Source organism: Falco cherrug, chromosome 10, assembly GCF_023634085.1.
Source record: "Falco cherrug isolate bFalChe1 chromosome 10, bFalChe1.pri, whole genome shotgun sequence".
Classification (NCBI taxonomy): Eukaryota; Metazoa; Chordata; class Aves; order Falconiformes; family Falconidae; genus Falco; species Falco cherrug.
The window spans coordinates 30,256,991-30,329,079 of NC_073706.1; the positions used below are offsets into that span (position 1 = coordinate 30,256,991).

The following is a 72,089-nucleotide window of genomic DNA, read 5'->3' on the forward strand; positions in this document are numbered from 1 at the left end:
AATTGTCACAATGGCAAAAATGATGGAAATCTTATTTTTGAGGTTAAATTACTACTATTCTGTCTTTAACTTACTGTATTACTTGTTGGAAAGGTGTTATTACTGAGCTGAACAGAAAAGATCTCAGGACTCTTCAATGACATCACTATACTATAAATATTGCAGTAACATGTAAAATAATATTTGCTGTTAGCTTTAAGCACAGGTTTTTGTCTTGGAATATTGAATTGGTCAGAAGTCTCATTTGAGTAATGTATTATAGCTTTCATTCCTAGTTGCAGAAAAGTTGCGGTTTATATTTTTTCAGATGTTGGTACTTTCTGTAAAAACCATTGATTAATGCATTGAATGGAAGAGGCTTTAAGTTAAATCTACACTCAGTCCTTGTTTTGAAATCACAACATTGTTATACATTTTTTTTAAATGTATATGTTTTGAGAACTTGAGAGTTTTGCTGTAGTAACCATGGGTAATATTTATGGCAGGTCAATTGTCTTTTGCCTTCTGTTCATGACATACTAAGTGCATTAGGGTTCTAGGTCATGGCAGCTGGAGCACTGCTATTAATTATATATATTGTTTTTACATTAAAAGAAACTAAACCCAGAAATAACAAAATCATTACATTCTCTCTTCATTAATATTAGCTGATGCATCTTGTAATGGAGCTGTGTGAGGATGGAGAGCTTAAAAAAATTATATGTAGTCAAAGCATTTTACAGAAAATTAGTGAAGGCATATCACTTAGTCTTGCTTCAGCAACAGCGTATCTTCACAGAAATGGTAATTAAGTTCCTTTTTCTCTCCCATATGTTCATTGATTTTGAGCATTCATACATTTAACAACAGTTACTGATTGGTATTGTTAACTATCATTTATTTCATAGGATAAAAATAGTCCAGTAAAGAAAAAGTAAAATATACTACATTAATGCTTTTTTATAACTTTATCTTACTTACAGATGCAATAACTGCTACCATTTTTCTTTTTATTTCTCTTTCTATACCAGCTACAATTACATGTATTATTATTTCCTAACTTGCAACTGCTTTGCATTAAACATTATCTTAGCTTTGTTGTTAAGTACACATTACTAGTCTGTTACAAGAGGTAAAAAAACAGAAGCAGATTGTTTCTGATACTTAACAATATGTGTTGCATTTAGGATTCAGTAAATATCAGCGTTTTCATCCGCCACACAGAAGCATTACAATTCTGCACAGTCCACAACAGGGTTAACCTAGCCAGTCAAAAATTTAGACTTGGTAGATAGTGTAGGATTGTGAATAATTCTGGAGTTTTTTTACACAGAAAGATTAAACTCTGTTACAGCATACTGCTAGGAATCCTCCGTTTACATTTTTTCCCGTAGAGATAGCTGAATTGTGGAATGGTGCCTTATTTAGAGCCTTGCTTCTTCTGTGTACTCATTGAAAGGGCAAAACCTGTGAGTTTTGGATGTGAAAGTGAACTGCAAGTACGAAAATATGTACAAATTTGGTAATCATACAATATAAACCCTACTTTTTTTGTGAGATGATGCCAGGTGATCTACTGATATAAAAACCTGAACCAATATGAACTTTTTCCTTTACTACAGGATTGTGGGGAGGAATGAGATTTGGAAATCTGAAATATTTCTATGACTCCCTAGATGAAATGGGAAAGATGCTTTTGGTTAGGCTTCCACTAGTTCAGAGTGAAACGCACTGGAACTGCTCAAAGAAATTACTCAATCGAAAGAGTTTAAAACATTTCTGTCAGAATATCTTGACTGCAGCTGATAGGATTTTATTTCTCTTGGCAGAATCTGTTCACAGAGCTCTAAAACTGGAAAACATTTTAGTTAAAAGCAGTGACATCAATGAAGCAAATGAAATGAAATTAAACATAAAGGTAAGACGACAACTGAAGCTGTTCTACTTCATGAAGTAGTTCTAACATCCAGGTATTACTGGGAGACTTGCCTTTGATACCTATTAGCAGCTTTTGAAATGAGCTACTAAATGGTGTTATTAGGGAAAAAAATAATTTTGGAAGCTAAGTGCCGCTGCTGAAAAAGGCACTTTTCTTTTAATAAGTATATTTCTAGGTCAATTAAAAAAAAAAAATCCTTAAAGTAACCATACCTTGTTATACCATCTAGATCTACATTAGCATATTCCCAAGCCATTAGTTACAGGAAGCCAGCAGTTGCTATGAGATGTGATTAATTTTTATATTGAGAATATTGTCAATTTAATGCAAATCTGTTAATAATTTAGAAAAAACCCACCTATTTAGCCTGTGTCTTGATTGAAATACAAATATATTATAGGATTCTTTTGATTTATTAATAAATATTTACTATCTAAACACAATGTGCCATATGTTTACATCTTCTTTTTTACCCTTGAAAAGAGTCTTTGATGCTTAATAAATCATATGCTAAATATCCATTGCTGATTTGCTGATTTAGTAGTAGGCATCATTAGAAAATGTACGCATCTTCTAAGATAACATTGTAGAACTGAATTATTGGATAATGAAAGTACTATCTTGGGTAGAAAACTATGTTGAGAAGTGTTTCAGATACTGAAGTGGGTGGACAACTCAGTAATTTATGGTGGGACAAATCCAGGTTGCAGAACTCTGCTGTGTTTCTTGGACCCCCTGTGTATTTTTACATCATATTATACCCATTTTAAGAAGCATAGTTTTGGTTTTCTTTATATCCTTCATTTTGAGGCAGTTTTACCTTTCTTCCCGCAAATGCTAAAGCTCGGTAGGACACTGATATGAATCTCTAGTTTCTCAACAGGTTTTCTATCCTTGTAGTCCACTTCCATCTGCAGAAACCATCGTGGCCAGCTACCCTTGCTTCATGGCCTTGCTTTACATATGCATTTGCAACAGCAACTATCACACTCTACCATCTCTCCTTCAAGGTGCGAGCATTTCTCTTGGCCTCCATCCTGTGAACGAGAACACGTATTTCCCCATTTTCCCTGTTCTTTTCGGTTTAGAAGAGAGTAACTCCTGAATAACTTTAATAGAAGCAGCAGAAAACAAGGACGCAAACCCTGGAGCTGGTACAGCTAGCAGCAATAAAAGCGGCTGCAGGAAAGGGGATGTCTGTCACATGGTGGGAAACTTAAACGGCTAAGACAACATTTATCTGCTTCAGAGTTTTCGGGCTTGAGGCTGCTGACGTTAAACATGAGGCTAAGGTTCACGCCCTCCTGTTTTTGGCTGTGAGAAATAGCTTTCCTGAATCTCCATGATTTTCTGGTTTGGGGCAGGATGTGCCAAGAGAGTTACGGCAGAAATCCAGACTCAGATTCCTACTCAGGTTTATACTGCGTGCTATAATATACTTCATTATCCAATACAGTGTTCGTTTTTAAAATCTATGAAGTTCTTCTCCTCAGTGGTATATACCAGCAATGCATTTCACAGCTTGCTTGTAACAAACCGAAGCAAAAAGAAATCCTTTTTGGAGGAAGATAATTAGTGCCTCAGACATTTTGATTGATGAAATACTAATAGTATTAAATACTTCTTCGAGTGAGGGAGTTGCATGGGATGAAATTACTTTCCAATTTACTAATCATGACAGAAACATAGAGTCTCATCACTGGAAGGGACCTTGAGTCATTTGATTTATTTCTCTGTCCAAAGAAAGAAGCAGCTATACTAAAATAATTTCTGTTGAATATTTGTGTAAAGTGTATTTAAAGACCTCCAGTAATGGACACTCCATAATCTTCCCAGGCACTCTATTCTGATGCTTCGTTATCCTCCTAGAAATACTTCCTCCTGTCTGCCCAGCATCTTCAGTTTGACAATCAGCTTAAAGTTATACTTACAGGCCGTGATCTAATCACTTTTTTCACTACAAATTTTCAGTTAATTCACCTGCAGCTACACAATTACTAGAGCTGACCTAAGGGAGGTGGTGGGAGCCTGGATGCGGGGCTAAGGAAAAGGGTGGAACTACACTTCATGTTTTCAGACTGTTATTTCTCACCCTGTCCATCATGGGTATAAAGAACAGGTAGCCACCTTCCTATTTTCAGCAATCTGAGATCACATTTCTCCCTTGGTCTCTTGCTCTTTAGACTAAATAGAATTAATTTCCTCAGTCCCGTCCTGCATTTCCAGTCCTTGTGATTGACCCGCCATGCTCCATTTGGTACCCGTTATCTCAAAATGGGAGCGTCCAAAACTGGGCAGTGTCTAGCTGGAGCCTCACCAGTACTGGGCAGCATGGAAGGACTGTTTTGTACGTACTGCAGACCTTAGGCTTGCCTCTCAAACACAGGTGATGACCGTCTTTTTGTAGTTTTTGAAGGACTCTGCAATCCTCATGGAAGAACAAGAGGTGAGGGCTGGGAATCAGGCCGTTGGCCTGTTCTTCACATGGCATATTTAAACGGCTTCTACCCCAGACTGCATTTCAATTTCTTGGCCACCCCAGCAAGGGCAGGTGTGCGCAGGAGGTTTTGTAGTGGGGTGGCAGTTTTACCCCAGTTCTGCCTCACAGCAGCATTGTCTGCTAACAGTGGAACTGTTAACTCATGTCCATCTCGTCGCAACAGTCCTTGAGCTGGTGCCTGACCAGCTCTTGTCCTCGTGTTTGCATTCTGAGCTTGGCTTTCCACGTACTTACAGTCATCCCTGGCTTGATGTCGTCTTCAGATTTACTGTGCTCTCTCTTGGATCATCCAGGTCATCAAGCACAACGGCATCGTGCCTAGGACAGGCACCTCCGAAATGTTCCCTGGTGCGGCCTTCCACCTGGGCAGTGAACACGTCATAACTGCTTTCCGAGAAGCGTTTTTTATAAGCATGTGTGCATTGTTCCTGTGATATTTTAGTGTAGACAGTATTATGAAAAAAGTTATGTGAAACAGTGTCAAAAGCCTTACTAAAATAGATATATGTGATATTTAGTGTTCCTCCTCCTCAAAGCCTGTCAGCCTGTGCTGCATGGAGATTTGTTCCTGACAGGTGCATAATGGCTGTTACTTACCTCTTTGTTTTCTTCTAGGTGCTTATTATTTCCAGTATGTTCCTGGGAATTAAAATTAATGGGCCACATCTGTATTTCTTTGATACCAGCTTTTTCACCCTCTTACAGATAGATACCATGATTGCCTTTTTCAGTTTTTTAGCATTTTACCTGCCTTCCACTAATAGTTCTTGAACCTCTAATAGCTCTGAAAAGTCTTGTCAGCTTCTGAAGCACTCTAGAATGAATTTTATAGGTTATGGCTGATTTTAAAATTTCCATCCCAAGTACTTGCTAACCTTTTGCTTCTCTGTAAAAAACTGAGGTCTTGCCCCTTTGTCATTGATATTGATTGTGCTATCCCCTGCTTGCAGTTGACATTTTGGTTAAGATTGATGTAAGACGACATTAAATACATTCGCCTTCTGAGCATCATCTATCAATTGCATCCTTGGTTGAGTAAAATAGCAGCCTCTTCATTCCTTGTCTTCCTACTACTCATACACTTATAGATTATTTCATTTTTAGTTACGTCCCTTGCTAGTTGCTCCTCAGTTTTCCTTTCTGATATCGCCCTTCTATGCTTATGTTTTCCTTTTGTCTTATGTCCGTCTTTTATATGCTCCCTTCTTGCATGTGAGACTTGTGGAAATTCATGATTTAACCAGACTGGTTTATTAATTAAAAAACCCTCAACTATGAAAGTAATAGCAATTTCCCAATTCAGTAATTTTATTTTGTGTAGGATATGTATCTAAGTATATATAATTTGATGTAAGTTTGTAAGTTTCCCCAGGATGTTAATAGCATGAATTACTGCTGCTTTAAAATGTTCTCACAACGATCAATTAAAAATGAGACAGTACTGTAGGTTTTGGCCAGTTTGGCAATATTAATGATAAGAATCTCCTTTAAAGTCTTGTGTTACCAGTCGTGTTGTTATCAAACCATGAAGTTAACCATTTTAAGTTCAGTGACATAATTAGGTATCTGAAGCTCAGTACCTACCTAAAACAAAAATCTGAGGTGAGAGTTAAACAAGCTTTTTGATTTGGTAGGATGACACCGAATAAAACAGTCTCTGTCAGTGTCCTCTGCTACTGTGTGAAAGGTTTTATCTTCTGTTCGTTACTGGGGCTAAGTAAGTACGGCACTTCCACTGATTATGGAAGTGAAAAGCATAGATCTTGCTGTGAACTCACAACCACATCTCCCATCATCTAGCAGATAAAATATCACCAATATGGCTCCAAAGCAGCATCTTTCTGATGTGTGGCTGAAATAATAGAAAGCCATTAGTGAATAGATTAAATTTGTGAGGTTTTAATCTAGGATATAAATAAATACTTTTGAAAATTTTTATTTTACTGTATTTTGATATTGATTTTGCCCATCATGATGTATCCAAGCTAATACGTGCAAACAGGGCTTCTTGTGTTTTGCAAAACCCCTGTGTTCTTATGTGCTACACTTACATCTGGGAGGAAAAGAAAAGTTCATACGGTGTCTTGTGGTACTTTGTCAGTGTGTTGCGAATACTGCTTTAATAACTTATTGTGGGGAAAAAGAATACTAAGTTTAATCATACAGCTAATGTCACCATGTCACCACCCCCTTAACAGCTAAATGATAAAAGTGAGGACACATCAGCATGAATTTTTAAGGTCTGTACATTATTCATTCAAACATCTGCTGTTGGTTCCTCTTTACATATGGGAATAAATTATACCACATCAGCACATTCTTCATGCTTTGTGTTTAAGCATTTAAAAGTTTTTTTATTTCTATTATTAATCCTATTTTTTCTGCTTGGTTGGCAGCCCCTGAAGTTATCAGTGCCTATGACTACAGCCAACAGTGTGACATTTGGAGCATAGGTGTCATTATAAACATGCTGTAAGTAGCTTGTAAAAGTAATATAAAATGTACAGACCCATTTATAATACAAGTACTTACAATTTTGCACCAAAATAAAAAAAAATGCGTGCTAAACCTTCACAAAAGATCAAACTCTTATACTTTCTTATATATAAGCATCACAAATTTCCAAGTAAAATAAAGTAAAAGATATAGTTCAGTATTAAAAATCGAGGTTTTGATTTATAAACCACTTTATAATCCTGAAATAACAGAATATTACAGAATATTGCAGTGAAACACTGTAAAACTAAACTGAGAGTTTAGACCTCTCTTTTTCATCTGTTGGCTGGATCTATGTGTGAGAACCAAGTTATTGATTTACAGTTTATTGGTCAAATCCTCAAATGGATTGCGCACACCGTGCAATCAAGGCAAGGGCCTTTCTTCTCCGCTTGTGCCCGTGGTAACTCTGTAACTCAGACATTCCGGGGCTGCCAGGTCTCTCACTACAGGTTATCTGTGTCCTCTGAAAGTTTATTAGCCTGCTGTTATTAGAGGTTGAAATGAAATTTTACAATTGTAAGAGTACATGCGTATTTTTATTGAAGTCTTTTATCATTTATCACATTCGTCTTAGTAACAAAATAATAATTTCTCTCTGAAAACTGTTATCCTGCCTATACTAGCTAAATAATAAAAAAAGGTACTCCAGTAATTAAATTGTGGCAAACAACATAATTACTGTTCATATGATGCAACTAAAATGTCACATTGTATGCAGGGACTTCTTTTGTAATGTATTTGCAAGGGCTTTTTTCCCCACTTTCAGGCTTTTTCTTCTCTCAGTGGCCCCCAGATGATGCTGTAATGCCAATGTTTTAGAAAACTACCACTTGTCATTTCATGTGTTATTATTTCTGTCCTGTGATTGTTTTACTTTTGTTGCATACCCCAGAGTTCTTTTATAACTTAAGACTTTGTACGTGGGCATGCAAACCGGCACGCATTTTTCATAACCTCCTCTTTTCTGGATTTTCTTTGGTTTTTCTTTTCACTTTGTTTTGATTCCCCACTTTCTTTTCTATACAATTAGCTCGCTTTTCTTTTTGTGTCAGCAAGATGAAGTGTTCATAGCTTTATTGCCTGTATATTTTTTTATTTCTAAAATCCATGTGCGCTTTCTATGCTGATACAGAATGAGTTTTATTGTTGTACTTCGTGATATTAATGTTTGCATCATGGTAGTAGGATTTGCACAACGTAATACAATAGAATATATTATAAAATGGTTGGTAGAAATTGGATGGTTTGACTGGCTAATAAGAATCCAGAGCAGCGCCTGCAATCAGCACGATTCACAGCTCAGAACTTGTAAAATTCAGAGCAGTGAACTATTTTGATTGCAGCCGGAGCTTAGAACTTCTGACCTTCTTCCTTAATTAGCAATATAAATATTTTTTAAAATTAGCATTTTGTAATCACAACAGTGTCAGAAGAAAGTAACATTAATTCACCCCTTGTTGTGATGACTGCACAAGAATGAAAATACTGCGTATGAATTAATATAATACAATTCACACTCCTTTTTATTGCTTAATTTGAAAACAGTAATACAAAAGCCGTAAGATCATCTTCTGATTTTAATTCTGGTTTTGCAAATTACTTTTCTTCCCGCCCTGAATAATAGCTTGTGCTCCTGGTGCTCCTCTAATGGGCCTGAAGATTCTGTTACAGCCATTACCGCTACCATCACAACTTTGACCCTTCTAGGCTGCAGCTAATGCCTTGCTGGTAATTTGCTGGCCGCCAGAGCTCTCTGCAGTGCAGATGGCCTGCTCCATCTTGGTACCAAGGGTATTATTGCCACGGCAGGCTCAGCCTCTACCTATTTGGGGAGCATAAGCCCTGAGGTGACTCATGAACTCTGTTTTCATGAATGTTAATGCACAGGGTTGCCTCTGCATAATGGGGCAATGCCAGCATGATGGATTTTTATATGTAATTTAAACTGAGGTGTACTTTACACTTTCCATTTCATTTCTATTTTAACATATACTAATAGAAGCATACACAATGGTAACCAAGAAAAAGAAAATCCATTAAAATACAAAAGTATGTCAGCACGTTGAAAGAGTAGACTAGCCGGAGTCCTGCTGCCTGCCACACTCGAAGCATGGCCCATAAGCTGCTCTCTGATAGGAAAGGGCTGGGGGCTGCTGTTTCCCGTGCAGTCCATGCTGCTGCACTTCTTGCTCGTTCTTCCAAGTGTGCTCAGAGGCTCTGGCCCCTGCAATAGTACTTGAAAACCTTTACGCAGCTAAAGAAATCTAGGATGCCTAATAAATTACTTCCTGCATTGCAGCAGTAAGAAACCTATTAAGAAAATGTGGTACTTCTTGCTCCTTTCTAAAGGCACAGAACATTTCTTTGCAGATTTTCAAGGTTCCATTTGATACATTTCACCTACTTAACTCGATTGTCACCAGCCAATGCTTACGCAGTGTTGTGTCCCAAAATGAATACATTCTTCCCATTTTCTGTTCTTCAAATCGAGTTCCGTGTAGATTTAATTCCTCAGGGACATTGCAAAGGAGAATCAGAGGACAGAAGAAAACAATTTTTGTTGAAGACATTTTGAGATTAAAAGTTTTGGGGAAAATGCACTAAAATATTAATTTTATGTTTTACCTTAAAATTAAAAATTAAAGCCACGTGAATGAAACTCCAGAGTATTTTACTTTGATATAAAGTGGCAGGCATCCTTCACTAGAACGTGACAGTTACATTTTCAGTAGCTGCTTCTGTGTTTTGGGAGTAGAATTAGAACCATAATTTGACGCAAATAATTTATTTGATGAAGTTAGTATCTTTTTTGTTTTAAATGGCCACCGATAGGTATATTAATTTCCTGGAAGTATTTGCTATGTATTTTTTGCACGTCAGTTGTGCACGAATAATATGATGTAAAATCTATCAGAAATTTAATCTGCCTTTATTAGTTTTGATTGAAAACACAGATCAGATGATACAGTTTTTCATTCGTTATGTGATTAGTAGAACACAGATCAATATTTAGTTTTGAAGTATATTCTCTAATAAACATTTACAGTTGATGTTTCTGGTTAATACTTCTGTTGGTAAACAGTAATAGTCACAGAAACCAAATACAAAGCAAGTTTACACGCTGGGTTTGATAGTAACACAATTTTTTTTAGGATACGTTTGTTTTAGTTTCATATATCTAACCTTTTTTATTGGTACCACATCATTAAGAATACAAGCAGGTGACATAGAAAGGTTGAATTTACAGACATCCAGATCCCACATTCTCTCAAATATTTCACTCCAAAGAACAAGAAATACATACAGGGCAAGAATGCGGCCAAGGTATATTTTTACAAACCTCTGTACTCTTAATATCTGCCCTTACGGGTATGTCTTACAATTTTTCTGACATTTCTTATCTTTACTTTTTTATTATCCTGTTTCTGCTGATAGAAATTTTGGTAAGGCCAAATAAGGCAACATCCACACTATGTAGCTGAAGGAGATACAGCTTGATAACAGAATAAAAAGTTAAATTAAATTGTGAAAAAAAAAGTGTAAAAAGTGAAATTAAATATGATGTTTTCTTTTGTCATAGTGCTTTCTGCTTTATGGTTTTGTCCTGAAAAATACATCTTTTGTAGCCATAAAAGGATATGATACACTTCTGTATTTTTCTGTGAATCACTTGCTTTAATTTACTGAAGAGTAGCAACTTAAGACTGAGAATTGAACATATTTCATAGATGGTAAGAATTTGGAACTGACTTCAGGGACACAAGCAACCACCATGTATGACCAAACTGACTTCTTACATGAACAGGGCTACAGAACAAAACGTATGTTGTAGTTCTTATACTGAATCAATGACCTGCATTTGATCCAAGACCCGTCTTTTAGAAAGACAGCTGATTGGGACTGACATGCCTAAACCGAGAGCAGTCTGGTTCGTCTTGTTGCTGCTGTTTCAGTTCTCATGATTGTCAACTCAGCGGAGTTTTAGCTCACTGGTCTAAAAACAGTGGGGTGTGAATTAATGATGGATCTTATTACTGAAATGTAGTAGTTGCTAGGACAGAATTGTTGAATTTTTTAATGGCAAAGGTACTTTGACATGAAATCAAAAGAAATTGTAAGTGTAAAGTGTTTGCAGTAAACAAAATTTCTGTGGTGGAAATACTGCACACGGCAGCAGCAGGTTAGCTTTCCGTCAGCCAAGTGATTTGGATGAGTGAGTTACAGAATACAAATATATTACATATCCAGTTTATTTTTTTCTAGCTGTTACTTCAGTTGTTGTATCTCGTTAAACCTTTGGCTGCTCCTTCGAAAATCTGTATAATAGCAACTATCTTTTCCTTATGTGGATACCCAGTGACCAAGATTATATCACCTTTTAACCTCAGAATCTTTCCCTTTAAACCCTAGACACGCATTTTTCAGAACTTGACTCACTTTTGTAGAGTTCTTCTGAAGCTTTCCCAGTCTTGCAAACTTTTTGATTTCACAGTGATACCACAATAGTTTTTGTCTCACCAGTGAAAAATAGTAGGTACTTTTTCACTGATGCTAATTTTCTTACACCTTTTATAGCAAGCTTAGAAGAAATGATTTTTGAACTAATAAGAAAGGGTGACCTGTGCTTTAAAAATCTGGTCTGGGAAATGGTTAGTGAGGCTGGTAAGTATGCGGTGTGCTCAAAAGATAGATGCTGAACATATTGCAATGAATTCCACAAATGCAGTAATCGTTTTCTTTTTTTTTTGCTTTTTAGTAGTATGCATTTTCTGAAAAGAAAAACCGATGTTAAAAAATCAATTGACATAAATGATATCATGAGCTGATTTCATAGCATTGTGAGTGAGATATTCTCTGCTGAATTAAAGCACTCAGTTGAAAATGGGTTGAGAAGTTAGTGGAAATGAGATGTATCAAGTTGTGGGGTTTTTTTCCTACCAAAACAAGTGTTGAAACTACTTCTGAAAGTTGATCCTGCTCGCCAAATCACAGCTAAAGAATTACGTGATAACCAGTGGATAACGGTGAGTTTTGAGGAGGTATCATTTCTTCACCTGCTGTTCTAACTCTTACTGACTTGGTACCTAAAGATGCTGTATCACATCAGTGGGACCCAGCAGAGTGGAAAATTAAAAAACCCCACAACATAAGCAACGGGACACTTGTAGGGGCCTTATCCAAAGCTCCCAAATCCATCAACATGTTTTGCTTGTACCCCATGGGCTTCTGATAAGCCCATTAATTAGGAGAAGCTTTACACTAGGTTCCTTACCCAAACCAACTTTACCTATTTCCCACGTTTTGACATAATATGGAAGTATGGGTTCCGGTCAGGTTTAACTAATTCTCACAACATTCCTATTACTGTAATAAAAGTATTTTTTTTAAATTTAAAAACAGAATATTGAGTCATAGATTTGTGGCCATTCCTGAAGGCAAGTGAATTGTGGTGCTGGAAAGGGAACCTGTGAGACCACGCCACTGCGCAGGCACTGAGCCTTCAGCGCTCTGATGAAACAGTCACGCTATTTTGTAGTTGAAATCAAAGCAGAGAGACTGGGTACACCTGCTGCTTAAAGGTAACAAACCTTGATTTCTTCCAAGCTGGCTTCAACGCCATGCAGAAAGAGAAATGCCGGTGAATCACTGGAAAATATTCTGGCATGTGGGAGGATAAATAGCACGCACTATTAAAAATGGACCACTGGTTTTGCCTCACACCTTCATCTACAAAGGACACATTCTGGACTAGCATGTATTTTTCTTCTTTCCTACTACATTGAGTAGAGATGAAGAAGCAGCTTTTTTCCTAAGTTTCAGTGCATTCTTGCATGTGTGAGAACAATGGCAAGCAAAGGTGTAACTCTACCATGGCCTGAAAATGAGACAATTTTTATTCACTTCTGCCCTGCCATACTTTGAGTACCACACTGTCCTTGCTTCATGAAAATGAAGATACGGAAAACTACCATCCATGTGATTTGATGGCTTTTCACCATTTATATTAATGAAGTTTGAGACTAAATTCCATATGATAACATAATTGCATGGAACAAAGCATTGCTATAGTTCATAGTAAACCATTTCTTCTCTCTGTACTATACAACAACTCAGGCACAGTAGATTTTAATTTGCAATGCTTTTCTTCATTTAAGAAGTAGGTAGCAGACTGGTTATCCTGACTATAAAATATCTACAAATGCAACCCATGTTAGTTGCCTTCCATTTACACTTTCACAGTAAGTGCAACACTTTTAATCGTTAGTTTCAATGCAGAACTGTATTTTAGAATTTTTGACCAAGTTTGAATGTTTCTAAATGTTGAGAGGTGGGCACTGCAGACAGAATTCCCTCATGGTGGGGAGCTCGCTCTGAAGCCTGCTGTTACGGACAGCTTTGGCAGACGTTATTGGGTCAGAAATAAATACCAACAGAAATGGGCTCTGGAAATACACTAAAATGCGCTTGTTCCTCCAGCAGATTCACTTCCAGCAATTTTAAGCTTCCTCCTGAAGGTAAAACTTCCTAGATGAGGCAGTGCTTCAGGCAGTGGTCGTGCCTTCGTGCTCCAACCCCTCCCGTACGTGGCCAGCCAGCCTTCTGTTATGGTAGAATTGCTAAGAGGCATTTTGGTCCCTTAAATTTCTCTACGTTAGCGTGAGCTGACTTTCAGTGCTATTTTAAGGCGTGGGTTGCCGTGTCTCCAGTTGTAACGGAGACTGGCAGCCATCTGCCTTTCAGCAGTAGCTCCAGCACGAGATGTTTTGAATCCGCTGTGTGTTACCTCGTGCAGCTGCTGCACTTGCAGAAGGTATTTGGTTGAACTTGCCCCAGGGGCTCACACAGCACCTGTGTGGTGCCCAGTGTCCTCATGTGCTTCTGCTGAATTTCTTGAAAAAACATTAACTAATCTGCCCGTTTTCTTGAATACTGATGGACCTGTTTAGTAATTTTACTACTAAATACACCCTCATCTTTGTTCAGTAGTGACACTTCCAAATTATTTATTTATTTAATAGCGGTTTTTATTTCATTGACAAATGATTATTTTTTATAAGGAGCTAAGAATACCAGAATGGTCATACAAGGTAATGTCAAAGGTCTTTCTCACATCGCCATCAGCGGCCAGTAGTGAAAACAGTACTGAAATATTAGAGCAGCCTTCAGTCGCTTGTTGCTCTGAACCTGAAGAAAGCGGTGGTGACAAAGCTCCATTGACTTTTTCCCTCTGATTTGTCCAAATATTTTGAAACTCCTAAAAATCGACTTGTGGCAAAGAATTCCTCAGCTTCAGTGGGGAGACCAGGAAGGAGAGTCTCCCTTGTTCTGTACCTTCTGCCTTCCACCGGAATGTTTTGTTGGATTCTTATTTGCATTCTCCAGTGCTGCTTGTGGGTTTCACACGTATTACGTATCGCAGTGTTCAAAGCAGTGCTTAAATGTTTTTCCATTTCCAGTTAGAGCTTTAGGTTTTTACAGGAGTATAAAGAGAAGGAACGGGGACCTAAAGTGCTAAGTGACACTCTGCAGAGTTCTTGAACAACTGTTCTTTAAGCTGTCCTGGTAGGGCCTGGTTTTCAGAACCGCTGAGCACCTGTGGCTCCCGCCTTACTTCAGTGGGACTTGCAGGTACTCGGCACCGCTGAAAATCAGGACACCAGTTTCTACTTCATGTTTGTGCCTTCACAGCCTTTGTGATTTTACAATAGCCAGATGGGAAACATGAAAGTGCATTATCATGTAGAGAATTCTGCGTGTAAAAAAATTAACCCCTTGGTGCCGTGTGACACATGAGCTTCTGCATAGGAGTAAATGCATTTGGCACCACAGTCTCCCACCAGGAAATCCCTACCATCTGTACCAAAAATTTATGAAGTCACAAGTCATTCTGTATGATTAAAACTGGCATTTCAAAGATAGGTGCAGCAGTTTTATATTCCAGACAATACTTTAACAATAAAAATTTTAATTTAAAAGTTACCAGGTACTTATAGCTAAACAAATGACCTCAAGCTCAATTCAAGTTGATGTATACCTCTGGAGGTTTGTGTTTTGTCAGTTTGAGACCATATATAGTTTTGGCCGGGGGCTATGCAAAGGGTTGCTGATTAATTATTTACCAGAAATATTAATTAATGCAGTTCTGTTACTAGTTTTGATTATTCTGATCTTTATACCAGTTAAAATTTTCCCAGACGCACTTAAATTTTTACATCTGCTAAAAAGTTAGAGAAAAACACATGACAGAATCGCAGAATACTTTTAAGTTTCTAAGAAATGCAAAGATTGTATTACCACTATGTGTTGTTTCTGAATATTCTGCAGGAGTATATTACTTATATACTGAGTAAAATATTCAAAAAATACAGGGCAAATCGAATTTTGCAATAAATAGTTTTATGGATACACATATTTTGGTTTGATATTGTAATTTCCAGTTACCTTAAGCATGATTTTTAAGGTATGCTGTATTCCATTTTTTTAAACCTCATAATGTATTGTATAGATTGTGATACAGTTTCACTGTAAGAATACTCTACCTCATTTTCTTCACTTCCCACTAGAAGAATTTGATATTTTCTTAGATCTGATTTAATGGAAGGTGGTGTTTCCTTCCAGGTAGTGGGTTTGGTCTTTTTCTCCTTTCTTCTCCACTACTGATTTTAGTTTTTCTTGGAAGAGCTTTTGAGCACATTGAAGGTGAGCTCTGGTTTAGAATCCTCTGTTATTGCTGTGATTTTTGATGAAATTTACAGTTATGCGAGTGCTTGACTGAAGAGTAAATCAAGGCCCTAAATATAAAATGTATATGATCACTGAGTGAGCTTTCTTGTTCCTTTTGGGAGCAGATTGACTTTTAGAAGCAAACAAAATGCCTAAAGCCCAAATCCTCTCATGCCTGACTTACAGCAAACAGCACGTAGGTGCGTTCCTGTTATGCAAATTATTTAAGTATGTTTCCAAAGTTATCTGAGGACCTGAAAAACTAGATGCAATGAAGGACTGAGATGCCTAAGCTGCATAATGATTCTGAGAAATCTGCTTAGAGCTCTTGCTTTAACAAAGCGGCCTCTCACTCTCCCATCTTAAATTTTCTCAGCTATCTGGAGTTGCATCTTTTTGTGCACCTCAAAGTGCCCAGCACTGCCAAGGGAGGGAGGTCTGAGCTGAGTTACAGCCAAACCAGACAGCTTCCTGACAGAAAGCAGTAAAAATCATGGCTTGCTCTTAGTAACTGGCAGAGATAAAACCTTTTGTGTGGTGGCCTAGCGATCGGACTGCTTGCTGAAGATGCAGGAGACCTGGGCTTGATGCACAGCGTAAACTTGCCTAGAGGCAAAGGCTTGCGCTGGGGGACAGCACGGCATTGCTTTTTCTTCCCTTGACTGAAGCGATGACATTTGGGTTGGATTGCTCGCGAGAGGGTCACTTTCTGTGATTCTGCAGAGCAGGCATTTGACAGGAATGATAAGGGCCAAGATACATACTACACAAGTGCATTTAATACACATATGCCTTCACTCTGCACCAAATACGGAACCTGAAACCACTTCAACATCTTTGCTACCAGCAAAAGAACGCATTCTGCTGTCATAGCTCAGGAGAATAAGTAGCAGTTGCACTCTGTGATATGTTTCTAATACACAAGTTCCCTTTTGTTTATGTTGCCTAATTACTTGTGGGTTTGTCACTGTCTGTGTAAATTTAGTTACCTCATGTTTAGTTACCCATCTTAGTTACCTCATGTTTAGATTTTCCATTTCTGTGGATCAGTCTCCTTTTTTAATTGATGGTGGCACTCAAGGTTTCTCTGATCTAAATCAAAAGCGTTGTTTCTAGCTTTCTTCTGTATAGAAAAATCAAGAAACCAGGCAAGACAGTTGCTCCTTTTTGCTTTATGTAGTTACAATTGGTTTCGGATTTAAACTCTTAAGACCTTTATGTATCAGTGCTTTTCTCTGGCTCTGTCAACTGTCCCCATGGTATCAGAAGCATTTTTAGTATTTCCAGACATCCTGTTCTTCTATTTTACTTTGTATCATACCTAGTTTGAAGGTTCTTCTGTTTACTGTATAACGTTTTAAATGTTTTAATTGTTTCAGTGGAATGCTTATTGGATTCTGAATGTCTGATAATGAATCAAGAATTTAACAGAACTGTTTCCTGCTCTCAGTTTACTGCTGTTAACTGAAATCTTTTTTTCCCCTCAGTACTGAGGTTTTGTCTCCTAAAATCTAAATCTAAAATACTCCAGACTAAGGCTTCGAACAGCTCTTGAAAATGATCCCTTCAGCCTTGTGGTTTTAAAGTGCTGTATGTGCCGTTGAGATTAACAGAATAAAGGTGCTCATCAGGCTTGAAATTCTGTATGTTAGATGTGTTCATGGACAAAATACTTTATTGCATTTCCATAAGAAGTTGGGTATCTCTGCATTTTTGCCTTGAACCCTGCTAGAGTTTGCTTCCTTAAAACTGAGCAGAAAAAAAGTTGAAATGGAAACAAAAGAAACGGGAACAACATAGTCTGTCAGTTAGTACACCTCCCCTCCTTTCACCCGCAGTTGGCACCAGGTGCTAGTGAATTAAACCCAACAGGTGTTCAAATGAGCCAGCACAGATAATTAACTTAAATGGTCCTATTTTCTTAAAAACTGTCAGGAAATAAACTCCCCCTTCTCTTTTATGTGGTATACAATTATCTGGCACTCTGCAAGGCCTAGATCTTTTAAAAAAAACTAAAATCAGCCTCTGATTTTTTGGGTGCAATTCACTGCAAGCTGCATATTTAACTACATAACTGTTCATGCCAAAGAGGTAGTTACAACGCGTGTCATCGGTTATGCCCACAGCCGTCGTAACTGCAGGTGTAAATATGCATCTGCAACAGATGAGGTTGTTTTGCAAAATCGAGACTTACCTTTCTGATGGGGATGAGTGTTTATGCCTTGATCACTTGGTACGTATGTGTATGTAGGTAGCTACTTCAAAGGAAATACTTTCTAAATACCAGTCAAGTAAAGAAAAAAACCTAGGAGTTTGAAGTAAGAATTGCTAGTCTAATAAGATGGGGGTAAAGAGCTTTCAAACAAAAGAGTCTTGTCTGTTACCTCTTTCCTCTGTTGGATCCACTGTGTGACCTCAGAAAACACCATTATGATCATATTTTCTGTGTTGCAGTTTACCAGTCTGTACAGTGCAGATAAAAAACTACCTAGTAACTATCTATCGTTAATTAATATTAGAAAAAAGTATCTCTGCTGTTAGTGAAGTGCTCTAAGAGCATCAGGAGATTGGTAGCAATTATTAATGCAAAATATTATCCCTTACAAATAAGCAACAGGACAACTCCAGTTTTCAGAGTTGTGTATAAACTTTGCATACAGTACACGCTTGCCTTTCTCGCCAAGCTTTCAGATACACAATCGTCAGCTTTACCAAATGGCCAAAGGAGTCAAATCAAAATTATTTCAAATCATTCAGCGTGAGGTGAGAGGACAGGAGCCTGAGCAGTTTAAGGAAAGCTGTTCCTTCTGGACCCATAGATCGTTGCACTACCCATTCCAGATAGGCTGAGTAAAACAGGAGTGCTGGATAGGCATGTTCGTTTGCTCAGTAACGTAAAGAAATACTGATGGATACAGACACAGGGAGAAGCACAGGCAGTGGAAAATCTCAGAGCCATTCTCCAACTCTTTGGGGTTTCTTGTTGTTACTTTTGTAGAAAAAGCTAAAATTCCTTTGCAAATTTTTGAGATCCATAATTGAAGGAGTTCTGGAGGAAAAGGTCATCTGCTTCCTTCCTGACTGTGGTAAGAAGAACAGTAGTAGTAGTAGTAGTAGTACTTGCAGGTTTGTGCTTGCAAAAGAGATGACCGGCATTTGGAAAAACTTTTTTTCTCAATCTGACTGTGGATTGAACTGCTGGGCTTAAAACAAACAGGGCTATTACCTTGGTGTCATGTTTTTAGTAATAGGTCCTAGATTTGATGTCAAACGTTAATAAAATTTACTGTCACGTCTAGGGTGAAACTCATGTTGTCTGGAGACCACGCCTTGGAGTTAATGAGGGAATGGGAAAATAATCTAGACATCGGTGAGGAATGCAATACGTAACAAGAATCAAGTAACCCTGCTACTACCTGCCAGCAGGCTGAAACCAGTGAAGCACAAGAAAGCTCTGCCAGTTACAATGATAACATAGAACCTGGTGCAGAAATTGAAAGAGAGAAAGGGGGCAACAAACCCTCCACAACAGCAGACCAGGTAAGGTCTACTTTGTTGTAAAATACAACAGGGTAAATGACAAGTAGAATGGAGAGGGATTTAGGAAATGTGCAGTGTGGCCTACTGCAGGGAGAAATTGCGGATGTCTGCTCAAACATTGTAGTGTAAGAACAGAAATAAATACTAGGATATAAGGTGAACTCGCCACTGCACAGTTGTCATGTAAGTACTGTGCACTGTAAGAAAACATTTCGACTGAGATACCAAGTCCATAACAGGTAATGTCTCCTGTTTGTTCTCTTCAGGTGTAGGGGCTATGTGTACACACGGGATGGGAGAGAGCAGGAGGAATGTGGCAGAAAACCATGGGATCTTAAGACAGCAATATTTAGGGGCACTGAAAAGGAATTCTTCACAAAACAGCTGATTTTTTGTATATGCGCACTCTAGCTAATCTAAGTAGCCATCTTGTGACACTGGCTCTGGGGGGAAGGAGCGGGGAGCGGGGGAGAAAAGGGGAAATAATTGTTCATAAACAACAAACATATAAACCCCCAATTAATAATGAAGTCCAAAGATTAACATTTTGGGTAGTCTTTTGATTTCTTTGGAGGATTGCCCAAGATACTGAATTGCCATTCTTTGTACCTTTTCTGATTCCTCTGTGTCCTCCTTGAGATGTGGAGACCAGAACTGTACCTTGCTAAAATTTCCTTTCCTTGTGCCTCTCTTGATCCTTTTGTTTAATCAGGGAAAAACTCTAACGCAAACGCTGAGGACTCTGCCTCAGCCATGACCTCTGAGGCTCACAGATTTGTCAGTCACAAGGTACCTTGCTGTGCCACAGCCTGAAAGCGTCATTGTTACATCGTGTGGTTTCTGCTTTCAAAGAGGCTACTTAAGCAAAGAACGAGCTCTTGATAGGGAGTAATAATGCATATTTATTACGGCTGAATATTCTTGTATGAATTAAAAGGGGTCTATATGCAAAAAAAGGATTTAAATATACTTTATATGCCAGAATCAAAGTTCTAGAAGTTCTGCTTCATGCCACCCTAACTGGAGATGTGGAAACTGTCATCCTTACTTCCAGGCTCCATGGGCACAAACAACTTTGCTGAGCTTGCCTGGAAATGCTCTGGCCCAGCCCCTGTTGAAAAGCTAGGTCAGGGTGTGTTTCTGGAGTGTCATAGGTTAGGTTTTATATAAAACAATGAAAACTGCTCTTTCTCCGAAACGGGCCCTGAGGCAGCAGAAGTGGTGATGGTCGTGCTGCTGCTCTTTTTTACTGTAGCCTAGGCACGGAGTTTGAGCTGCAGCAGACTTCAGATTCCTTGTCTTTCTGAGCATGCTGCCTACAGACAGCTCCTTTCTCAGGCGGGACTTTTCTTTCATTTATCATCTTGTATCTCCTTTCACCTCATTCATCACTATCACTCAAAGAATACTAGCACTTCTTCCACAGACAGAGGACAAATGCTGTGGTTTGGATTCCATTGTATGGACCACGTACGCACAAATTATTTGTGGCAATGCCTGTGTTGGAATTTGCTTATATTTCCTTTCTCTTCCTCCTCCTTCTTTCCCACACAAGACAAAAGACAGACTTGGCATAAGTATTTTAAGTACCGATAGGGACAAAAACTCCTTCAATATTCCATACCCAATATGCAGCACTGCTGTATGGGGGTGACTGCTCCTGCTACTAAGCTGGTCGCTGATCACCATCCCTAGCGGACTTACATGGATGCCTCCCCAGGGGACCTGTTTCCTTCCCATTCAACTGAACAGGAAGTCACAGCAAAATAGACAAAACCCTAGAAAGTGAGAAATGACTTACTGGGTGAGATCATCTAGCTCAGTACTCTCGCTGACAGTGACAGCAGGAAACGTTATCTCGGGAGAATATACAAGCCTGGCTGTTGTCTCCCATGTGGTACCAAGCCTGGACATTTCCTCCCATGTAGTGCCCTGGCATCCAGAATTGTCCTTACGGTTGTTAGAAGATACATCCCAACATAATCCTTTTAGTATTCATTATGGACCTGTTGTCAGTGAATATGTCTGATTCCTTTTTGAATACGCCGACACCATCTGCCTCTGCAGCTGCCCATGGCTGCGAGATGCAGGCATGCACTCTTTACCGAGTAAAGAAACAATGTTTTTTCTGTTTTAGACGGATCTCCTACTCTGTTCATCAAATAGCCCTTATTTCTGGAATTACAGCATGGGATGAACAGCTCACATTTATTATTAGGATCTCTGTCGTATCCCTCCTCAGTCACCTTCTCACCAAACTGAAGAGCCCCAGACTTTTTAATCTCTTCTCATGTACACTCTCATGCTCTATCACTTTGATTATTTTAATTGCCATTCTTTGTACCTTTTCTGATTCCTCTGTGTCCTCCTTGAGATGTGGAGACCAGAACTGTACCTTGCTAAAGATGCAGAGGCACCAAGGTTTTATGTATTAGGAAGATGGGGTATATTGTGATATCCTCAATACCATCTCAGCAAGGCCAGATGTATTTGGCTTTCTGGATACCACTGCTTCTCCAGCCACTGCCACCAGGCAGCCCTCAGTGGTGGCTCCAAGTAGCTTCCCTCAATTGTGACTGTAACTGCCAGTTTTTAACCATCATGTAGACCTGCTCTGAATTATTTTCCCCAAGTGTGTCATTTTACACATGCAACACCCCCATCCCATCCCACCCCACCCCTCTTTCTTTTTTCTTTCTTTTTTTTCTTATTTTCTGAAGCCTCTTTCTCTGTGTTCTGCAAGGGAAAAGAAATATGGCTTCACCCAGGGGTAAAAGTGTACACAGAACATTTCCAGTTTAGCTGTGTAAGAATTTTACTGCTGATAAACATACAGATGTTGTCACTTATCTGGACCACTCTTTTCCCCCAAATAGAGCCCTGTTCAGGATCGTTTCACTGATGCCAGTTCTCTAGAGCCTTTTTAAGCCTCCAAAGCATATCAGCAGATTGCTTCAGCTCCTTCATTCTTGTTTCATGGACTGGCAAGAAAAAACGTAGCACACCTGTCTTACCAAACGTAACTCTTGGGAACGAGAATACAGCCCTCGAGACCTACAGTGTTGTGAGTACCTTATCGAGCACCCTCGCTAACATTTTATTGAAAGTTTGTTTAAATTGAGAGATAAAGTAACATGTAATTAAAGACTGGCTGTTTCATGTTTCCCTGGTAAAATACTATTTTGCATCCAGATAGGAAACACAATGCAGAGGAACCAGTATTGCCCTTTGAGATGACCAGGGTTTAGATACTTGGTCATCCTGTGTATTTAGGAGTGTGATTTTAAGCTTTAAAAGTATTGGACTACTTCATCTGTTAGTACTGGATATTATTTGTGTTAGCAGGAGGGTTTAGAGAAGTATATTTTCGAAAGTCAAAATTGTACTTCATTGTACTGAAGTAAAAAGGCTTAGCTTTTCAGTAGGTATAATTGTTGTTATTACTACTAAAATCACTGATTCTTATCAATTAAAGACATGTACCAAGGAATAGTCAGCTGTTAGCTAACTTTGTCTTGTTTTTTGCAGAGATAAATCTTCGAGTAAAAGTTGGACTTTGTCTAGTGAAGACCATTGATACTATCTTGGCTAAATTTTAACCATGAAACACACCAAAGAGATACCAAAGAGCATCATTTTTATGAGAGATGAAGATACAATTCTTCATCTCTCGTTTTTATAATATGAAGATACCATTTTAAACTGTGTTTGAATACTGTGATGAGTTAATATGTGTAATTTTGACTCAGAAAATAGTTAGTGAAGATTAAAGTCAAGAAAATAGTCATATAAAGTTGTTAAAGCAAGAAAGTTCTGTCTCAGAAAGATTGGATTTAAAATGTACAGGTACGAAGCTTGTCTCGTACTGTAGGAGAGATAAAAAATTATCATTTCTGTATGATCTTATTTTTACATACGATATATATCACAATATATGTTATACAGTATGGTACAGTTACACTAGAATAGTATTTTGTAATTCTTCTCTGTTGCACCACTTTGCTCATATTGGTGTTCTTCCCACCTTTTTAGTGTGTTTATAAAGTTGTGGTCATTATTTTTATTTTTTAAAATGTAGTCCCCTGCAGGTAGGTCAGTATCTCCAGTATCAAATTCAAAGTGGAATCAGGATTGCCAGGAAAAAAAGGGAGAATTGGACAAGTCCTTGGTGCCTTCCACCAGTGAACCAGGAAATAAAAGCCTACTGACTTCTGCTGTTGCATTCAGAACCAAAAAGAAATCGTAGGGCAACCATCGACTCCAAACAGCTTAAGAGTAAACAACTATTACTTGTGTCAGAATGAGCAGACCATATAAAGATGGACAAATCTATCCTGAAGTGTTTGCCTCTAGTCTCCTGAACCCTTTAATCAGAAAGCTTTAGCTTTCCTTTAGCACTGAAGAAAATCTAACAGCAGTGTGAACTCCTAACCTCTAAGAGGACATCCACTGAGAGTATTTTTGTCAGAGTACAAATTACAGAATTGTCTAAAAATGTATGTGATTTACCTGTTCTATACTAATAAGCACCATGCCAGGTAGGCAGCTGGCTTTCACAAATCCATTTTGCTGTGTTTTACTCACGTTTACTTTCTTTCCTTTTATCACAAATGTTTAGGGGCAAAAAAATGAGGCCAGAATCTGTAATAGGGATTCCCAAGCACTGGATGCTTTACACCCTGAGAATATTCTGAGAAATTGCTTATAAATTTGCCTGAGGCATTACAGCAGAAGTGCTCCAGTCTATGGAATTTGTTACTGCTATTTTAGGTTGCCGTCAATTGCTTATTTTTAAACAGAACTTATTTTAAGCTTGATGAATAGGAAATGTATTTTTAAGTACAATGGAATTGCTATGGTTCTCACTACTGAATTTCTGGTGTGTTGATTAAATTCTTTAAATAAAACAGGTGTTAGAGTAATGGCCTTTACAAGTTAATTAATCTTCATTTTCAAAAGGATGAGCTACCATTAAGCTTAGGTTTATTATACATATGTGTAAATTGCAATGTGATTTACTGTTCCAAAGACAAAGCCACTCTCTAAGGACAGGTCTTTCCCATAGACTGGCGTTGTGGTACATGGTGTGAGCAAAATATACACGCTCCTGGCTGGTTGAAAACATTTCCTTAAATATATGTACATTCTGTGTTATGGCTTATTCAAGCAATTATGCTGAGAATATCAGTCTGAGGAGACATCACCTACTTAAATATCTTCTGATCTCCACAATAATCTTAAAATTCCTCTTACAGCCATTACAACCTTGACTTCATTGAGGCGTGAAGTATTCCTATTAGAGGGCCAAAATCTTTCTCTGTACATAGGTGAAAACTTGGAGAGATCTGATTTACAGTAAACGAAGAAAGAGCTTTTTGACCATATAATATTAGAAGGGTAATATATCACTCTCATTCTCAATGAAGAGTATAGCTGTCTGTATAATCAGGCACCTTTTTGGGAGAATTAATCTTCTAGTTTCTGTTTTTCAAATCAAAGTCAAGTCTGTTGAGGAGCTGGGCACAAAAGGTGTATTCCACCAAATGTGGTGACCGTAAGAAAGTCAGATTTCTATACTTTTCAGACAGACTTCAGCAAGAATTTCACTTTAAACAGGAAGTTGTCCTTTCTTTCTCTTTTTGTTGTGTGCTCACACAGTAGTGAAGTCTACTTCACATACAAGCTCTAATAGTCACACTGTTTTTATTTGATGTGGTTCAAATCTTTTACAAAGTCCAGACTGCTTTCTGCTTCTTGTGACACCAGAATGTTAGGTCAGACTGTGGCCTGAATAACTGTCTCCTCAGCTATTAACCGACACCGCTCATTCTTTTCATTTAGTGAGACAGTCGCTTGAAGGGCATGTCTGGACTTACTATTAAAACAGTGGCTGCATCATTAGCCAAGCTCATGGCAGTCCTACCCCATCACCACAGCTGCTCAGCAGTAAACTCCTTTCCCTGACAGGGCATGGTATTGAGGGTGCTGGTATTCTGTTACCAGGCGCACTTTTTTGTAACACAGATAAAATTTCCAGAAGCCCAGCAGACACGCTGCCGTTTTCTACCACCCCTACTCTTTTGAACCAAGGAAGCTCGAAAATGCACTGCTTCGCATCAAAGGGTTATGTCATTTTTACAGCACTAGCAGAGCACAATAAGCATAATTTACCTTTAAAGAGTGAGCTATTTACTTGTCTTGGTTGCATTCCCCTATCCTGAGATATTAAATTATTTCCCAGCTGTCGATCTTTAGGTATTTTGGTTAGAGCACACATTTTGTGGCTGGCTTCTCAACAGACTTGACTTTGATATCACCTGTTTGACTGTCCTTTACATTCCTGGATTTATTTTGTACATTGTTCTGTTTCGCCTAGGTACGTTTCTGCTTCCACGACTCCTCATGCTTTTTGCCACAGACCAGATGGATGCCCTGTGTTGCCCCGTGTGTCAAATATGTCCAGTGTTGTCCCAATATATCAGTGGATTTTGATGATGTACAGTGGAGGGCTGTGGGGCTCACATGGAAGAGGGCAGCAGCCTGTCAGATCCATGGCTTGTAACTGCCTCCTGCCCAACACGGAGTTTTATCAGGGAAAGAAGGGAGTGAGGAATTAGGAATGTGTCCTGAAGGTGGTGATGCCAGAATGTTTGTGGATGGGAGCGGCTGAGCTTGTGTTGGAATTGCAGAAGAGTAGAACATCATCTACCCAAAGGCTGGAGAAGAAGCTTTCATTATGTGTGTGACTCCTAGTGTTAAAACTCTTGTCAAACAAAACAGAGCTCTTACAATATGCTCCAAGCGTTTTTCCTTTTTCTTCCTTATCCTCTTTTTTCTTTATGCCTTTTTTTCACTCCTTTTCAATACCTACATTTTCTCTGTTGATTTTTTTCATTTGTCAAAAGATTTCTTTTCTTCTTCCACAAATCTCTTTCTTGTCGTGCCTTTTGATGTGGCTTTTCTCCATGTTTCCCTTTCAACCCTCAGAGCTTACTTTAGTCTCTTCACTGTATTTGCTACGTGGAGGAGCACTATTGAAAAATTAAAAGTAGATTGCATGGGAATTTCTTATTTCTCCTTTTCCTCTAGAGACCTGTTTCTCTTCCCTCCTATTTCTATGAAGTTTACCATCCTCAAATGCTTCCTTCCTCTACTTCAAAATCATTTAACTCATCTTTCCCTCTATTCCTCTTTCCTTCCACTTCATCTTCCCCTTCACTTATGTTGCTTGATATTTAACTTCTCAGGTGGAGTGAGAATTCATGGTAGCATTCACATTACCGTGTTGTGGATAAATAATCTGATCTGTATCTCAGCCTTACTGACAAACACTTAACTTTCCGATTGCATCTGTACTGGCTTTTTGTTCCATTTTTTCTTGTTACACACTCAGTAACATAGTTAGGTTGGCAGTATTAACTGCTACAGCCACGTTATAACGACAGTCTCGTCTAACCCGTTACAGATCAGGTCTGTATGACATTGTGATTTAAACAGCGGTTGCTGGCAGCCTATCTCTGCTTGTCCTCCTATTATTGCAACCACCAGTAGAGCTGTTCTACTGGGAAATTTCAAGTGTAGACAAAGCTTTAATCAACAGTAATCTGATCCTTTAAAAATGCAACACCAATTCATTTATTTCTCGTTTCACATATGAAATTTTAATAGGTACAATCACCCTTAAGGATGTTTCAAATATTAACATTATGCACAATTACAAAACAGAATCTTTTTTCTGTATGGAACTATCAGCATCTTTGAACCAAGTAAGTAGTTTTCTGTGCAGACATCAGGTTTACTATCAATCAGAAACTTATTAACAGCTGTGTTATCCCTAATTAAGTGCAAAGCAATGGCAGACTTTTTAATTAAGTCTTATTTTCCTGAGAGGAGACTGGTGGGGTTTTTTTTCCTTCTCTTCTCCACCTCCATTCTTATTTACTGTGCAAAGCCCGCTTTAAAAATAACTGGGACACAAGATGGGGCCATTGACAAGGGGCCAAGATACCAGGAAATACTTCCTTTACAGAATGGCTGTGTGATTATACTGGCCATATTTCCTTCGGCTTTGTAAAATAATCTGAAATTTTAAAATTTTCTTGTGGTGTTTTTCATTTGGATTTCTTTTTTTAGTTCTGTTCTTGTCTGAAGGGTATCTCCTCTATTGTCAGTGTCAGCAAAAGTATTATTGCAATTAATTTTAGTGTATAAATTCATTTGAGAGAGAGGGGAGAGGCATGACATCATATGCACCAAAAAACGGTCCTTGTTGACTGAGTAGACCTCTGGGTGTGTACTACAGGGAAGAAAGTACATAGTTGCTACGGGAAAGAACTGGCCTTGCAGGTAAATTGAAGTTGAAGTCTCTGCGGGTGTTTTATTTTCTTAGTCCTGAGCAGTGCTGAGTGATATATACATACTCGTGAAGGAGGAAGAGAAGTACCCTGAAAACTTTCTTAATCTGCACTTCCTACCTGGCAGTATTTAATCTGGAGATCTTCTGTAACCACAGTTGCTGGATCGTTACTTTGCTCAGAGGGTAAGCAGTGTGTACATGTAGGAGGGCAGACTAATCTCATACTGCTCTTGACAGTATTTTCAAGTATGAATATTTTTATTTACAGGTATAGAAATGCCTTCTGTGTTCAGCGTATCTGAGAGACAAGATGGCTAAAGGCAAATTCTGACCTTGGTGTGCTGATAGTTTACACCAAGGACTTCAGTGAAATGCTGATGGTTTACATGGGGTGAGGATCTGTCCCTTACAGTTTAAAGAGAGTGTGGATCACCACATGATAGGAATTTCAGGGCAGAAGAGGATCAAGCCGTTGCCCAGCAAGTTTAAAAGGAGCAGTAGGTCACTGGAACCTAAAAGCCATAGAAACTCCTGGCGTTGCCTAGCTAGCCTTCCACTGAGCTCTGGGGAGCAGGAACTGTCATTTTCTGAGGGTTTACAGAGCGCTTGTTGCAACCTGAGCTGGCTTGAACCTAAGACACTGTTGTAATGTAAGCACTGAGGCCAGTAAAATCATGGTAATGGTTGTGGAACCACAATAGCTTTAAAATGCGGTGTCTCAATTATGGCAGCAAGTAAAAGTCTAGGTATAGCAGCTCCTCATTTATGGGTGTGCAGGTATGTCCTAATTGTTTGTCATATAGCATGACAAAAATTAAAAGGGCAACACTGTTTGACTCCTGCTTTGTGAAGCAAGCCAGTTAATTTTTTGCAGCTACACCTATTGCGTGGTTTCTTTGTTGTTTCCGGCAGAGATTCTTGATTTGTATATTTAGAAGTTTCCGTTTAGTAGTCCATATGTGGCACACTTTGGTTCATTGCAGTCAGAGGGCTTAATGAATGACTACTGTTTATGTGTTGTCTGGCTGTTAAAGCTTCATCCATATTTGTGTCTAACCCCAGCTTTGTTTCCAGGAAGAAAGCAACTGAGATAATGCCCAGGCCTATTTAAAAAGAGAATATTTTTTTTTATAATGGTTATGGATCATTTTTATACTTAATATTGTCTTGAAAACATTGGACCTATAGGCTTCAGGAATGTCCAAGTCTGATCACTTTTGCTCTGTTACTTTCATAAAAAAAGCAGAAATAAGCTTATGAATTTCTTCCACTTCTGCTCTCTGACTCTCTTCCACTTACATTAGGCTTATATTCATAGTGTAAGAAAAGTTTAGGTCCTCTGAAGATTAAATAAAAAAAGTGCTATTTTAATTCTTTTGATGGCAATAGCAATGATAGGTTAAGGTGTGATCCTTGACATCCCAACAGAATGCTCCAAGGTGCTCTGGACCAGGCAGCTGCTTGTGGCCAGAGCTCTGCAAGCAGCTGCTGTGTGGTACGGAGGAACTGGTGCGGCAGGAAGGACTTTCTTGGAAGAAGGACCGGAATTTGCATGAGAGTATGGCTTTGCTGGAAGTAAGTTGAAGGTAGCACCCTCTTCTTGGGTTTGTCCCCTATTTGGGTTAACTGAGGCCTCGGAAGGGGTAAACATCTAGTACAGTAACATTCCTGAAGCTTCTTCCCCCTTTCCATCTCAAATACGTGCTTTCCAAAGGTGGAAGTTTGCCGTGGTAACTCCTAGATTGCTAAGAGCTCTCAACACTCAGCTTGGGCTATTCTTCTATGTCAAGTGAGGAGTTGCTTTGCTTTTCTGTCCCAACCAAATATATTAAGAAGCACTATAAACGATGCAGTATTTATCCAAATAACTGCTGGTTTCTGGTAACATCTGGATTTAATGAATTAAGTCTTAATTAAAACGTGTTAAAAGTGAAGGTGTCTTTCATGTTGATAACGTAAAGAAGTGCAGTTTATCGTGCCTACATTTACAATTTGCATGAAAAACAGAAAAGTATTGTGCAAGCATTCAGAGCCTGCAAATAAAAGATGGTGATCAAAATAATTACTTCTTTCCCATAAGTAAGTGGTTTACTAATAATCTATAAAGATACAAGGGTAGGGCAGCCATAATCTCAGTGTGACTGTTGAAGAATGCATTATGGAGTCATTGGAGGCTTCTTAGCATTAACTAGGAAACACTTTGGGAAAGATGGCGTATCTCTACATACTGTGAAAGAAAAGGAGACTGTGGGGTGAAAGAACAGGAAGAGAAAACAGCGGCACGGGGTGACTGCTGTTACAGGTATCTGATAAGGAAAGAGAACTGCACTTAGCCTGAATGAGGAGAGTCAGCAAGAACATCACTGAAAGAGATAAGAGGACTCTCATCTCCCTTTTCTCCCTTTATTTATTCAGTGAGTTTCAGTCCTTGCAGAAAGCACCTGGTTGACAGCTCTGTACCTTGCAGTCCTTGGTTTATTCCCAGCAGGGTTTACAGTACAGACACCTACAGCACCAGTTTCCCCCCTTTGCTCTCCTAACGGGTAATGTAGGGCATGCTTTTATTTCCAAGGTGTGCTCAGTCATGGGCCTTTCTGCCCGCTTCTGCAGCAGCGTGGGTACAGGCTGGGGTGTCTGGCAGGCTTGGAGGCTGGACTAAAATGAGGCAGCTAATGTCGTTACTGCCCCAGTCATCGTCCCCACTCTTTGGTGGATGTTACCACCCCTGAGGCAGTGATGTCTAAACCACTCATGAATCAATTATTGAACTGTCGCATTTTTCAGCCTGGCCTATTAAATTAAACTGACATCAGTCTCATCTCACAAAGACATTAGATAGTGATGAATTTCAGGTACTGTTAACCTGGTTTTGAATTGGCCAGCTAGAGACAGACATTCATTTTTCATTCCAGCTGCCAGAACCACTGTCATGTCCTATCTTGCTGTTGCTGTTGCGGCTTGTTGATCAATGGGCAGCCTGCCTTGCTAGCTCCTGAGAAGGGGCAATTTCATAAGGAGAAAGGGAGCATAAGGAAGCCAGGAAGGTCAAAACCTGGATTTTTTTCTCTTTGTTAGAACTGTGAGGAAGAGTGCGTATGTAAACAGTGAGATTGGCTTGCTGGTTAAAAAAAAAAGCTATACTGGAAGAAAAGGCACAATAATGCCTATATGGACTTAAAAAGGCACCACGTGGAATGAATGCAATTCAAGTTAGAGGAGCTTAAATCCGTGGAAAAATGGGAAAATATTGCATGTTGCCAACGGCCTGCAGTACACCTACTGTGTATAAGCCCTGCTTGCTTTGCTGTGCTTCCACTCACCGGGCACCTGCTAAGGAAGCTGTGGAAACCTTTTACTGCAGCTTGTTAAAAGGTGCAAGGTCCTCAGACTGCTCTGAGCCAAACTTGCATGTGTGTGGCTTCGTCTGTACTTGTTCCCTTCCTGGATTCTGGTTTTATTGGTAACTGAAATAAAATAAAAAGGTGTTCAAATGGAGGTTGACTGCTCCTACGCTTTATCCTGTTTTCTCTACCCAGGACTTAGGGGGAATTGCTAGGTCTGTGGGTGCTTTGTTTTGACTCCTCATGGCAAGATAGAGCCATGGGAGACCTGTTACGTCCGGCCACAAATGGCCAGAAGGGTAACACGCTGGTTCACAAATGACCTACAAATGACCGCAGCACAGTGCCCCATAAAGCCTGTGTTTGGGAGCGCACTTCTCTTCACAGTGAAAAATAAAATTCAGCAAGAAAGTCCTGGCAGATATTTCCAGGTTGCTGGAGCTGTGGATTCATTGCTATTAATAAAACTCTTAATTGACTACTCTAGAGCAGCTATAAAAATTGATTAGAAGCATATGAGGAAATAAACATGGGTCAGGTTGTAGTGGCACAATGATATGAATTTGATGACCTATTAGGACATTTTTCTGTCTAACAAAGGATTTTTTTCAATAAACATTAAACAGCCCAAATTCTGCCCTCCAGCACTTCTCCCAGTCTAATGAATGTATAATGAAAGCAAATATTTGGTATAGCAAAAGAATCCCATTTTTTAAATCTCCTTCCTGTAAATTTTCAGGAGGTTAGGTTACTTGACATGTAAAACATCTATGAATTTTAAGTGAGGCCAGATTAGTAAAGCTCTATAGTTGGTCTTTCATCTTAATGTGACCAAGAATGTCCTCTAGCTCACTCTATTTACTAAGAAATTAAAAAATAGTAAATTGCACATCATCGCATGCCGTATGTCCATTCCTCTCCTGGGCTCTGCTCTACAGCAATGTTAATTGACTTGCCTAAACCCTCTTCTCCCGAGTTGTGACCACTCCTGATGAAACAATCAACAATGCTGCTGAGGAGAACAAGGCATGAAAAAACAAAGTATAACATTGAGCCACATGAAGAATAAATGCATTTCTGCAAAATGAAGATAAAAATGAAATATTAACGCATAACCTAATGCTTTCAAAAGTAGAATCTTCAGTTCTGGGTGCTGACTTAAAAAGCTGGGTTTTCAGGCTCAGCATTGCCTGAAAGTCAGAGACTGTTCAAAGGCATTTTATGCTGAGGGAACAAAATAATTAATGAGTAGAAAATGTAAACTGTTCTACATATTTGTTTCTGTTTTAGTAGACTTTGAATAAAGCACACAAAATTAAAAAAAAAAATAACAAATCTCAGGGGCTGTTAAATAAAGACTGCATATTCTTTTACTGGGCAAATTTAATAAATCTGTATGTAAAAGGTAAATTGAACTAGATCACATAGTAAGGACCATAAGCCTGCAGTATGTTAATGAACTTAATTTTTACCTTTTCACTCTCGTCTTCAGAGAACCTACGTTAAATCACAAGCTTTGTCTTTTATGCTAACACATAGTATTTAGATGAGGAGGTATTGCCCTAGCCTCACCTCCCTAGCAGAGCACGGTGAGGTGCTAAGGGAAGCACCTGAGTGCAGGAGCCAGCTGCAGGCAGTTTTCACCGCAGCCTGTTGGCAGGTGGGGGTGCTGGGAGCTGCCCTGGTTGGCCTGGGCTCCGTGCCCAGCCCATAAAGAGGTGTGGGCAGGTTCTAAGCCTCCTTGGGCACCTGAGCTATTGTCCTTAGGCTTTCTCCTTGGCTGGCCTTGGTCAGTAAGGCTAAGCATGGCTCTGGGAAGGAAAGAGGAAGAGCTCAGAGGAGGGGCCAGAGCGTGGTAGGAGCCTGGGGTTCAGCCCTGGAGGTTCCTGCACTCATCTGGGCAGCTTTAACCACCTCTGCCTGCCTGCGGCCCCCAGCATCTGCAGAGCGCTCAGCACCCCACCGGCCAGGGGAGCTTGCCCACAGGTGATTTTTGAACATTTCTTCTAATGCTCCGCTTTGAGGTTGTTCGTGTTGCTGTTTGTCAGTGCACTTCACCCAGACCTGATGCTGGCCGTGGGGTTTTCTAGTTTCCCTGTAGCTTTTCTGCGTTGCTACCACTGTTAAGCTTTATGCAGCTTACTTGGTGTAGCGATGTCAGCAGCCCCTGGCTGAGGTGTGCTACTATCCCTTTTCTGTTGTGAAGATAGCTGAGGCATGCTAAAGAGGAAAAGAAAACCTTGCTCTGCTCACCCACTAGCCTTGAGAACCTTTCATGTGCATGTTACCCTTGTTGCTGTAGCACCTGAGAGTACCCACCGTGCACACTTGTAATAGCTGATGAAAAAATGCTATCAGCTGAGGGTAAAAAATATAAATAAAAATAATGGAAATGCACCCAACTTGCCAAACTTTTTTCTTTCTTTTTATTTTGGATAATGCGATTAGGTCAGAATTGCCTGCACTTTCCTTTTTATACAATTGTTTTTTTAAAAACAAACCTAGAACACTAGATCTTGTGGATGTAGGGGAAATACTGCAAATAGAAATATGAAAACAGTCAGAAATGAAGAAGTAAATATAATGAGTATAACTTCATTATCAGTAACAATCTGGTCACTTCCTCTAGCAGTTTCATTATTTTTGAGCCATCAAAGCTGGTAGTGCAAAAAAATGGAGCACGATTATGGTAGGCTTGTTCTAGATTTCCTTCATAATGTTATTTATTCAGTGATACTACAAAATAGCTATGAAGCTAGAATTTTAATAGCACTTTTTTTCTAGGTATGGTCCATCTATTTTTTTATTATGACAAGTTATTTTAAACTACTTAGTATTCAGGATATTTGCAGTTGCAATGAGCAAGTTCATTTAAACACCAAATCAATCAGTATTTTCACTAGAGAGAAATTTTTAAGTACCAATTAAGAATGAAAAAGCGATCTACATCCTCTAATACAATATTAATGTGCTGAGAGGGGTGATCCCAACTGCATGAGAAAAAAAATGCAGCTGTGCATATGCTTAAGAAAGGAGGTTTTTTTCTGTCACTTAGAATAATTTAATGAATAAAAAGTGGTTCTTTTATTACTACTAATGAACGGAAATCCCATCAAATTGCAAGGCATCAACACATGGCATTACTCTTAAACTAAAAGCGCAGTAGATTATCCCAGTGATAATGCAGACTATGAGCACTTTGTACGATGGATGGACTGTACTTGTCATGGTATGGTATACTGCTACCTTTCAGCAGTGCATAGATCACGGTTAAGAGTTACGCTAGGTGCTTAATTCTGTTATCCTCTGTTGAAATATCAACCTATCTGCTCATAATGAGGCAGCTTAAAAAAAGAAATAACTACAGAAGCACAGGGGAAATCCTGTCCTTTAGGTTGATCAGGAAGTGCAATGATCTGCTGAGGGAGTGGTGGCAAACTAGCTGGTGAAGTAACTCAGACCCACACTGATGGATCAGTTGGACACGTGATAGTGGGAAGGATCTTGCCCTGGTGCTGTGGCCTGGTGGCCATGTTCTCCTCTGGTATCTCCAGTTTGGGTTTTGTTTGCTCTGATATAAGGGGAGTGGCACACGAAATGGCCTTGGGGGTGAGAAGCCAAGTTTTTTGCAGGAATAAGGCTCAGATGGGCTTGCCCTGTTTAGGTGGGGTTCGGGTTCCATGGAAAAAGGATTTTGCAAGCCTCCAACAACTGGAGGGCTGGATCGGGAGACATTTACTGAAAAAGAAGGAACTGGTGCTTTAACCACAAGAGGCTTTATCAGCTTGACTTAGATAGCTTTGTTTCACCTTAACACCCGCTTGGTTCTTTACCAACTGATCTACCGGGGATGCTGCTGAAACAATAAGGTGACAACCTCACCCTATCAAAATGACATAAAATACATTTTCTTTTAAGTTGTATTTGAACTTATCTTACCACAAAGGTATTTTCAGAGCACAGGCACCTTGGGGAACATCTGAAAATGTAAGAAGTAGTGGGGGGGAGAACCTGAAGTTGAATTGTTGCACTGAAGATTGCCTAGTCTCTCCAAGGATTTCATTAGTGACTTTCCTGTGATACAGTTTCCGAAACCCATTTACAACAATTTTGGTTTTCTTATTCTAGTGACTTTCCTGCATTAATCTGTATAAATGCTTTTTTTCCTGTGATATTTCTGTAAGCGTTAACCTAAACGTGCAGTTTAAAGGACTGTTGGTTTAACTATTTTGAGACACTATCTTTATGAAATATTTTTTTGTGGTGTTTTTTAGGACAGCAAAAGATATGTAATCTCATTCTGATTATCTGGGGGGAAAAAAAGAATTTATTATTCATAAACACAGAAGAATTTGTGCATATAAAACTAGAGTCAGTGAAGTTAGCTTGATTTACACAAGTTGGAAATCAATCCAGCTTGTTCTTAAAATACTTGTTTTACAGTTTTTGCATGGAGAGTCTGTAAAGTAAAACAGTACAGCTTCTGCTCCCTTGCTGGGTTATAAATAGTTTATAAATTAGGCATCTAGTATGCATTTTTTAATAAATCATCACTTGTCCTGAATTTCAGGATGCTTTGATTTGTGCATGTTTTCACAAATACATAGTGCCTTTACAATTACTCTACTGCTAATAACAAACTGCATGGAGGGCTTGTTGTAAGAATATTCAAAGTTTTTTCTGTTTGGTGGGCAGCAGCCTTGGCTGTATGCCACATCGCTCGCTCCCTGTGCACCACTGAGTGAGTGTTGTTGGCGATACCACAAAACCAGGCTCAAAGTTACCACACAGAGGATAAAAACACCTTTGTGGGATGTTGCCATGATAATTACAGCCTCACAGCATAAAGCTTCATAAAAAATATCTTTTCAAAAGAGAATAGGGAATGTAGCAATTGGGGAAGTGAGTGGATTCATGTGGGATAATATTTGTACCAGATGACTCTTTTCTAGCACTGCAGATGTTACATTAAAGAGCTAATGTGTAAGTTAATGCTGCCTGAGGCAGGATTAACTTCTAATGTGTAGGGATTGAGGATTGCTAATAGCCTAGCTAGCAGGAAAACCAGCTTGCGTGGGAAGGTGACTTACTGTACTTGCATCTGCTACATGGCCATTGCTCGGTTTGTTATGCTGAGCACCTGCCACCAAATTCCTGCTGCCTGTCCAACTCCTGAGTGGGTATGAGGTCTATCACAGGATTAAACGGATCCACAAATCTGTCAGGTTTGCAGAGTCAGGCCACTGGTGATGCAATTTGTGTATGAGGCCAAATCAATGTATATGCCTGCCTTCCAGATCTCTCCCACCTTTCGAGCTGCTGCCATTACTTTCCTGAACCAGACCTGTAGCTGTCAGTCAGTGAATGCCAATGAAAATGGCAAAGAAATGCACCAACTGGTTATGTGGTGCTTCTGTTTAGGAGATCCACTTCACTGTGCTGAAGCTTTTCAGTATAAGAGAAGGTGTGTTCATGCATTGATAGTGGACATCTGTCAGGGTGGTAAATATCATGATGGATGGAGAGAAGAGGATGCCCTCTTCAGGCCTGGCCCCAGCTCTTGGTCTCCTCCTCTGTTATGGTGGGGTGGCTAAGGTCCCTCTGGTGCACCCCAGGTGTTGGGTGGAGGTGGATTTCCATGGGAGCCTGTTCCCCTGCACCCCTCTCCAGTTTGGGTGTGAGGAAATAAGCTTGCAGCATCGCCTCACGCAAGCAGCGAGGTAGATCCAGGGTGGGTAGCAATTCTCTGGAATCACTTGCCACAGTGTTTTGTATTGACCGTTGGATGCTGTCCTCATAGGAATTTAGTTTTGATTGTACTTCTTCCCTAAATGTTCTCCTGTGCTCTTACTCTGCTTCCAGTTCCTTCACTGGAAAACCACTCCAGCATGCTCAGCTGTGCATAGGGCACTACCTTTTAGCTCCTGGCTGCTTTCTGACTTTTCTAAAGTGTGTTGCTTCTGGTGTGGAGGCAGAGGCCTCAGATGTGTGAATGACAGCTTCCACCCTCCTTTTTAGCAGTAGTTTCTGTTGACTTGTGGGTCTGTGTTGACAGTTGTGCAGCTAATCCACTTAAAGTGCACACTGTTTTAATACTGGTGCAACTACCTTCTTAGGATAAAATGGAATCTCAAAGAAAAAAGATTAAAAGCAAGAGATGGGGTAAAACAAATGTTTTTCTACTTTTAATAAAACATGTTAATTGTGGGTCAAAGAATGCAGTTGTTTGATGACTCCTGATGGAGGAAGCACTTGTATAGGCTCAGCAGTGTTGTCTTTTTTTTTTTTCCCTCAAAAGTAATTTTTCCAAATAGGAAGCCAAAATGTGTATCTAAACAATAGTATTTCAAACATAGTATCTTTTCCTATGTGTCTTCTTTCTGTCAGTATACTGTCACTCAGCTGTTGCAGAGGCAACAAGGCCCACTGCTATCTGTCATTCGGTCTAAAGGTACCTTTTTGGTTGCCATATTAGAAATTTCTTCCCACTGTGCAGCTTTTAGGCTAAGTGTAGAACATGAGATATTTCTTTAGCGTGTGTGTGCAATGGATCTGTGAGGAAGCAGAGGGGGATAAGTGGTGTTGGTGAGAAACCAAGAGACTCCTTTAGCAGCACCAGGCCATGCTCTCCTGCCAGTGAACATGGACAACTCAAATTAATGCTAATAAGTGTTATGCACCAAGGAGAGGACGATCTACCCCACTGCATGCTCCGGGAAGTGCAGTATAAAAGCTTTCCTGAGCCATCTTAGAGGATCCTGAGGATTCCTGAAGAATCTTAGATTTCTTGGAGTGTCTGTCTTTGAGCTGTCTCACATGCAGAACTCTCACTGACTGAATAGGGCTTGCTGCCCACAGATTGATGGGGGGTTATCTTTTCAAGATGTGTAAAATAGAAATAAATTGCTCTTATTGGTATGATATACAGATGCTTGCCTTGTGTATGTGGTAGTGATTCACTTCAAGGCATGTGCTTTTGGGTTATGTGAATGCCAAAACACTGGAAAAATAAGCCCATTAGAAAACTGGTGAGGAATTTCTTTTCCTTCAATCCAAAGAGCCTACTCTGTGACCTTGATTGCTGACAGGAGTTGAAGGACGATAGATTGCTCGGATCAACTGTAAAGACTGGATGTTTAAATGGCTAGCAAGGACATACATATTTACTGTGAGAAGAATTATACAAACTAAAACAAAATCCCCAAGGCCATAGGACTTGAGTGACAAAAGGATGTACCCATAAAAAGGTAGTAATTCTGTAATGGCTACATCAGCACTTTTGGCATCTTCCTTGAGAGCATTTGTATTACCTGTGGTCAGTGATTACAATGTGGGATTCAGCTGACCTCTGAAGCTGACCAGCTCCTGTGTTCTGGTTTTATCCAATAGGAATCAGAGTTGGATGCTTTTAATTCTGTAGAAGATGGACTTGTGTTATCATAGTTAGAGTATTTGGCCAGACCCCCCACATTTTGTTTGTTAAGGGAAGGAGGCAATATGTGAGTTGTTCTGTTGAAACCAGGTCCTAAACCAGGCTAAGTGGAGGAGAACTAATGTCAGAATAACATCCTCACGTGATGGTGGTGTCTGCAATGCCAAACTGCAATTTTACAGTCTTACCTTATTTCTTCTTCCTTTTTTAAACACAAGGGAAATTTTGAAAGGATATCGTTTTCTTAAACAGCTTTTTGAAACCAGTGGGGGTTAATTAAAAACTAAATTCGGAATCTACAAACACCCAGAAATTATTTACACTGCTGTTAATTTCTCCTTTAATATTCATAACTGTTTTCTGTTAATTAAGAAGAGAGAGAGAAAATGAAGAAAGGCTCAGAACAAAAGCAGCCTGCATACAGATAAGGGTTTGAGTTCTCTAAGAACTGGACTAAATGCATACTGCCTGCGCTGAGTGAAGAATTCATAAGCAGTGATTGTGTGTAGCTGCTGAAAAATTGGGTAAAGTATGAATCTTACTACATCAACATTTGGTGTGATCCTCTTACCACCATGGTTGCCACTTCCCTGTTTTCTGGCATTAGATATTCTGCAGTCCTAGAGGAGTTTAATTAGCTCTTGGAAAGAGGGGAAACACTTCTAGCTTTTGAACTAGTATTATATAAAGCATTTGTAAGAAATAAGGCTGCATGGCTTAGAATAGGATGCTGCAATTTTTTTATACTGGAGAAATCATGAGCCTGTTGCTAATCCTTTCAGAGGTATTAGCCGTTATCTCTGCAGCATCTAGAGACTGTGGTCAAGATCAAGGTTTCGCCATGCAAAGTGAAATGTATAGACAGCCAACTTCATAATGTCATGCAGTATCAGCCAGCAGACATAGGCACTGTTACCTCTCTGTGTGAATGGCAAGTTGTTTCCTTTTCTCATAAGTGGAGGTATTTGCAGACTTTTCCACATCCAGGCCTTTCACCAGCTTTGTTCTGTTAAATTTTTAGTAAAACTTGTTTAGCTTCATCCTACAGTGTGTTTACCTTCAGTCTTGAAACAACCCTCTACTGTAAATCTCTTATTTGAGCTGTTTTGAATACTGGCCTATTTATGAATTGGGCTGCTATTTATAATAACTTTTGCACCACTGTGTCCAATTTGTCATCTCTGTAGGATCTGGGTGAGTCTTAAATAATATATTTTAGAAAATATGAATGAATGAAAGCATGATATTGCCTAGTAATATTTGGGAGCCCTGTATTAGTTGTGTATAGCACAGCAAAGCTGCTCAATAAATGCTTGGAAGTGGAAGGCTTCCAGGAACGTTACTCCATTGACTTAGTATGGCCTCATTCACCTTCATTTCCAAAGGGACAAGAAAAATTATACTGCTTTTTGTTGGAGGTCAGCTGATACCTGGCTTTTCATTCCCTTAAAACCCATTTGAAAACCCAGTCATAAAAGGTTTTGTAATAGCCTGCTTGAAGTGTTCAGCTTGGTCAAAAAAAGATGCAAGAACAATTCTGTACAGCATGGTTGACCAAATCACATGCTTGTGAACAGCACATGACTGAGAGAAATGCTTCATTTTAGAGGCTGAAAATTTAAATAATGGCAAAGGCTAAATTGCTTCAAGAAAACTAAGGGTAAACTAGCTTGAAGAGAAACCACTGCCTTCCCCTCTTACTTTCTTTAACTATATTCCCAACCCCTTGTAGTAGTAAATAATACATTTCATAACACTTTCAATGCATTATAATATCTATTGACCTAAATGCAAGGTTAACCCAAACTCTGCATTTCGCGTCCATCAGCAGAAGTAACAGTAAAATAAACAGTGCCTTTTGGCCAGTCAACAGATTTGCTGCTGGATTGCGCTTAGAAGAGACTCTTCGTCATATACATGTGTAAAATATATAGCACAATATGCTAAAATATGACTGCAATATGAAAAGATGACAAGGTGAGATGAAGTGCCTGGTGCATCATGCTTAGTGACAGATAACCTTATTTCAGTGCCTTCCCCTTGAGTGCTGAGATACACCTCTGTATCTCAGCAGGCACAGTCTGAAATACTGTGATTGTTAAAACAGATGGCTACTATCCAGGTGAAGCATGTGAGAGGAGAAGACTAGAGATAATCAGCACAAGCCAGGATTGTTAAAGTTTACACACCAGGATAATCCAAAGAAAAGTGATCTCTTGAAACAATTACTGCAATGTGCTAACTTTGTTAATGATGAAATTTTGCCTTTGTGCCAAGGGCCTGCACACTAGTGAAGATCATTGGTGCAGAAGGTTTAAGTTGGACTTGATGCCTGTGTTGATTCTCAGTATAGAGATGAGACTGAAAGACTGCTTCACCTTAGCTAAGGGCAGATTTCATTTAGGATATTGAATGTACCTGTGTCTGACCTGTTCTGCAAATAGAAAACAGAAAAAATAATCTAGGCTTTTAGGAAGCCCCCTATGTAAAATAGCTTGTGTGATTGGCATTCCTACACTGATGCTTGCTGTCTTGCAGTGCTGCCAAGACAGGCCTGTTCTCAGATTTCAGACTCCACCATCCCTAGCATCATGGCAAACTTCTAAGAATGAGCTGTGAGGATAACAGAAAACTGGAAGTAAGGAAACAGTACTTTTAAATTAAAAAGAAATGGATTGCATTTCTTACCTCTGATCAAAGGTAGCAAATGTTTTTTTCCAAGGGTGTAGAACCAGGAATGGAGCTGAAGGAAGAAACAGAAATAAAAGCGAATCAGAGTTCCTCTGTGCTCCAAGGAGCATGTTGCATGCTCTGAGCTTATTGCATTCAAGATTTTAAGCTGTGACAATAAGGTTAAAGTTCCAGAAAAATTATTCTAGCAGAGATTTTTGGAAGAAATGAAGCATATAGAGAAGTCTGGAGATTAGAAGCAGATTTCAGACTCTGCCAGCCTGAAGACCTGGATTAGAGATGAGTGAGCTGTATGTACAAATACATGCCTGTGATCTTTTTGATGTGAAAAGGATCACAAATTATATCAGAAAATACAGGGTCAACAGTAGCAAGAATACCTCAAGGGAGGTGGGAGTTACAGTAATGTCAGAAGGCAGCTGGTAATGGGGCAACAGTTATTTTTGGGGGTATTTCATTGTTATTTTTATTTCCCCCCTTAGGGACAATGATGGAACAGTAATTACCAAGAAAGCCAGCAACTGCAGAGTGTAGGAGTGTCTTGCTTGCAGTTAGAGAAGCTGAAATCTGGCAAATATAGAAATCAAAATTTGATCTCTTGACAACTGACTCTGCAGATGGTGGACAGGTAAGAAGGCAGATGGGGTGCTTTAGTGGGAGAAGAAGGAAATGAACATTGCAATACAGTGTCTTCCTTGGAGATCTAATACACGCTAATTATGTCCCTTCAAAGGTTCATCTGGTAATGAAACTGCATCTCTAACCCAAATTTTATGTAAAATTGAATGCGTGACATGGAACACTCCAGATATAAATGGATGCAGTTGAGTCAGTCTGCTGTGTCACCCAAATAATGCAGTGTGGCTGTGCTCTTTGATCTCCTCTGTTCTTTCCACATCTCCTTTACAACAATAATGTGCTGGTTTAATCAGTGATCTCTCACCCTTGATGCTGGAATTGCAGACAGCATTTGTATGGGTTGTTAGTGTGAAGATGAAATGGGTTAACTCTGCTACATGTAATAAGCTGCAATGTAAAAGGAATAGGCATCTGTTGTTTGAAGTGACAGTGATTTAAGATGCTTGAAAACCGGCATGAGAACCATAAATTAAGTTGGAAAAGACCCTTAAGATCATAGAGTGCAACTGTTAACCTAGCACTGATAAATCCACCGCTAAGCCATGTCCCTAAGTGCCACATCTACATGTTTTTTAAATACCTCCAGAGATGGTGACTCAACCACTTCCCTGGGCAGACTGTTCTAATGCTTGACAATCCTTTTGGTGAAGGATTTTTTCCTAATATCCAATCTAAACCTCCCCTGGTGCAACATGAGGCCATTCCCTCTTCTTACTTGGGAAAAGAGACCAACGCTTACCTTGCTACAACCTCCTTTCAGGTAGTTGTAGAGAGCAGTAAGATCCCCCTCAGTCTCCGCCCACCTAAACAACTCCAGTTTCCTCAGCTGTTCCTCATAAGACCTGTTCTCTAGATCCTTCACCAGCCTCATTGCCCTTCTCTGGACATGCTCCAGCACCCTAATGTCTGTCTTGTGGTGAGGAGCTCAAAACTCAGTATTCGAGGTGTAGCCTCACCAGTGCAAGGGGCCAATTGCTGCCCTGGTCCTGCTGGCCACACTGTTTTGGGTACAAGCCAGGATGCTGTTGGACATCTTGGGTAGCTGGACACACTGCTGGCTCATGTTCAGCTGGCTGTTGACCAATGCCCCCAGGTCCTTTCCCACCAGGCAGCTTCCCAGCTGCTCTGCCCCAAGCCCGTAGTGTTGTGTGGGTTGTTGTGACCCAGGTGCAGGACCTGGTGCTTCTCCTGGTTGAACCTCATACAACTGGCCTCGGCCCATCGGCCCAGCCTGCCCAGACCCGTCTGCAGAGCCTCCTGTCCTCCAGCAGATCAACACTCCCCCCCCTAGCTTGGTGCTCTCTGCAAACTTATTGTGGGTGCACTCAATCCCCTCATCCAGATCGTCAATAAAGATATTAAACAGGACTGGACCCAACACTGAGCCCTGGGGAACACCACTTCTGCCTGGCTGCCAGCTGGTTGTAACTCTGCTTGCTATCACTCTTTGGGTTTGGCCGTCCAGCCAGCTTTTAACCCAGTGAAGAGTACATCCGTCCAAGCCATGAGCAGTCAGTTTCGCCAGGAGATGTTGTGGGAAATGGTGTCAAAGGCTTTTACTAGGGTCCAAGTAGACAACATCCAGAGCCTTTCCCTCATCCACTAGGGTCATCTTGTCATAAAAGATCACATTCGTCAGGCAGGACCTGCCTTTCCTAAACCCGTGATGGCTGGGCCTGACCCCCTGGTTGTCCTGCATGTGCTGTGTGTTGGCACTCGAGATGATCTGCTCCGTAACCTTCCTCAGCACCAAAGTCAGGCTGACAGGCCTGTAGTTCCCCAGGTCTTCCTTCCTGCCCTTCTTGTAGATGGATGTCATATTTGCTAACTTCCAGCCTTCTGGGACCTCCCCAGTTAGCCAGGACTGCTGATAAATGATTGAAAGTGGCTTGGTGAGCACTTCCTCCCAGTCCCTCAGTACCCTTGGGTGGATCCCATCCAGCCCCATAGACCTGTGTGTGTCTAAGTGGTGTAGCACGTTGCTGATCATTTCACCTCGGATAATGGGGGATTCATTCTGCTCCCTGTTCCCTGTCTTCCAGCTCAGGGGGCTGGGTACCTGGAGAACAACTGTTCTTATTATTAAAGACTGAGGCAAAGAAGACATTATGTACCTCAGTTTTTTCCTCATCCTTTGTCACTTATGTTCCCCCCTCCCATCCGATAAAGGATGGAGATTCTCCTTAGCTCTCTTCCTGTTGCTAACGTATTTACAGAAACATTTTTTTATTGCCTCTTATGGCAGTAGCCAGATTAAGTTCTAGCTGGGCTTTGGCCCTTCTAATTTTCTCCCTGTATAACCTCACGACATCCTTGTAGTCCTCCAGAGTTGCCTGCCCCTTCTTCCAAAGGTCACAAACTCTCCTTTTTTTTTTTCCTGAGTTCCAGTCAGAGCTCTCTGTTCAGCCAGGCCGGTCGTCTTCCCTGCCAGCTTGTCTTTTGGCACATGGGGACAGCCTGCTCCTGCACCTTTAAGATTTCCCTCTTGAAGGGTGTCCAGCCTTCCTGGACCCCTTTGCCCTTCAGGACTGCCTCCTCAGGGACTCCATCAGCCAGTCTCCTAAACAGGCCAAAGTGTGCCCTCTGGAAGTCCACGGTAGCCATTCTGCTGACCCCCCTCCTTCCTTCTGTGAGAAATGAAGACCTGTCATTCTTGTGATCGCTATTTCTAAGATGGCCTCCAACCATCACATCACCCACAAGTGCTTCTGTGTTTGCAGACAACAGGTCCAGCAGGCACCTTCCCTAGCTGGCTCGCTCACCAGCTGTGTCAGGCAGTTCTCTTCCACACACTCCAGGAACCTTCTAGACTGTTTCCTCTCTGCTGTACGGTATCAGCAGGTATCTGGTAAGTTGAAGTCCCCCATGAGAACATGGGCTAGTGATTGTGAGACTTCTCCCAGCTGATTATGGACTATTTTGTCTGCTTCTTCATCCTAGTTGGGAGATCTATAGCAGACTCACGCCATATCTGCCTTTTCAGAAAGCTGAAAAGGATTAAGATCCTGGGACTGCTCAGATGCTGCTAAAAATCAGCCCTCTCCACACTGTCCCAAGGAAGTCACTCAAACTAGATTAGGAATCAGTAATCTGGTCTGCAAATGTAGGCTGGTTTGTTCTAAAAATGCTGTCTCCTAGTAAGACAGTTAAAAGTGAATGCCTGGGAAATAGTTTTCCAGTGTGCTGCATGTGTTTTCATTCATACTGATTTCTGCAGCTGGAACTTAGGGATGCTTGTCTCTGTCCTCACCAATATTTCTGTCTCCCTTACAGAAGGAAATGTGGTTTCTTTGGGGAATCTTGTTTTGTTACTCTTTGTGCCAATTCACTCTAGAGCAATTTGCAGTGTCAGAGGAAAATCAGACCTGAAGTCTGGAATTCAGTGTGAAATTGCCCATTTCCTCCTGTCCTGCAGGTCCCCTGGAGTTGCTCACCCCAGTATCCCTTGCTTTTTCTCTTAAAAAGACCTTCAAATAGCTGCCTTTCTGCTTTATGCTAAAGGAGTCCTACATGACCGTATTTATATGTAAGCATGAAAGTTCTCTTTGAATAAGTGATGAAACAAGTGGCAATGAAAATGCAATTGAAACAAAATCCTACACAGCTGAATAAATACTGTCCTTTGCATATTAACAAAGATCTGATGGGATCAGCAGAAGGTACAGCAGTGGATGTGGAAAACAAGTGTTTGAGTGTGTCTGTCCAACCCCACTGTGAGAATCTCAAAGGAGACAGGTTAAATGCATTTACTGTAGAACAGAGTTTAAACGCTACAGATTTGAAAACATCACAGCTGTTGGGTTTTTTGTTTGTTTACATTTTTTTAAAAAAGAAACAGAGCAACTGATACTGTGTTTCATTTTTTAGTTATAGGCAGAAATAATTTAATATCTACATTTGTCTGTCAGGAGACCGCTGCCTGCTTCTGTGTGTAGTTGAAATCTAGCATTATAAACAAGCTTTTCTGTTTCTGTGTATTAAAATATTAGGTACTGAGCAGCTTTGCAATGCATGATTTTTAACTGAGATCTTTCAAAAAGTAAAATTAACTGCACATCAGTATTTAATGCATGAAACCATGATTTACTGTCCTGAGAACTAATTTCGCCTTGCTGCAGATGTAAACTTGCCCTCAATTAATGTGCTACTGGGCCTGATTCAGAGATGGGTGAAGTCAGCAGGTCTTTCCAATTACTTTTATGGGCATCAGATGAAGTCTTTAATTAATGCATCACTGAGTGCTCAGACTCATTTAAAAAATTCTCATTTCTAGATATAATGCAGATCTTTCAAAATGTCATTGTACTTTAAAGCTGTTCTGCTTTCTTGGATGAGAAGTTATTTACACTTGTGTGAATACATCTGATATATTCCTTCTTTCCTCACACCATAATATGCCTACAGTATGTGTTTTGATATATTATGTGTATCTTTGAATACATAATATATTACCAGATGGTACGTGATTAGCAGGGTACACTAAAGTAGAAAGATGTCTTCTGCCCTGGGTACATGTACACAGTCTGGTAGTGTACATATTTAAAGTGAATATTTCAAGATGTATTTTTAGGAGAGAAAATAATCTGTTGACACATGCAAAAGTTCTGTGTATGCAGTAAATGAGCTACCCAGGAAAGTTTCATATCTGACATGCTACTTGAAGTATTGGAAAACTACCTCTGGCTCATGAGCTTAGCCTGGTGAAATTTTGACTGAGAAGACTTATTGTTCAGATGCCGTTGGCATGTTTTCAATTGCAGTAGCTTAATGGTTCAGGTTTGGAATACGGAATACCCAATGTCCATCTGACACTTTTCTAGGTCTCAGCTGTTCTTAATATGTAGAGAAACAAAAAACCAGTTTCTGACCAGTTACTGCCTGCTTGGGTGGGAGCATATGAAAACCATTGTTTTCTCAAAACAAGTAAGCAAAGTGCCAGCTTTGGGCTTGTAAACAAAGCTCCACTGTCAAGGAAACCTTATGGATATGTTTCAGATTCCTGAAAATTCAACATTTAAATCAGAAGATTGATACAGCCTTGCCTGAAATAATGTAATTTGCTGTTGTAATTAGGGCTGGTGTTGTGAAGAGACCTGAAGTTATGGTCACCTGTTCCTAGTAGAGATTTTAGTAATCAGAAATTGAATGCCATGGGCCAAACTTTCAGCTCTTAGTAATAAAAATTACACAGTGAAGAGAAAATATAGACATTCCAGAAATTTACTGTTTATGGGTCGATTCAGGTCTGGAGGTAGCTTTAGGTTGGTAACTGATAGAAAATTCATCTAAGAGCCTTAGCTCATGTAAATCAATAAGGCTTCCTTGATTGTAATGAGCTAATGCCAATTTATACCACCTGAAGAGCTACTGCCTAGATTTACAGTTTAAATATAATTACTATGACATAGATTTGCTTTGGTTCACTGAGCTGGCAACCAGTAAGGTTTACAGTATCATGTCTTTTTGTTCTTGTTTAAATTGTCTTTCTAGAGGGCAGCTGGAGTTAGAACCCAGACCACAGTTTCTCTCCCGATCTGCTGTTTTGACAGTATTAGCATATAAAGTAGGTATCATTGCAGAGCATGGGGCTCCTTCCTATGGGCCCTGTGTACTGGGAGCACAGCAGGGAAGGTCCATTTCAGTGTGTTGTTTGGCACAGCGGGAACCTGCTGACTCGGCAGTACCTGCAGGAGACTCGGTGCTTTTCAGTGGTGGTTGTTGTAAGTGGTTGCAATTAGGTTTTGACATTAACATCCTATGCTGCGTCAGGCTGACTGGGAGAGCAGAGCAACTTGCTAGATATGATTGTTTTCCTGGGCTCTGCCAGCAGACTCAGTGAGACAGTAGGGTATTGATTTAAAGATGTGAGGCTAGCTTTGCAATCAGGTGGGCTAGAAACATTTTTGAAACTAAATATTAAAATGCTGAATAATAAGCGAGCTCTCTGAATAGAAGTGAGGAAATATCTGAGCTTAGGTTGTTGATTCTGACTTGTAAGCTATGAAAAGTGGAGGATGGTTACTGCAATAGAAACAGAAGACAAAAGTATCGCCTTGTTTTTTGCCTTTCATTAAGTTATGTATTGTGTAAGTTGAAAGACATTTCATGTCTTTGGCCACAAGCTTTCATGGACTCCCAACATATAACGTCAACACAGGTCTCTCTCTGCCTGGTTGCAGGCTGTCATTTAATTTCCATTACTTTTCCCCTTCTCCATTCATATTGTGATGTCCCTGTCAACAGCTCATATAAGTAAAAGAATCAATAAAGAATTATTAATAATAGCTAAGTTATGGGCACTCCATTATACCGAGCAGGCTTAGTCCCTCCAAGTATAGATTCCGCATTCAGTTTTGCAAGTGCAACTGAAGAGACCTGGCGTAACTTCATTGATCTTTGGGTGTAACTGAGAGCAGGATGTGGCCCCTAGCTCTAGGAGCTATTCTTTTAAATTATTTTTAAGAGCAGGAAACATGACTTCTGGTTTGCAGTGGTTGAAATGCCATGTAACTCAGGGAAAATTGCGAGGGGAGGAAAAGGGCTGAAGTGAGTCAGTGAGCAATCTCTTCTTGCTTGGAAATGATAGAAACTTGTTTTCAAGTGCTCTTTAAGTCACAAATAAGAGCACAATAGTTTTAACGCTACCATCTAGCAGTCATTTTCCATAGTATAAATGCACTGTAACTTAGCATGATTTCTATGCTCCTGGGAGGCTGTAGACTTAAATAACAAGGGTGTTCCAGGTCACAGCCGAGGTGCAATTAACCCTGAGATTGAAGAAATACCTTCCCACCTGCAGGAAGGATTCTCATTTTGAATACTTTCCATTAGTTTTCCTGTGGGAATGACACAATATTGGCAGTATTTCTGGAACTAATATGACAGTGCTAGCCAGGGAGCAGTTTAGCTGTAGGTCCTTAACACTTCTGTGGTCACTAGGGGTTCTGTGGGCTTTCAGTTAGGCTCTGACTATCTTCTGGCTATTGCAAAAATTTTTTGTCCTTCCGAAACTGAGGTAATTCCATGCGGCAAAAGAAAAGTCATGCTTATACATTAGCAAAGGGTGCATTTGTGTGCATCTGAGCTGTGACAGTTTTTTGTTAATTCCTAGTTCTCTCTTGGGTGGCACATAAAGCTAATAATAGTTGTGTTTTCAGTTGACCCAAAATATTCAGAAGTGTTTGAAATTCCATAAAACAAATTTATTTGTATCTGGAGAATAACCTGATAGATAAACCATTGGGTAGGAACACTTACATAAGTCAGAATTTATGATTATTCAAAGTCTTATAGCTAGTGTTGTTAGGAAAACTTTAAGAACTTGGAAATGATCATTTATGGTGGCAAAAAATTTAACTGGTGTTTTCTTTTTTTAATTTACTGTATAGTTTTCACCCATCTGTAACTTGATGTGCCTCAGAAAACCATGTCAGGTCCCTGCATTCTCTGAATTCCTTTGCCTCCTTCACAGGGTCTGATTTTGTGTTGTCTCTGCTACTGAACTTTTAGATAAACTGGTATATCAAAATTACAATCCAGGTTCCTACTTAATTAGTTAAATGTGCTTTCATCTTTTCTTTAGTTTTGCATAACTCTTACTTTACTGCAAACCCCCTTCTGCAGAGGGAGACAGAGAATAAAAATGAAACAAACCAGGAAAAATCACTATGAAAGAGACATGGTTTAGGACAGAACACTTCAGAGCCATTTGGAAGATGTCTTTTGAGTCTAAGGAAGTGTAGATGCTTCCAGCATGAAATGATGACGTGCTCCCAGAGAGGACTCTGTTCATCTGGAAAATGGGTTTGTGACGACTAATAGTTCATTTTATACCTACCTCTGCAAATTTTCTGATCTGGGACATACAATACCAAAAGCCACTGGCTAAAGGAAGAGGCTGTCTTCAGTTGGTGCTTGTGAAATCTTTAGAAGACATGGTCAGTGGACTGAGTCACTGATACATGAGAGCAGGACTGCAGTGAATTCAAAATGCATGTGATACAGAGGCAAACCAGCCTTTGTGAAATCAAGTGTTATGTATCTGCTGGCTGTCCAGGATTGGGACTTGATAAGCACTGCTGTCATGTACAAGGAGATTATAGGCAGTGTTGCCACTGGCTCATGTTATCTTTGTAAAGCATAACCTGCAGGATCCTGTAGAACAAAACACAACAATATTGAAAGCAGTGAGATGTGGCTGTAGTGATGAGGAGAAAAATGATAGCTGTAGAAGCATCACAGAGGCACTCTGGCTCATCAGGCGCTGTATGCTGCTCTGTGTGTTTTGGAAGGGATTATTCCTAGTGATCAGTTCCCACTCTAAGTACCAGATAAATCAGAAAGTGAAAGTACTCAGAGGCATGAAAAAAGCATAAAGGGTAAATATTTTAATCATGTGAAACTGAAAACAGATTCCTTAAGGGGTCACGAGAGAGGCATAGAAAATTAGGAACACTTATTTACACCTATAGCAATCATTGAATGAACATCAAACTTGGCTTTGTTTTGAGAAGTGGGGGAACTTGGACCAGACTATTTTCTAGTGTCCCTTCTGCCCTAAATCATTCTTTCATTACCACTTTTGATGAAGCCAAGAGACAATAAACTTTTAAAGGATGTTTTGGCCTGTGGATCCCATTGACGTGGCATACTACTGAGTCCATGATGCTAAATAAGAAAAAGTGGATTAGACATCAGTATAGATGAAAAAAAAAATAATCCACAGTTGGGTTGGATGGGATACCTTTTCCCAAGGGCTGGATGTTGTCAGGCCAGCACAGTTTGCAAGGCACTGTAAGAAAATTTCCAAATAGGTAAAAAGGAGTTTCCTCTCCTTTCCCTAGTGTAGTTGGTGTGGGCCGTGGACAGGGACAGCTCATCTGGTTTATTAGGACATACTCTATGCAGGGTAAGGTTCAGCTTTCGGTTACAAGAGGATAGTTCTAGTAACTTCAGCATAGGAACTTCTTCATAAGGCAGTCTGACTTCCCTACAAAATTATTGAAAAAATCAATGTATAAATTTGCCTTGGATTTAAAACTTGCATTTTGCACTGACACCAGATTTACTATCTGTTGCACAGGTGGACAGAGGGTCCATTGCATCAGTATTTATCAATGATGCTGTGCTAGGCTGAGAAATGTATGAAAGAATTAACTAGGGAAATGCTGAAGTCCCTGTCTTGCAGAAGGTACAGCCAATTGTGTTACACTGGTCTGTGACCCCTAGAGTACTGTTACCCAAGATGAAGCCAATGGTTTCCTACTATATGCAAACTAGGCTAACAGACTCTTGGAGTGTTAAAAAAAATTACTCATCTTTTCTTGAGTAAAAGCAGATTTAAAGAAGCTGGTTGGCAGTTTTCTACAATAAACCCCACCAACCTGTCCTTGTCCAGAATTTATTTCAATAACATGTTCACTTCAAGAGTGGGTAATAAGCAGATTATTTTTGAAAAGTAAGAGGAAAAGAATATAAGCCTGAAAACCACTTTTGTTAGTGCTGCAGTATGCATCTGCTGTAAGGTTAATAATAGAGTAATCTCTGTCAACAAAGGAAAGAGCCTGACAACAGAGAAGAAATCCAAATGGGTTTGAGTTCCTTGCATAATTGTTATTTTAATTGCCATGTTCAGAAAAGGCTTCTGAGGTTCCTCAAACACTGCTCATCTCCAGATGAGATTTACCAGTTCACCACTCACAAGCTTTCTTTTGAAAAGTCACTTTCTTGTTTTATCATGTTTACAAAAACTGAAGTGAGAGTTAGTTATGAATCTTCTGTTATTTGAGTTGATGGCAAATGCTAGGAAGGCTTTGTTGTGTGATAGAGTTAAACTCTCTGGGACTGATTACAAAGAAATTCCATTAGCAATATTTAAATGCCATCTTTGAAAGGCACTCAATAGTATGTGTGTTGGCGCTGATCAAGAATAGTACCTTTTAAAAATGAAAAAGTAATGTGACTGTTAGTTTAACACAAAAATGTCAAACTGTGGGCAGTCTCTTGTCAATTAAAGAATCTGGGCTATTTCTGATGGGAATAAGGATGAACAGGGTGGGGGGAGAAGCGGGTACGAAAAATTGCAGATGTGCAGAACTACTCAGAGATAATTTGTGCTGGCAAATAACACTGTCAGCCAGTTTAGGAGTAATACAGGCAGCTTGATACCTGTTCTTCCTTAGCCATTTCAGTGATTTCTTTTTCTTACTATCTTCTTTAATAGCTAGCAGGGCTATGTTAATGGTGTGCTGAGTGGAGGTGGATTTGCCCAGATTTAAAAAATGTGCTTTAGCAAGTTCATAAAACACATTAAAACAGCAGACCTCCTTGTCACTGAATTGAGGGATATACCTGTGAAAGGGGAAGAAGGATCCTTAAACTTTGGAGGCTAGTGGAGCTAGTGTTTAGATAGGAGAAAAGGGATGATGTGCATCTCTGTTTTCTGTCAGTTCCTGTTAAGGTTATGTCTCAGGATAAGTAAAACACTGCAGTCAAGCATCAGCCCTTAAAGTAGCTTCCAAGGAAACAGAAGTCTGGTACACATTCACTTGGAGGGATGAAATAAATCAGCTTTCTTTACTAGCTGGTACATGGGTTTGTTGCTTGGTTTTGGGAGGTCAGTGCCTGTTTTTTCTGCAAAATTAAAATTACTTCCATTGTGTAATTCACACCCCACAACCCCACCGCTCCACCCCCAATCATCTCTCTCTACCTGGGCGTATTTAAAATCTCTTGTCACTGTCTAGGTAGTCACTGTTTGCTCCAAAAATGTCCCACCTAAAATGAGGCCTGAGCAACAGCCGCTGTTGTGATAGTATGTGGATATACACCAATAGCTGTCTTATTATTTAAATGTAAATTAGAAAGAAAGCATTAGCATCTCCATTTTGCAAGACAGGAGCTGAATGTTAGAGTGCGATTTGACCAAGGTCATGCAGGTCTGTGGCAGATCCAGAAACTGAACATCCCAATGCACTGTGTGTGCCCCAAGATGTTCTTTCATTTTAATCTTTCTATCTTAATGACAAATTCTGACTTGTTTCTTGAATCAATTGCTTAGACAGAAACAGATTCTTTCTTATTTTTCCCAAGGGAGTCCTTTCTTTTATTCTTCTTTCATCTTTTTTTCCAAATCCCTCTGCACGCTACTTATAAATTGCCTACTGTACTCTTTCTTTTCAACCCAATAGTTTGAATCTTCCTTTTTTGTTAATCTGTTGTTCTTTGCACCTTAATGTCTTGTTTTAATGCCTCTTTTATCCCAACTTCCTAAAAGCATTTTATCCATAGATTTGATGCCTTTTCATGTCAGCTTAATATTTCGTCCTCCCTTGGGGCCACCAGTCATTGGCTCACAGTTTTTGTCATTGTTAATTGTTATACTTTTTTTTATTGCTGTGTCCTTGTTATCCTTTCCCAATACTTTGCTCCAAAGTGCTATATAAATAACTAAAATATAGTCTAATGGGCCAACTGTAAAGTAAATCAATGGACAACGTTGCTGTGAGGCCAAAACCTGGGGTCCACTAGAACTATGCTGCAGAAGGCTAGCTGAAAGCTGAGCACCATTTTCTTTTAGCACCACTACTATCAGAATTTCTCAGTGTTGTTGATCCCTAACATTATTATTTTTATTTTTTTCTCTAACACAAAGGATAATTAGGGGATCTAATAGACAGCAGGTGCAGATAGATTGCAACACAAAAGGCTTGTCTTGACTTACTCCTAAAATGAAAATCAAGTCCTAGGAATGCTGAGGACCAGATTCAAAAGTGTTTTGAGTGACTGTCACTTCAGGTATGTAAGAAACTAGTTGTTTGAGGAAGCTACAGTTGAACTGAATATGGAACAAAGTCACTCCAATCCTATTAAAAGCTCTTGCATCATCTGTCATAAGTCTGTGCCTTACTTTTGACAAGCAATTGCTGTGGAGTGCTTGCCTTAACTCTTGCCAAGGGCTGACCAGATTTGTCTCCAAGCCCACCATCAAGACAGCTTTGGATGGGAGTCCTACAGATGTTGTTATGTTCCTGTAGGTAGCAGGTGAAGTAAGGTTTTCAGTAATTAATAGGAGTTTTTAACATTTCTGTTGTGCTTCAGAGGTCAGTGCAGTGTGGTTGGAATTGCCTTTTTCCCCAGAGAAAAAGTAACCAGAATGAAGCAACTGGGTGACATACATGATGGGTTCTAAAAGATCTTTGGCACATCAAGAAATATAATATGCAATTGTACCACAAATTTGAGCTCAAATGATTAAGGACTGGGGGACGGAGAGAGTTTAGCTCTTTGAATACGACATAATCTCTCACAAAATAATTTGCCTAGACCATCAGTTTTCTTTTTGTTTCGGTTTTTATGTTTAAAAATCCCAACATGATCTATGGAACAAAAGTATTTGTATTTTTTTTCATCTGACTAAAAATTGAAAATGAAGAGAATAAATTACAGCAAAAAAATAATTATTCTGCTACAGTTTCTGGCATACTATAGGAGTATGCTAGGGATGATCAAAAACCTTGTTCTGCTGTGCAAGGCAGGTGCTGGTCCAAGAAACACCCATGCACAATCAGTTTGAGGTGGTCAAGGTCAAGGAGATAGGTTTTCAAGGCAGTTAGAAAAAGAATTGTTGTGCACAAATAGTGCTTCTGTGGATCTCAGGATTTACTATATATCATAATACTGATACATTTGGTAATGGCTGTGAGGCTGTTCCTCCTGGGAGGTGTCAATAATGCTAGAAATGTTGATAAGATGTGAGAGGGGGTTGTGACAGGGTAGTACAGAGTGTTTTGGAAGGGTGCGCGAGAACTGGTAGAGTCGACTTCCCCACTGACAGACAATCAGAGGGAGAGGTGTCCTGAAAGGTCAGCAGTGCAAAGAAATATCTAGAAAGTCTGAGAGGGACACAAATCTATTTCTCAAACTTACAACTAACAAATGGCACTGGGACCTCCAGATGTTGTAGGGGAATTTTAAAATTATGTACAAATAATCAGTTTCATGTGAAGCATATGAGCACACACATTTCCTTAAAAAAGCAGGAGGTGGCATCAATTTTGCATCTTTACAGGAGTGGTGAATGTGGATGTTCAAATGTAAATGAAGTCCTCCCAGTGTCTGGAGGCTGTTAGGGCAGATGTTGCAAAGTAGACAGACACTGGGCAGGCAGCGGGTGGTGTACATGTCCCGAGCAGACTGGATTTCTACTGAAGTCTAAGATAATTTTGTAACTTTTGCAAACCCTATGTAATCAGTAAACCAAAAGTTTTTCACATAGCTCAAACTCCGGGCAGCTTTTTAGAAGAAGCAAAATGTACCTCATTAATTTGACGCAGGAATGTGTGAGCCTTTAATTAGGGACTCTCTAATAAGAGCAGCAGTGGACTTCCCCTTGTATAATTGCTGTGGTGGAAACTTGTTCTCCTGAGTTTTAGATGTGTGCCTTTTTTTTATTATTGCATTTTATCTTTAAAGAGGGAGTAAGTGTGTTTATTAAGGTGGCTGTATTTGTCCTTAATTTGCATTAAGCATCTATTTATTACTAAGAAGTTTGCTTTAGCAGAGTATGTGCTTGCAGAAAAGCAGAGCTATTGATTAGATTGCTTCTGAGGCACTTTACTCTCATGACAGTTGAGGCAGATTTGGTGTGGTGTACTGTGGTTTCTATAAGCAGTGTACTATGCATGTGTGTTTTGTCCACTGGATGTTTAACAGTTCCTGTTGGAAGTAATTTTCTGTCTTGTATGGAATTGGTATGGTTTGAACAGTGGCACTTCCTTCTCCTGTCCATTTGCTCTGTTAATGGCAATAATTAACCAGCTTTCTGCTTTCACTTTCACTTTTATTAATATATTGATCCCTTGAGTATGATAAATGGGGTTTCAGTAATACATACTTTTGCATGAAAATACATTCCCGGTAGGTGTAATATTTATCGCAAATTTCAAAAACAGAAAAAGAACCTTGCAGCACAAATGTTCTAAAATTATTTCAGAAAAAACGGTTCAGAAATCTGGACACCAATATATGACTACAGGGATTTTTGTAATTCTTTTATCTGTGATGTTGAAAACATAGAGAGGTTTGGCTATGATTTTCTGTACATTATAGCTTTCATATATTGCAGTGAGAATAGGGTCGAGCAAGCTCATTCAGTTTTGTTAATTTTGTTGATATTTTTGAGAATAGGGAAAATATTCTAGAAACCAGTTTATTGTTTTTTGAATACTTTGTGTTTCAGTTTGAGACTTTTGGTTTTAAATAACTTTTGATTTTAATTTTAGGAATTTAGGAATACTTTGGAAAACCTCCATCCAGATATTCTCCCTCTTTTGGGGCCATAAGCCCTAATTTTTCTTCAGGAAGTCGAAACAGTCTTTGTTTTGTTTTTGTGTCCGCCCCCACCCCCTCTGGCCCCCGTGCTGTTTTTTCAGCTCCTATCTCTTCTTTCACCCCACGTTCAGTGCAAAATCATATCCAGGTTTCTATTTGGGAGTTTCACTGCTTAGACCCGTTGCTTCAGGTCTTTTAATCTAAGGTTCTCAATCTAATACACATGAAATAAACTTGTTTCATGAAAACGGAAGTATTCCCTGTATGGGAAACATTGATTTGCTGCTTTATAACAAATTTAACATTTCTACTGTATGGTGTGGGGGTTTTCTTTTGTGTGGTTTTTTTTGTTTGTTTGTTTGTTTTCTTTGGCTGTTTTTTGGGCATTCATTTGTTTGTATTTTTTTTAAACAAAAAAGCTTATATTCTTATCTTTGGAAACCAGGGGATTTGAGTTCATTTTGGGGAGACTTCTGCTTCCTCTCCTTTCTTGCGCAGAATGCAGCACGAGCAGCAGTGGCAAAGCAAGCCTGTGCTGTGCAGAAAATCAGAAATAGAACGCTGATTTTCATACCTAGGATGCTTATTTCACCTTCCTTGTACTGATCTGCAGCAGCAACATCAGAAGCTGAAGGACGTAAAAGCTGTGACTCTTGCCTTCAAGAGCCTTCACCTTGTTTTTGAGACAAATCTGGGTGATTTTGAGCAGTATTGCATCCTGTCACAGTGTTTTTGAATTCTTGTCAGCAGTCTTAGCAATGCTAAAGCTGTGGGCAAGTTTGTAAAGAAACAAACAAAAAAGAGCTTTGGACACCTTCCTGTGAGTTAGAAAATAAAGGACAGAGTTGAAAGTTAAGTCAGGTTTCCTTTAGAGTCCTTTATTTGTAAGATGTGTATGGAATTATGTCCTTGGAAAATACCTGTGTAATTTTATCTTCCCTTGGCATGCCTGAAAAACAGGGTACAAAGGTTCTATGCTGTCTTCTCAGCAAGGCACAGCTGCAACTTCAACGGCTATAAGGAGGACTGGGGCTTGTTGCAAAATCAAGGATGACCATAAAATTAGGGTGGTTGTTCTGAACAGCCTTCAAGTTTCTGTTGTAGAAAGCTAGACATGTAGGTTTTTTGGTTCTTCGATGAGTGGGAATTACTTTTTGAATTACAAGAATGTTTTATTTAGCAGAAAAGGTAGATTTCCACTAGAGGTATTGATAAGAGTGGATATTCTTTCGCTGTTCTCAGAGTCCTGCAAACTTGTAGCTGAGGAGCCTGGAACTTCTTTAGTAGGAATTTCTGAGTATAACGAATGGGTACAGATTAGCCACATGGGTTACTGCCTAGGTTTCAAACAGTATAATGAAAGAAGTCGTGTGCAAGAGGAGTTGGAAAATAAAGCAATGAAAAAAACAGAATTCAGGGAAATGCAAACCCTGCCTTGTCATTTGCATAACCAGTGCTATATACTGAAGTGGCGGACATGGATGCTCTGGCTCAGTAAGTCCAGCTACAGACTTGGTACTTGTTTTTTCCCCTTCTCAGATGCATTCTTTAACCATGTAAAATTGCCTGACTGGACTTGGGTTAAACCAAACTGACTATTTCAGTATGTCTGGGGAATGCAGTAATTGAAGCAGATTGTAACAATTGGAAATAGCTATTCCCACCATTTGTATCCCTGTCATACTTGGGATCTTCATAGTACTAAAAAAGCTAGTTAACCAAGAACATGTGTGCATGAGACTGGACAACAGAACATGGTCTTAGCTTTGGTATACCTTTTTTTTATGATTATTCTAGTTTATTCTTCTGTCTCCTGCTCCAAAAGTGCTGTTTATTGAAAGCATTTGTTAATCATTCCTTTTGACCCATCAATCTCGAGCAATAGGGTAATGCCAAGCAATTGTGCCAGTGCCATGAAGATGGCAAGCAGGGCTGTCTCCGCCAACAAAGTGGGGCCATTTGCTTGGAATACGTGTGGAATCAGGGAATCCCACAAAGTACCTTGCAAGGCTTGCCAGCTTTCTCACCTGGATCCCTCATCATTCCTGAAACAATTTTATTGCCAGGTTTCTCAGTTTAGTCAACCTGCCATCCACACAGGGACCAGAACAAGCAGAAAAGTGTTTTCCATATAAATTCTCTTTCCTAAATTGAAAAGACCCTTAAGGACTTTGTTTTGCCTTGCTGCACAGGCAGGTTCATACTCACGAGTGCTTCTTTTGTAGTAAAACCACGAGTTGGGGATATCTGTGTGGAAACCCAGCCCTGGTAAGGTACTTAAGCTCAGACTGTCACAGTGCTTATACGCATAGTTAACCTAATAACATTGAGAGTGCTTACACGTGTATTTACTCTATTAACATCAGTTCAAATCCCATTTATTTGCTTGCTCCGTACCTGCGTGCCCAGCGCTGGGAGCCCTCCTGCAGCTGTTGCTTCTGTTTCAGCTCTCTCCCCCAGCGGCTGGCAGTTATTTGGCCAGCTCAGAGTTGCTTCTGAAGCCTCGCCATGGTCTCCTTGCTGCTGATTTCTCTCAGTTTAAAGGTTCTTCCCTCACCAAGTGTACTCCCGAGGCCACGGCTTGTCCCTCTGCCTTTTGGCGGGCAGCCCGGTTTTGGCGCCGAGCGGGTTTTCCCTCAGCCGCCTGAGGGGAGCCCTCCCCCGCCGGCCGCGGTGGCTGTGGAAGGTTCTGTGGAGAGGCACAGCCCGTCAGCGGCTGAGGCCCGGTTACAGCCCGTGACAGGACAGGGCTGCTGCAGCTCTTCAGAAAAGGTTCATAAGGGTTGGAAACGTGTGTACTTTGTTGAAGCGGAGGTTTGGTCGCAGGGCAGTCCCGCTGCTGTGAGAGAGGGGATCTCATGGCAGTAAGTGCAGCAGCAGGGCTGCCTTGCAAACGTGGTGGGAGCAGAGCGAGGTGACAGGCCGGGCAGCGAGCAGTGCCAGGTAATTTAGGGAAGGGGTTGGTTTGGGAACCAAAGCCACTGCTGTCTGGCGGTGATGGAGGTGTCGTGGGGTGCTGGGATGGGCTGCTGGTGGTCAGAGAGTAGACAAAGGTCCTGAGGACAGCCCCACACCAATGCTGTATGTACAGCCATGTGAAACACACCAGGTCACTGAACCAGGCTAATACTGTGTCTCTAGCAGTCCTATCCTTGCTGATTCTTAAATTTTTTCCTTTACAGACTTTTTTCAAGATTTAAAGATTCTTGCTTTTTTGTTGTTGTTTTTCCTGCTCTCCATTTTTGTGATTAATGCTTTTGAGCTGCAGCTATGGAGCTGTGCTCCTCTCCCCTGGGCTGAGTGGCTTAGGTAATGGCAGCAGGTACCACAGCGCAGGTCAGGGAGCAAGCAAGGGAAAGGCTTCCTCCTGGCAGGATCATATTTTATTCCACAGGGAGACAACATTTCTTTGCAAAACACTCCTTTGACTTTAAAATAATACATAATAACTATAAAATTACCTAATGTCAGGTAAACAAAAAGTTATTAAGGATGACCTTATTAGTTCTATCTGCAATTCGCAGAGCGAGGTAATTGTCAAGTCTCACTGTTATTAGGTTGAAATAATAGTTTGGGGACCATCAACATTAAAATTTCATTATGATGGGACAAAAAGGCTCATGTATAATCAATAGTAAGAATCCATTATTATTGACTTGGAATGAATGAAGCATGAACACATTTGTGCAGATATGAACAGTTAGCAATCTTTTGAATAATAAAGAATTAACACTACACAGATAATGTCATTCTGGGAATTGGGCTCAAACTCAAATCGGTACATGTCTCTTTGTTATAAAGTCGGATTCACATCCCTTGGTAACTTCCATTAAGCTGTTTCTTAAAATACTCTGTGTCTACAATTTTGTATTCCTCTGCTCTGGCTTGTGAGGGAGCTCTGTTGCTTGCCGGGTTCAGTGATGGCACTGGGAATAGTACTGCATTGAGATGCTTAATGCACTGGGCGTGGGTGGGTGGGTGGGAGCAGGTTGGGAGGGTGCTGCTGCTTTCTGCCATCCTGAGCTTGGCAGTGGTGTTTCAATGAGACAGTGCGGTGGTGTTTGCATCACAGGTACTAGATTGACATAGGTAAGAGCTGGTGAATGCGGAATGGAGAAGAGAAGCACACAACATGTGGGGCACGCTGGTTTCTGGGGACATGGCCAGCACCGTGGACATAGTGTGCAACATTACCTTGTCCAATGTACATGATGTGTTGAGGCAAGCTGTTCCCAACGTGTTCTTTTCTGTTGGTGTGGGATATGTCACATTGGCAGTATTGTTAGTCTCTCATTTTCCACTGAGGAGGTGGACCCAAAATGCAGTTCAAAAACCCTCAACAAAACCACACGTCATTATGTGCTAGATCTGATGCATTTAAATTTCTTCAACCTTAAGTGCCTTTGAAAGGTGTTATTTAAGCGTATTTTAACCGTGCTTCTAGACTAACAGCTGCTTACCAGCATCTTCTGGCTGTGGTTTACCTGCTTCCTCATACTGGCTCCCAGCTGCTGTGATACCCACAGTACTTTTACTTGGAATTAGCTGTTGACTTTGGACTGCAGTTTTACTGGGAAGAAGCTTTGCATTGCTGCAAGCCTGCCTCTGCTATTACAGTGAAGAACCTCGAACATGTAGTATCCCTTTATGTGTTATGGTCTATTCCTCAGTGCTCCTACTTCCATGTCTTTCAAGTTCCCAATCATGGAGCACTCTTGTGCGAGAGATTCTAGCCTTCTGCTATGAGGCATACCTGCTCCAGGTATCAGATGTGTAAAAATGCAAGCCCTCTCTATGCTTGAGAGCATGAGGGAGCTTCCAGCCAGAGAGCTCCTAGGAACAGTCTCTTCCAGAAACTTGCTCTGTTTTCTCTAGTGGCTTCCTTCAGTAGCATGCCCTATTTCTGAAGGAATTGGGAAAGTCACCCAATGCCTTAAAAGAAGTAAAGAGATCTTGTGGCTGTGGCACTTCACAGGCTCAAGGAGACTTTCTGGGGAATCTGGGTAGTCATTTATTTTTTTTCAACTGTGAAATGGGAACAATCATTTTCTTAGTCAGTGGAGAGGGAATAATCATTTATTACTTGCATTATAATAGCACTAAGGACTGGTTGGGCTAGATGCCCAGAAATTGAAAAAGTTATTTAAGGAATTAAGTGTATCTCTCTCTCTTTTTTTTTTTTTTTTTCTTTTCGTTGAAAGGGACCGATAATACTTTAGATGGAAGCTCAACAGGGGAGTGAGTGGTGTATTGCAGTGGCACCTGCTTTAATCCATTAGAATGGGTATAATTATGAAAGAAAGAGTGAGTGTTATTTCCTTTCAACTTTTAGCAACAGTGCACTGCTGCTTCCCTATACTTAACTTTCAGCTGCTTTTCAGGGGTGGGAAAGGAAATAATTGAGAGACAGCCCATCTATTGCTGAGAGAGGCATGGAAGGGAAGCCTTTAGATCCTGTTACCTCTGCCTTACTGCTGGGGAAGAGGGAAACAGGGCCTAATCCTTGGAGAGAGGGAGAATTACACTGGTTTATTTCCGGTGTCCCCTTTTCTGAGAAGAAGAGGGGAAAGCCCTTAACCTTTCCAGCAATGAAGAGCAGAAATCCAAATAGTCTTAGAGCATGTGAACTTGTATTTAATTTGGCTTAATACCCAAAGCTTGTTTGATGAAGTGATGTACACGCCTCCTTTTTCATCATTTGTCCATGTGAGAGCAGATGTAATTGACAATCTGAGAGATGTCTTCAGTGAGACTGAGGGGATACATGCAGAATTCTGAGAGGCACTGGAAATTTTTGACTTGCCAAAGGCATGGATCATTTTCTCACTTGCCTTTTTTAAAACATATTTTGGTTGTTTTTGTTTAGTTGACCTATGATGTAAGGCATTGGCATTAACTTTACTTGCCTGAGGGTTAGGAACAAGGAATATATGTGTGTTTTAAACTTAGGAAAAAGGCAATTTATACAACTTCTTTTGGGCTGAACCCAATTTCTGAAACTTCTTCAATTTTTTTTTTTTTTTAAGCAAGAGATACATGCAGGGCACATAAAAACATTAAAAAGGTTTTACAGAGTACATAGCATAAATCAATGAGTAAGTTGTTCAGAACAGCACTAACAATGAATATAACTGAGCATACATAAATCTAGGCAGGAAGAAACCTTTTTTTTCTCATCTTGTCAAGCCTCCTGCTGATTTATAAAATAGATGAATAGCCAGAAAAATCATCAAAGGAATTATACAATATTTTAAAAATACAATACTGTTGTATTCACAACACAGATTATTCATCACTGTTACAGTTCCATAATTGTAATTGTTAAACATAAGTCCCCCAAACCAAATCTGCTACTTTATTAGATTGATTGATCACTGCAGAGTTTGTCTACCTAGAAAAATCCCATTTTTTTCTCCTGCTGAGTTGCATCAACCTGTTTGTTCCTTTTAGTGATAAAACTAATTTCAAGTAATTAATTTCAAAGCTGACTTTTTAGCATAACTGAGTTTTCAGTTAAGTTGTAATTTTAAACAAGTCTTTCAAACGATTTTTCATATCTAAACCTAGGAAACGTGCATGCTATAAAATTTCACATCTTGTTGTTTGCTTCTTCTGGGTGTCTGCTTCCCTGCTGTGCTGCTTGATCCCTGTTGACTTCTGTGTGTTTGTTTCCATTTGTATGCAAAAGTTCTTCTTGCACCATTATCAAGAACAAGTGATACCTGGGAAGAGACTTCCGTACTTGAATTGTTTCCACGGGGAAAATATTTTAGTTGTGCCTTTCTTGTAATCTATTTCTGAATATTTGAGGTGAATGATAAATGTATAGTGCCTGCCATAAAAAGTAACATTTCAAGTAAAAGCATTTACTTATAGGTCATAATTGTTTTAAAGTAGTATTTATAAGGGGTAAATGAAATGCCATTTACAGTAGTTTAAACCAACCATGAGAATACTTCATGCTCATAAACTGCATTTCATTTCTAAACTGTCATGAATACCCAAGAGACAATGAATTTGCACACATACATTTAAAATTTGGTGTTTCTTTACTTTTTTTGTGTGCCTGGAAACTTCTTCCTTGCTGAATTTTTACCTCGTGTCTCTGGCCTTGTTTTTATTGCTGTAGCATACCTGGCCCCAAATAATTGCAAGTATAGGCAAGGTCTAATTTTATTCCTCCTTATTCTTACCAGTTGGAGAGCACATAATATTGCTGAAGAGACATAAAGAGAAGTTGCAGTTCTATTAAGGTGAGAGCATGTCTGTACTCAATAGAAGCCCTTTTTGTATGACCCCTCCACTAATGCAGCCCTTTGGATTAGAGAGAAGGATTTCTTTTTCCTTAGCAGTAAAGTAACCTACTCACAGAACTGTTGGTACTGCTATTTCTGCTTCTGGATAGAAGCCAGTATAATGACAGAAACTGGAAGTTGTTACTTCTAGTGGTTTATTTTTATTAGATGAGAGAAACAAGTTTACCAGTTCTATGTGGTCTAGCATCCTTCATACTTAAAACAAATAATGACCTTCCTTACCTTTCTCTCAGCCAAAGTGTCTAAGCTCAGAGAAAACTAATTGGCTTGACCATCTGACTCTTAAGATAATTCACAGAAAATTACTCTTTTTATTAAAAAGAGATGGGGTGATTGTATCAATTCAGTCTGAGTCTGTGCAAACAGTTCTAAAGTTTTTGTAGTCACTCCAAATTGGCATGTTTAATGTCCATCAGATGCAGAAGTGTGAGCCATTGAGAAATGAAAGTCTAGTCTTCAAAACCAAATCTGTTCAATTTTTTTGAGTGCAAAAAGCATCTTAAAAAATTTAACTTATATTTCTTTGTCACTTCTATAACTCAAATGCTAGACAAGTGTTCTTGAACTTCAGGAAAACTGTGAATTTTACTGAATTTTGAGTGGTTGCATGAAGATGGTGATGAGAAATACTTCTGCTCACATCAGCTTCCAAAAGTTTAGGTCCTCATTTAAACTTGTTCCAGTCTTTGATCTGGCAGATGGACTGGAAGTCTCTTGGCATATGATATTTTAATTTATTTTTTTTTTATTTCTGCCACTGTAAAAATTTTGTGATAAAACTGCCTCACTTGGCTTCTTTCCCTTCTGCTGTCAAAGAAAGCAGGTGATTGAGAGACCTTGACTTTAGTGGGACCTAGATCTGGACTTCAAAAACATGTAGGATGGAGGGAGGGGAAGTTTCAAAGCTGAGTTTTCCAAAACGTTTTGATGACAGAGAATCTTGTTAGGCAAACCAGGTGTTTTTTGACACAGACTTGTCTTACCTAAACTGCGTATAATTCTGCAGTAACTTCTTAGAATAGTGGGGTCTCACAAGTACTTCAGTTGTTTACATCTCTTCGTTATGATTCAATGAAAAATGATTCTGCCTGTAATACGTAACTATTTTCCCTGTGATGTTTGAACTTCCATTATGGCATTCATTGTGTCATGAAATATAAAGAGTTCTTTGTAATTACATTTTGACAAATACATATTTCATGTTCATAACATTATAGAAAATAACTTGCCTTTGTTTAACTCTTTAGCTTCTGCCCTGTTTTTATTTCACTATGCAGTATCATTTTACTATTCTTGTGCAGGGTTCTTTTAAGGGAATATATGTATGCCACATGTAAAAGAGTGCAGTACCTTGTGTGTATTTATGTTTGTCATATTCACAAATCAGAGCTTTAATTGCTTATGTACGGGAAAGAAAGTTAGTCAGCAAAAATCTCAATGGCTGTGTCATCCTAAGTTGGGTTATTTAACAAAGTCTTTGGGTCTTTAATTCCCAATGTAATTCCATTCTAAAAGTTTTCCGATATGTTAAAAATAATCTCATTTAATATACCCATGAAGAAGTTAACTGCCTAGGCTAAGCTACTCTCCTGGGCTCTTGCTCTGAATATTAAAAAAATGCTTCTAGATTTGTCCCACTTATATTAGAAACTTTACCCTACTGATTCCTCTCCAGTGCTCACTTAATGATGATGCTTAGATGAATAGAACAGAACCGTGTGGGGTTCTGGGCCCCACAGTTTAACATGGATGTTAAGGTGCTTTGTACAGAAAGTTTAATTCCTCAGCTGAGCACTAGGATAGATAAAACCATCTATCAGTAGAATCCCTTAAATATCTATAAAAGAACAGGTGAGATTGTTTAAGATGCCCCTAGTATTCAGCATCGTTTCTCAGCATTTTCTGCTCATCCAGATCTATGGAACTGTTCTATGACTGGTGAGTAATTACATTGTGGTTTTTCCCCCTTTATTTTGCAGGAAAACATTCTCATAACTTCCTCATTTCTAGGTTTTATGCTTGTCACTTTACCTTTCCTGATTGCCTTCCACTCAGCAGATCATTCATGAATGAGGTCTGATAGGGCTTTTAGGACTGGATACCTCTGCGCTGACAGTGAGTGAGGAATCAGGTCTTGTGTTCGATACCTTGTGTTTGGTTTTGAAATCTGTCTTTGTTCCCATAGAACCAATGGTTTCACTCAGCTCTGTCCATTAACAGTAGACCACATTGTATCATATTTATTTAAAAAACCATGGGAATATTGTTAACCAAAATAGCAAAATTGAAATACGTTCAATCCAAAGAGATATTTCCCCTCTGCATTCAAGGCATCAAAATTATTCTTCCATCAAAACATAACAATTGTTATGAATGATATCATAATACTGTGAACTGCTTAAGAGCTTCCACTTTAAAGCTGTAATGGGCCATGCAGACAGAAGGGAAAAAAAGGCTAAAAGCATAAATTGAAGATAATCAATGTGAATAGACCTTACCCATTGTGCAGTTTGAATAGGATAAGCACACATTATCTGGCATAATTGGTTCATGTGATTTTCTAATTGAAGAGAAGAAGTAATTAGAGCCTAATTGAAGCAAAGTAACACAATGTCTGTCAGCATTTCGCCTTCCACCACACATTATATTATTACCTGTCATCTTTTACTTTAGTGGGAGTGAAAAAATGAGAAAAAAAAATCAGTATAAAACCTTTGGAGTTTACCTAGCCAAAGCAAAGGTGCAGATAAAAGACACTAAATAAAAGCAAATAGGTCTGAGATTAACTGTGTACACTCATGGGTGCTTCCAAACTAGGAGTGTTCAGTTTGCCTAATTAAGAAATTAATTGCATTTTGTGAAGTGATGTTACAAATTCAGTCTTATTAAACCTTAGGAAGAAGAATATTTAAAACATACTTGATTTGACTCAGGCCTCTGTACATTCTGCTTTACATTTCTAAGTGAAGGATTTTGCAGTTTGCAGTGAAAAAGAAAATGGTTACTGTTTTTAGCAAAATGGTGGAGAACACCTTTGCAGCCCTCTGCTGAATTTTTTTTGTGGGTCAATTTTATTTCAAAAACTGTTTAACATGAAAAGACTAATTGCTGTCAGTGCGGAAAAGAGATTGTACTATGAAGTTGTCTGGGAAATGCTTTGAATAAAGAGAGAGAGCATGTTGCACGGTATTTTCCATCTCTTGGGAACAGAAATAGGGCTTAGGGCTTTTTATTTCCTTGGGGAGAAGAAGGAGCCTGGGTGATGGAGTAGTTGTTACCTTTCCCTACACACAAAAATGTGGGTGTAACTTGAAAACAACTCTTTTGAGATAATATACAGTTATTCTTATTAAGAGTAGGTGGTATCTTGATGTAATAAGAGGCCACATTAATTGAAGATGGAAGAATGTTTTTGTGAAAGAACTTGTAACTCAGCTCTGTTTCCCTTGTTACTATCATGTATGTAGTGTTGTGTCATTGGCCGTGGAACGGAATAGTGAACATCAGAGGTCAATCATCTTCATGTTGCAAGTCCTGTCAGGTTTCTTGCTGGTCTTCCTGACACCAGTTACTTACCCATACCGTTAATAAAAGAAATTTCATCTCAGTATCCTTCCAGTGCATTTGTAGTTGCTTCTGTGACTTCTTGTCAGTGTTGGATTCTAAAACACTGCTGTGTAATGTCATTGGGAAGATTTCTGGACCAAAAGGCATGTTATAATCTTGATTTTTCTTCTTGCCATGTGTAGTAATACGTAGTGCGATAATCGTGCAGAGAGTGTTACCATATTTCCTTCCTTTTATGTGTTGAAGAAAAAACCACATTGTTTTGGAAACAGTGACTCAGTCTTTACTACCTACAATGTGCTTGACTCACTGGTATATTACAAATATGCCATCAGTCCTTAACCTAAGTATCTGAATTGATACTGGATAACAGCTGGCTCAAGTGTGTAAAATGACCACAGGCAGCCTGGCTTTGATTCCTGTATAGTAGTCTTCAAAGTGTGATAAACTCTTATTAGTATTCTGCTGCAATGAATTGTATGCATCTGAGGGCCTCTGACAATATATGGTATCCCAGGTCTTCAAACAAAAGCTGCTCTCTATTCTGATGTGGAGTTGCTCTGAAGGCCATTAGTACCTTGTGCTGGTGGAAGTGGCAGCTGTTTCTGTTTTCTAACACCAAACAGTTTTCTGTATGGTGTTTTCCAAGTTCTCAGTCAGAGGGTATCCTTTCTCTGAAATAAGCTCTTCCTTTACAGAGGAAAAAGGGAACACTGAGAATGATAGACTGGGAAAGTCTGGTAATCAGCAGCTCTGCTTTCTAGATCTGAAAACGTTTTGCTGGAAACAGTGAGAACAGCGTTGTGAAACAAACTGTTTTACCGTGACTACAGCAAAAACAGCAAGTTAAGGAAGGCTTATCTGGGCATCTTCCTAAACTAGGGTGAATACAGAAGAGCTAGAGACCAGAAAGGCAGAGGGATTGGTAAAAGCATTTTTTTAAAAAAGCTTTTGTATTTGAAGGGCCTAAATGGATTACATTGAATTAAAAGGAGTTTTGGTTTTGGCCTAGCGCTGTTTGAGATTCAAATAAGAGTTTCACAGTATAACTGTGTCACTGTTTGGTGAACACCATGCTATCCTGCATTGATGCTGGGTAGGGCTGTACTACCGAGAAGAAAATGAAATTGTATTGAGAACAGTGGGAAACAGTGGAGGAAGAGTGTCTGAGTAGCAAAAATGGGTAAAGGTATGCAGGCTTATACGCAGCTCAAGGCTATATAGAATGAAATGGTGTTGCTTGGAGCTAGGCAGGCAAATAAAACTGAATGACTTATGCAAAAAAGAAATGAAAGTGCTCACTTCTTAAATTTTGTTTTCCTTAGAAAAAACATGCTGGAAAATAACTGTATTGCTTGATGAAATCTGAGGCAGTTCCCAGCTCTGCTGGTGCCCTTAAAGAAATAATTTTGATGGAAAGGCTTTGTGGAATCCATTTTATTTTTATTCTCTGTAGTCACAACTTGCCACACATCTGCCTAATGTGTCCTGGAAGGGTTAGAAAGACATTGCCAATAGATGCTGTCCTCAGTTTTGCACTTCCTGTAAGTTATTTTAATGGCATTACTGATGTTAGAGAAATCATGGGCAATGAAGGAGAACAAGAGTCTGCTGAGTAAAAAGTCAGAGCTGTGTAAATTGACTATACGAGGCTTTGCCTGCCCAATTCCTTAGGCCAAGCAAGATGTGTTCATTTGGGAAAGCTAACTTTTTTTGGTTTCCTTGTACTGGAATTTGGTTCACTTCCCATGAGAGGAAAGATTTAAATTAATCTCTCTAAACTCTTGGTCAAACTCTGCGTTTAACTTTGGAACTGAAACTTCAAAAGATTTGTGGCCTATAGTTTTTCTTTTGTGACATGGCGGTGATGGAAGGCTCTAGATGCTATCACTGCTACCTTCTGGTTTTTCACATGTATTGACTTTCCCATTTTATGTTGTGACATTATAGGTAGAATCTGTTACCCTTCCATCTGCTGCTGACCACCATTGGGGCCAGGCTCATTTCTGAATGTCATTTATTATTCTGAAATGCATGCTTAGCAGTGAATCTGTAAAAATGATTTGCTACATTGTGTTGCCTTTTTTTATAGAGGTGAGAAAGAATTACATTTTTTAAACAAAACACTTTAGACAAAGTAGATATTGAAATAGTAATGCCTCCAGATGCTGGACTGTCAAAAGATGCATCCGTTCCATTTATCAGTCCTTTAACGTGAGGGCTTTTTTCTCTCGTCTCTCTCAAGTAAATGTGGTGCACTTTGTCTGCATGGGATAAAAATTGTGCAAAACATGTCATTACATTCAATCTGATGAACACAAAGGAATTAAATCTGCTGCCTAGCTAGGTGGAAATTCCCAGTGTGAGAAGCTCTAACACTAAGCCAAACACCTGGCTCTTGCATTGCCTCCTGTTTGCTCTGATGTAAGACGTATATTAGGAGGTGAATGTTGGATACTGTCTTCCCAACCTGATCAGCAAACACATCTTGGCAGCTGATGTCAATTAGCCCTCTTCCTTCCTTGTCCCCCTGTCCCCGCAACTATGTAGTCTGTGTAGGGCTGTTGTGGTTTAATCCCAGCCAGCAGCTAGGTACCATGCAGCCACTTGCTCACCCACCCCATGCCACCCTACCCCCGGTGGAATGGGGAGGAGAATCAGAAAAAGTTAAAGCCTGTGGGTTGAGATAAGAACAGTTTAATAAAGTTTTAAAAAACCACAAGCTGACAACAATAATAGTTTTAGTGGAGAGGGATAGAGAAGAATAAAATCCAAGGGGAAAAACCCCAAGTGATGCACCAGTCCCTGAGCAATGATTGGTGGCCCCTAGCCAGCTCTCCCCAGTTTATGTACTGAGCATGATGCCCTGTGGTGTGGAATATCCCTCTGGCTAGTTTGGGTTAGGGTTAGCTCTGCTTCCTCCTGGCTTCTTGTGCACCTGTTCATTGGCAGAGCATGGGAAACTGGAAAGTCCTTGATTTAGGGTAAAGGCTACTTAGCAACAACTAAAACATCAGTGTGTTAATAAACATTATTTTCATACCAAATCCAAAACACAGCACTGTACCAGCTAATAAGAAGAAACCTAACTATCCCAGCTGAAACCAGGACAATGGTGCAGATCCTTCCTAAGGGCTGAGGAGTTGCTACCATCTTTCTGACAACTAGTACACACGAGGCATGGATGGCAGCAGCATAGGCTCTACAGGCTTACTGGATATCCGGCTGGCTTACTGCCTACCCTAAACTTGCGTTAAGCCTGTTCTACTGTGTCTTCCCTTCTGTTGATGAAATTAGCTTGATCAAGCCTAGCACATATATGACTGTACACACCAGTCATATATCCTCGCTGATTGCAATGTCGATATGTGTGTAGTTAAACTCCCTTTTGCTTTGCTTAAGCAGTGTGAAACTTTGACGGAGTTCTATCTGTAATAGCTCTACAATTTATGTTCATTGACAATGGATGCAAAACAAAATGAGATTCAGATTGTAGTGAACAGCCTCTCAATCTCTGTGTTTAATTAAATGGTTCTCTTCAGAAACACTAAATATGAAAAGCTTGTTAGCAGAAGAGACAAGGCTACCAATGTATTATGTAGGCTGCGCATGCTGGAAGTGAGGTTCTGATCTTTGTGTGTATTCTTGTTCGATGATACGTCTCAATAAGGTTTTACTACCAATGCCTTCGGTTCTCTTTGAGGCATATTGTGCTGATGCTTGAATGTGTACTTACTTTAAATGCTTCTCTACCTTGTTGGCCTTAAGTGTGGGTGGAAACGTGTAGCGATCAAACAAAATATCATCTGTGTATCATCTGAATGCTTTTCATCTAATTCCTCCGAAGCCTGCAAGAAATGCTGTTGAGGACGTTAATGTGGAAGAGTAATCTCAAATGAAGTCAAAGGGCAAGCTGGTTTTATTTTTTCAATACAATAAGCCTCGTTCATTTGGAAATTGATGGAAAAATTAAATTAAGCATTTGCATGTATTGTAGATTGATGGAGGTCATATTTCCAGTTTCCTTTATCATTACTTATGTTGCAGGCTTCCTTTCAAAGTAGATAAATGCTGTAGGTAATATGGGTTAGGGCAGATATGGCAAGGATAGTTGTTTGCACATGCCCCTAACATTTAAGTTGTATTTTTACAGTGTAGAAGCACCAAGTACCAAACCTGGGCTCTATGAGTTACACATCTGCCCCACATACAGCTGCATCAAAAGACAGTCTGTCTTATGGCTAAGGAAGGTTGGAGGTATTTTGTGCTTACTCACTTACAAGTTCTTCTAGTTGGAGCCTGATCTTTTTGCTAATAATTAAAAGGGGAGAGGGAGAGAGAACCTAAGAACAATGATTGGATTGTAAAGATCTCCTTTATGAGTTTTCCCCGTCTCTCCCAGTGCAAAAATTAAGAGGAATCAAATAAAATTACCAGGAAGCAAACTGGAGGAAAACAAACAAACCAGCAATAGTGTTTTGTCTTTGCATCATCAAAGATGAGATGGGTGTAGGAAGGTGGGGAGTGAGAATGAATGAGCAAACTTACATACTGATCTTTTCCTCTGATTAACTGAGGACTCTTACCTTATAAATCTTTTTAATGGTCACGAGCATCAAATAGGGAAAGTGAGGAAATTTTGACAAAGAATGTTCCGCAGTGAAGACTGACATTGTATCAGTAATGCATCCTTTTGTGAGCTTGAGAATGATGAACTCTGATAATATTGCATATTGTTTGTCTCATACTATAATGACATAATACACCAAAATAAATGTACTAATTCTAAATATCCTGGGGGTTTTGAGGCTTAGGTTAGACCTTTAGGACTATAATTTCAGCCAAGCCTCTAATGTGCGTCTGTAAATTATAGTGAGGTACAATCATATATTTAGCCATCTGTGTGTGATAGACTGTGCCAGCAAATAATCGTGTGCAAAAAACAAAAGCCAGTGTTTGAAAACCTAGCTTTCTTGTTCTGAAGTAATTTTCCATTTGTGATATATAATAGTATAGTAGCAAGTTAAAGTGTGTGCTTACAATTATTTAGACAAAGCACCTGAGTTTTGCTGAAGGTACCAGTGTTGAAGAACTATAAAATAGTGAGCTGAGGGAGAAAGAGGGAAATGTTGAGCTTGGTCACTTCCCACTGAAAAAACTACTCAATGCAGACCAGAATTTAAAGTAAACATGTTTACCTGTGTAAACATGTTAAATGTATTAAAAACAACCAGA

The 72,089-nt window shown here is 39.6% G+C and overlaps 1 protein-coding gene and 1 long non-coding RNA gene across 2 annotated transcripts in view; both read left to right on the plus strand.

Annotated features, from left to right (window-relative positions):
• The first annotated feature begins 650 nt into the window (after positions 1 to 650).
• On the plus strand, positions 651 to 31,009 carry STK33 (serine/threonine kinase 33). Its single transcript, XM_027810395.2, is given in 14 exon segments — positions 651 to 783; positions 1,809 to 1,897; positions 2,819 to 2,971; positions 5,034 to 5,049; positions 6,421 to 6,456; positions 6,815 to 6,890; positions 10,621 to 10,634; positions 11,481 to 11,585; positions 11,862 to 11,976; positions 13,246 to 13,330; positions 17,737 to 17,778; positions 18,978 to 19,181; positions 22,058 to 22,245; positions 22,710 to 31,009. Coding segments are annotated over 12 exon segments (918 nt in total). The 3' UTR covers positions 19,032 to 19,181; positions 22,058 to 22,245; positions 22,710 to 31,009.
• Positions 31,010 to 58,676: 27,667 nt separating this feature from the next.
• LOC114016803 (uncharacterized) overlaps positions 58,677 to 72,089 on the plus strand; it is a 239,291-nt gene continuing 225,878 nt past the window's right edge. The window contains exon 1 of the long non-coding RNA XR_008734319.1: positions 58,677 to 58,914. This is a non-coding gene — a long non-coding RNA (uncharacterized LOC114016803). The remainder of the gene's footprint in view (positions 58,915 to 72,089) is intronic.